At 37.0% G+C, this 72,089-nt stretch overlaps 2 protein-coding genes across 2 annotated transcripts; one reads left to right on the forward strand and one right to left on the reverse strand.

Moving 5' to 3' along the window:
• Positions 1–31,308: 31,308 nt before the first annotated feature.
• On the reverse strand, positions 31,309–34,475 carry LOC104218704 (peroxiredoxin Q, chloroplastic-like). The gene is made up of 4 exons (XM_009769263.2): positions 34,023–34,475; positions 33,797–33,934; positions 32,256–32,345; positions 31,309–31,764 (listed from the first exon to the last, which is right to left on the reverse strand). The coding sequence occupies exons 1-4, from the start codon at positions 34,227–34,229 to the stop codon at positions 31,546–31,548; spliced, it is 654 nt and encodes a 217-aa protein (XP_009767565.1). The 5' UTR covers positions 34,230–34,475; the 3' UTR covers positions 31,309–31,545.
• A 23,808-nt stretch (positions 34,476–58,283) lies between these two features.
• Positions 58,284–61,739, forward strand: LOC138868691 (uncharacterized). The gene is made up of 4 exons (XM_070146258.1): positions 58,284–58,397; positions 59,274–60,310; positions 60,925–61,114; positions 61,218–61,739. Exons 1-4 carry the CDS (start codon positions 58,284–58,286, stop codon positions 61,737–61,739), a joined length of 1,863 nt encoding a protein of 620 aa, XP_070002359.1.
• Positions 61,740–72,089: the final 10,350 nt, after the last annotated feature.

Genomic DNA, 72,089 nt, shown 5'->3' on the forward strand with positions numbered 1-72,089 from the left:
TACAAGGTTTGGGCTGGTGGAGTTGGGTCCAAAGATGTGGAAGATTTTCTGCAGCAGCGAATGCACTTCTGCGATGAAGCATCCGCAGGAGCGTTCGCTCAAGTGCAATTGTTGAACTGCAAATGCGGTTGGTCGGATGGGTAAGTGAATGTGTAAATGCAGCATTTTTACCACAAAATCCGGCACTGCAAATGCGGCTAAGTGATCGTAAATGCGGAATTACTGAGCAGACTATATGATTTCGAGGGTTTGGTCAATTTTTATTATTTGGAGTTGTGGAGCTCGGTTGGAGGTTATTTTTGAGAAACTTTCCACTACAATTCAAGGGGTAAGTTAAGTTTACTTAATTTTGATATTAGATATTGATTAGCGATGGATTATTTCACCTAGTTTGCGTGAATTTATGATGAAATATTGGAATTTTTAACTATGGTTTTGGAGAGAGATAATTGATGATTTGAAGGCCGATTTGAGGTCACAATTGAATAAAATTGGCTGCAGATGTGGCCTAGGGAGCACAGATACAAGGTTTGGGCTGGTGGAGTTGGGTCCAATGATGCGGAAGATTTTCTGCAGCAGCGAATGCACTTCTGCGATGAAGCATCCGCAGGAGCGTTCGCTCAAGTGCAATTGTTGAACTGCAAATGCGGTTGGTCAGATGGGTAAGTGAATGTGCCAATGCAGCATTTTTACCACAAAATCTCGCACTGCAAATGCGGCTAAGTGATCGTAAATGCGGAATTACTGAGCAGACTATATGATTTCGAGGGTTTGGTCAATTTTTATTATTTGGAGTTGTGGAGCTCGGTTGGAGGTGATTTTTGAGAAACTTTCCACTACAATTCAAGGGGTAAGTTAAGTTTACTTAATTTTGATATTAGATATTGATTAGCGATGGATTATTTCACCTAGTTTGCGTGAATTTATGATGAAATATTGGAATTTTTAACTATGATTTTGGAGAGAGATAATTGATGATTTGAAGGCCGATTTGAGGTCGCAATTGAATAAAATTGGCCGCAGATGTGGCCTAGGGAGCACAGATACAAGGTTTGGGCTGGTGGAGTTGGGTCCAAAGATGTGGAAGATTTTCTGCAGCAGCGAATGCACTTCTGCGATGAAGCATCCGCAGGAGCGTTCGCTCAAGTGCAATTGTTGAACTGCAAATGCGGTTGGTCGGATGGGTAAGTGAATGTGTAAATGCAGCATTTTTACCACAAAATCCGGCACTGCAAATGCGGCTAAGTGATCGTAAATGCGGAATTACTGAGCAGACTATATGATTTCGAGGGTTTGGTCAATTTTTATTATTTGGAGTTGTGGAGCTCGGTTGGAGGTTATTTTTGAGAAACTTTCCACTACAATTCAAGGGGTAAGTTAAGTTTACTTAATTTTGATATTAGATATTGATTAGCGATGGATTATTTCACCTAGTTTGCGTGAATTTATGATGAAATATTGGAATTTTTAACTATGGTTTTGGAGAGAGATAATTGATGATTTGAAGGCCGATTTGAGGTCGCAATTGAATAAAATTGGCTGCAGATGTGGCCTAGGGAGCACAGAAACAAGGTTTGGGCTGGTGGAGTTTGGTCCAATGATGCGGAAGATTTTCTGCAGCAGCGAATGCACTTCTGCGATTAAGCATCCGCAGGAGCGTTCGCTCAAGTGCAATTGTTGAACTGCAAATGCGGTTGGTCGGATGGGTAAGTGAATGTGCAAATGCAGCATTTTTACCACAAAATCCGGCACTGCAAATGCGGCTAAGTGATCGTAAATGCGGAATTACTGAGCAGACTATATGATTTCGAGGGTTTGGTCAATTTTTATTATTTGGAGTTGTGGAGCTCGGTTGGAGGTTATTTTTGAAAAACTTTCCACTACAATTCAAGGGGTAAGTTAAGTTTACTTAATTTTGATATTAGATATTGATTAGCGATGGATTATTTCACCTAGTTTGCGTGAATTTATGATGAAATATTGGAATTTTTAACTATGGTTTTGGAGAGAGATAATTGATGATTTGAAGGCCGATTTGAGGTCGAAATTGAATAAAATTGGTATGGTTAGACTTGTATCAGAATGGTATCAGAATTTGTGAGTTTTTCCAGGTTCCAGGGTGCGAGGCCGGGGTTGACCTTTTTATTTTAGTTAAAAATCAAATATTCGGAATTATTTTCATGGTTTATATTTATAATATTAAGTTATTTTGGCTAGATTTGAGTCGTCCGGAGGTTGATTCAGGCGGGAAGGGTTTATTAGAGAATTGATTTAGCTTGATTGAGGAAAGTATCTACCCTAACTTTGTATGGGGAAAATATCCCTTAGGATTAAGTCTAATTTGCAATATTTGTGCTATATAAAAGGACGTGTAGAGAAAGTAACGAGTATGTACACGAGCATATGTGTTGGTTATGACTGCATTATACGTTAGGCTATTAATATACCTTGATTTTAAGTTGTTTGTTATACAAAACATGCTTTTATTTTATTGTTCACTCTACACACCCTTATATTATTGTTACAATTCTCGTATACATTATTGGTGAGCCTTGGGCTATATATTGTTGTGATATTGGTATTTGTGGTGATGTTGTTGCACATGTGTACGCGAGGTGAGAGTGATTGTTATTGTTGTGTTGTGATGAGATGTGCATGTGGTAGAATAAGGGTGGTGTGTATAATAATGCGCATGCAGCGAGATAAGGGGGTTTATGCGCGTGTTGCTAGTAAGAGGAGTACTTAATTGTGAAGCACACGTAGTGAGATAAGGGGGCTTATGCGCGTGAAGCTATTTCAGGATAATAGTTATAAATGTAAAGCTCAGGCGGAGTCATAAGGGTGACTTGTGATCTGTGATATGTGATTTATGATTATGAGGTGCTTTATCTCGGGGTGAATCTTGTGTTGGAACAGCTTGAGGATTTGAAATGTCATTGTTTTGCTAAATTGATTCACTTGTAATTTTAACTATGTTTGGGTTAATTTGTTGTGTTATCACATGTTTACTCCTTATTACCATTTATTAATTTTGCTTTATGTTATCAACTTTATATTGATATTTTGTACAGGTTTTGTGTCTAGTGAGTGTCTTGACTTGAACCTCTTATGTCAACAAAAAAGTTGAGCAAATAACATGTAAATTGAGATTGGTAATTAATTACCAACCACTCAATCATTTTCTTTAGGATTACAAGTTTCCCATACCGAATAAGCTCACCTTTTCTCCCAACTTGCTAAGGCAAAATATTTTTCTAAGTTTGATCTCAAATCAGATTTTTGACAATTGGGAGTCCACTCGGATGATAGGGCAAAAACTGGTTTTTACATTGTCGATCACCATTTTCAGGAAAGTCATGCACTTCGGTTTAAAAACTACTCCATCTTTGTTCCAAAATGCCATGATAAAAATATTTCAGTCCATCCTCCACACATCACTTGTTTATATTGATAATATTTTACTATTCAGTGATACTTGGGAGGAGCACATTTGTTTGCTCGATCATTTTGCATCTTTGGTGCGAAAAAATAGCATCATGCTTTTAGCCAAAAAAAAAAGTTTGTCAAAAAATAAAATTGAGTTTTTGGGCATGCATTTTTCTCATGGAGAATACATTCTAGGTCCTCATATTTCTCAAGAAATTCTAAACTTTCCCGATACTGGTTTCACGATAAAGCAAATCCAGCAGCTTCTGAAAATATTAGATTATGTGAGAGATTTTATTCCTAATGTTTTCACATATATTTCTCCTCTCACAAAAATATTGAAGAAGAATGCCCAGCCATGGGACAAAGAGCAAAGTGATGCAGTTAGAATAATAAAAGAGGTGTTCCAAAGTGTCAAATTTTTGCACATTCCCTCCAACTGAAAGAAAATATTGTAGACAATGCCAGCAATAAATATTAGAGCGCGATTTTCTTTGAGGAAGAAAATGGTCAGAGAAAAATATGTGGTTACGCCAGTGGAAGATTCAAGTATGCTGAATAACACTTTCATTCCACATTCAAGGACATTCTTGCAGTGAAAAATAGGATTAAAAAGTTCAACTTTTTTCTTATTCACTTAGAGTTTCTTATTGAGATGGATATGAAAGCTTTTCCCAGGATGATCCAGTTGAATCCAAAGATCATTTCAAACCCGCAAATTCTCATATGGGCTTAGTGGTTCTCTCCCTACAAGTTTCAGGTCAAGCACTTGAAAGGAAAAGATAATTTTCTTGCTGATTTTCTTTCAAAGCCAGGTGAATTTTTCAAAAGGTTTCAAAAACAAAAACCCAGGAAGAAGAATAATTCAGCAGTTCAAATGTTCATGTTCTCATATTGCCACGGCTAGGTTCTTCATCATTACATCAGCCACCGGAGTTATTTAATTTTTCGGATCCTCTTGATCCGTCCATATTATTAGGGCGGAGGGTTTTTTATGAACTCCAGGTTTTTTGAAACTACGGAATTTCCATACTAGCACCTTTTGGTTTTAATCCGGAATATCCATTTTTTCAGGTGTTCATAGCACATGCCAAGAATTTTCCACGGGAGCTATTATGGTTCTTTTGGTATCCTTGTCACCAATACCACATTCTCATGGATAGGGGTGTTCATGGTTCGGTTTGGATTGGTTTTTCCCTAAAAAGAAACCAAACCAAGTTAGTCAGTTTTTCAAATATTAGAACCAAACCAATTAAGTCGGTTTTTTCTCGATTCGGTTTATGTCGGTTTTTCGGTTTTTTCGGTTATTTGTCGGTTTTTTCTTAAATATAAGACATACACTACCAGACACATATTTCGGCGACCACATTTTCAACGTAACACTATCAAATCAATTGTCCTTTGAGAAATCTATTATTTACCAAGATATATTGATGATAATTGAATCAAATAGTGATGAATAATTTAAGGACTTAATTAAAAATATATTATTTTAAACATGAAATAGATTCTTACAATTAACAAAAGAAAACTACCAATCAAACTAGAATGTAAAGGTAAAGAACTATACTAAAAGTGCAAAGATTAACATTTACTACAAAATTTTTGAAACTTTGTATAAAAGTATACATATATATACGAGTAATAATAAATTTAAATAGCTACTCCTATATTCGGTTTGGTTCGGTTTTTTTTTTTATTAAAATCAAACCAAATTTGATCGGTTTTTAAATTTCAAAACCAAAACCAAACCAAACCAAAAGGTATCGGTTTTTTAGTCGGTTTGGTTTTCGGTTTGGTTCGGATTTTCGAATTTTTATGAACACCCCTACTCATGGAATTCAAGTGACATGATTTCCAAAACTTTGACAATCTTGAACCTTTCCTAAAAAAAATTTGTGGTTCAAACCTCAAAATTATTGGGTTCATTATTTTCATTCTCGTGGAATCAAAATATTCATGTTCCATAGGTCATTCACTGTAGACTTGTCAAATGGGTCGGGTCGACCCACGAACCGGCCCATATAACCCATTAAAATTGACCCTTTAACCGGCCCATGACCCAGAAAACCCTAACCGGACCAACCCATTAATTTAAGGGGCCTGGGTCGGCTATAATATTTTGACCCACTGAACCGTACCAGACCTGAACCGGTAATTGACCCACGTGTCAATCGGCCCGGACCAACTCTATATATATTCTGACAAGTGGTAAAAAATTGAATTCAAACATTGAAGAAAGAATATAGTACCACACACTATGAGGCGTCTTGTCGAAATATTCGAATTCCATATATTTTAGACTATTAGTTATAGAAATATTCGAATTCCACATCTTTCTCAAGTTTTAATGTTAATAAAGTATGATTTTTCTTTCATTTTTATTCTAATTGGCTTCAAGGACATGTAGTAATTTCAAGTTCGTATATATGTATAAAGTTTGAAATTTTTATCATTTATTAGTTTTTAACCTTTTTAATTAAATTCGATTCGGCCCATTAGGGCCCGGGTTAAGGGGTTACGGGTTACGGGTCCGGGTCAGGTCAACATGTTGTGATTGACGGGCCAAATCCGGACCGGCCCCTATAAGAAAGTGAACCGGATCGACCCGGTTATGGACCCACATGCCAAGAGTCAACGGGTTCGGGTCGACCATTTAACATGTCTGATTCACTGTGATCAAAAGAACTATCAAGGTAATGCATACGGTGTCCTTATGGTTTCATTATCTAGTCACAATCCTAGCAATGGAAAAGGAGTATGCCGAAGTTCAGAGGCTCACTTTTCAGCAAAATATGCGCCATTCGGAGGAAATATGGCCAGGAGAGTAAGGAAGTTGGAATTATTCTTCCACTCACCCCCACTGGAAAAATATTAAGGCAGCACTTAAGGAATACAGGGAAATTCTCGAAGATTCACCAGCCCCCTATGACATTGATCCGGTGGAAATTGCGAAGATTAATTTAAATAGGGATACTGGTACTTCGTTGTAGAAGAAGAAAGGTAAAAGAGCAGGAATTATAGAGGAAGATCATCCGCACGCAAAGAGATATTTCACAAGAGTTGAAAAGTGAAGGTTAGAAGGGTTAAAGATGAGCATAATGTGTAATCATGAACTAGGAAATAATTTGCATAAGTCTTATAAACCTTTTTAGCCAACTACCCTTCCATAATTCCCTTTTTCCCTAAAAATAAAATGTTACACCCCATGTTTTTGTACTTGAAAGTACGCCATAAGTAAATTAATATAAGCTTAGAAATGAGATGTTACATTCCGCATTTTCGTACGTTAAAGTTTCGTCGTAAGCTAATTGACGTAAGTTCGGGAATGAGATTATAAATATTAAGCTATTTCAAACAAGTGATAAGTTAATTCGTGAAGGTAAGAGGGTAAGCGAATCGAAGAAAATGTGTTCTGTCGAAGTTTGGCAATTTGGGGATAAAATACGGTCCAAGCTATAATACCTCGTATTCATAGACTAGTGTCATACAAGGTACAACATGACTATGATAGTAAGGTGTATAAAGTGTGTTAAAAATGAGTAGTATTTTAAGTAATTTGAGATAATTCTTAATTATGTGGGTAATTGATTAATTATTAGTTTAATGGGAGATTAACCATGTAATTAAGAATTTATGGATAATTAATAGGTGGGGACAAATTCCCCCATGTGGCAGCCAAGAAGCTTTGGCTAAAAATGACTCTTAAGTCATGTGCTTGGTCGCACAATTAGAAGGTCTTATGGCCAAGTCATGCTAAAGTGGGGCCCACCCTCTTTACTAAAGACTTCAATATAAGTCATCAAAGTTCCATTTGCAATTCTAAGAGAATTGCACTTCTAGGCAATGGATAGAGCTCACACATTAAAGATCTCCTTACTTCATAAAGAGAGATGCATATTCATGTTAACGTGAGAATTTTCATCTTTAACAATTCATGCTAAAGTTACAAATTCTTAGTAACTTAGCAACGTGTTGCACGATTTTAAGGGAGTACGATGTAATCTTTTTCAAGAATATCATACGGATTTTCCCCTACTTCGATCCGCCATTACGTGTTGTCGCAATCAACAGGTTTTAAAGGAATTGTCAAGAGAATCGGTTCAGGTATGTTAAGGCTGTCCATTCTTTCTTTTTGGCATGATCCATACGACACAAACGAAACGAGCAAATGCACAACTTCCATAAATGAATTTATTCATAGAAATACTAGAGGTTCCTATGTTTTTGATCCCCCATGTGTCCTATTATTCTATCATTTATTCATGGGTCTCAGAAAATAGGTAAGTTGATAAAGTTTACTTCATGATATTAATCAAAGCCATAATGATCTTATGACACTCCGAAAGATTTTATTGACGTACTTCTCATGCATTGCATTTATTTACATTGACCTATGACCATATGACGTTATATACGCGTATGTATATATATATATATATATATGTATTTATATGCATATGGGATATTGGAAAAGGTTACGGCGTTATATACACACCACCACCCGATCAGCTGGTATACATTGATGATTTTGCCCGCAGTGGCCAAGATGATATGATGGGATGCCCTCGGAGGCTTGATGATGTTATGAACACATGTACATATGCACGATATGACATTCATATGCATATGCATGACACTATAAGTATTTCATGATTTGCAGAGTTATCCAGACTTACATGTCGAGTCTTTTACTCCATGTTTCTATTATGTCTATTATTTACTAATTTTCATTCCTCACATACTCGGTATATTATTTGTATTGATGTCCCTTTTGCATGGGGATGCTGTATTTCATGCCCTCAGGTCCCGATAGACAGGTCGAGAGTCCTCCAAGTAGGCTATCAGCTCAGCAGAAGATGTTGGTGCGCTCCATTTGCTCTGGAGTTGCTTATTGGTCAGTATGATTTGGATGTGTATTGTTTAGTATGGCGGGGCCCTACCACGACCTTTATGGTATTTATCTACTCTTGGAGGCTTGTAGACATATGTCATGTACGTAAAAGATTGTATGGTCTTGTCTGCCTATGTTTAGTGTACGAGTGACCATTTTGGTCTTATAGGCATGTATGTCTTATGTATAAGTTGGTATTTCATGTTTTATTCTAGTTATCCTACGGCAACTTTTCCCTCTTATTTACCTATGATAGCATGATACGAAAAGATACGTTATATTGGTACTCAGTTGAATAGGGTATCGGGTACCCGTTGCGGCCCATTGGTTTGGGTCGTGACAAAAGTGGTATCAGAGCATTTCTGTCTTAGGGAGTCTACAAGTTGTGTCTAGTAGAGTCTTATTTATGGGTGTGTTGTGCATCACACTTATAAGGAGGAGGCTACAGGTCATTTAGGACTGTTACTCTTTCTTCTTACTCTAGATCGTGTGGTAGAGCTGAGTTGTAAGAACTCAATTTCCTAACTCTATCTTATTCATAATACGACGATGCCTACATCTAGAAGGACGGTTGGTAACAGATATAGCTGCGGAAGAGTTGAGTCAGAGGAACTCGGATTTTGCATCATGTTTATGATGGATAAATATGAGGTATTCAGCAGATCATGTGTGTACTAAGATGTGTAAGTTTTTTTTTATAAAGATCCCTAAGGCAAGAATGTCTATCCACTCTTACGGTAAAAAGGAATAAGAGAATCGACATTTTCGACGCATATTGTAAATGTGCTAACAAAATCTCCTTGTGAGACACCCAGATGGTGCACTCTAAAATAGTACAACTAGATATGGGTACTACAAAGATAGGCACTGGAAGCCTTGAATGGATAAATATTACCTAAGTATGACTCTCGTCCCTAGTAGGGCGAGAACTTTAAGCAACCCGAAAAGTCAATGGATGGAGCAAGGGGAGCTAAAAGCAAAAAAATGTCTTGTTAAAGTTATCAGAATAAAGTGATAGACAAAAATGTTTGTCACACCTCCTTTTTCCTACACCCGGAAGGGCATATAAGGGAGTTTTTTTCAATTTAAGTGACAATCGAAACGGGATTATTTTATTTAAAATTCAGAGTCGCCACTGAGATAGTTTATGGTGTCCCAAGTCACCGGTTTAAATCCCGAATTGAGGAAAGATTGACTCTGTTTTACAGTCCGCGAAACACAGAAATCCGAGTAAGGAATTCTGTTAACCCGGAAGAAGGTGTTAGGCATTCCCGGGTTCCGTGATTTTAGCACGGTCACTCAACTGTTATTATTGGCCTATTTATCTGATTTTAAAACATCTTTGAAACCTATGTGCATTTGTAATCCTTTTAGAAACCGCTTTCAATAATCCAATTGTCATACAACTAATTGTTTGGTTACACATTGCGAATCATGTCACGGGAACCGTACCCACGAGCCGCAACATATTTATTTTATTAACAAGATTGAATTGTAGCCGGGTCACATAAATGTACCCCTGGATTTTAGAAATTAAAGCATCACGACTACGTCACGGGAATCGTACCTTTAGTCACAATGATTTATTTAATTAACGCCCCTAAAGCAAGCTACGAAAGTTCAAGGCATTTTCTACACTAGTTAAGATATCGATGTGACGGCCATAGATTAGATGATCGGATGTCACACCTCAATTCTATTAAAGGAAAAACATTCAACTAAATGAACTACGGATATTCATATTTAAAGCTAATTAGGTATCACAACTACGCCACAAGAACCGTACCCGTAATTGTGATGATTTAATTACGTGCCTAAAGCAAACTACAAGTGTTTATAAATATTGATTTATTTCCTACTAACAAGAAAAAGTTTAACTTATAATTAACAAATCAAACAATAATTACACTTTAATAATTACACTCTATTCGGATCCATTTCATTCCTATTAATAGAAATCTAAGAGCACATCAATGCTTTGACTAAAATCAAAAAGAACTTAAAATTTAGAGAGATTACAATTTTACTGCCCAATTGCATTACAACGGAAATCAAAGAACTTTCACAACAGAAATTAAAATACTAATTAAGTTACGTGAAAATGCAATGTTACATACAAAATCCAAGAAAGAACATACACCAAAAAAACTCTAGGAAATCTTGCATGGTTTCGGAAGTTTCCTTTTTTGCTTTTTCCACAAGAACCAAAACAGAGACGGAAAAAATAAATAAATACAAATAACAGAAAATAACGGGTTCTTGATAATTACCTGATTAAAATACTGTGAACAGTGAATTAATCAGTTTCCCGTCGACTCGTCGAACCGGACCCGAACCGGAACTAACAAACAGACGATTTCGTCGGACCCGAACTCAAACCGGCGATTGACCTGAACCTCGAACCTCAATTTCTCGTTTCTTACTCCATTTTTCTGCTACTGTGCGTGTGTTTGAGTTCGAGAGGAAGAGAAGGCTGGTTTTGGAAATGAAGATGTTTGGCGGAGATGGCAGCGGGGCTGGTTCGTCGCAGCTGTGTGCTGTGTGCGTCGAAGATGAGAAGCAGCGATGATGGGAGGTTCTCTTGGTCAGGGAGGTGTTATTAGTTGGTGGGTGGTCGTTTGGTTGAAGAAGAAATAGAACGGTGGGGGAGGGGATGAAGATATGAAATACAGGGGGGTTCTAGGTGTATTGCGGCTGTCCTCCTTTTTAGTCTACGGATCCATCTTTTTTGTACTTTTCGGCTGATAGCTTTCTTGTAGTAGTCCCTCCGTTTCAATTTATGTGAACTCATTTGACTGGACACGGAGTTTAAGAAAAAAGAGAAAATTTTTGAATTTGTGGTGTAAAATGAGGTACATATATTTTGTGTGGCTATAAATTATTACATAAAAGTAAATTGTTTCCAAATAAGGAAATGGGTCATTCTTTTTTGCACTGACCAAAATGGAAATAGGTTCACATAAATTGAAACGGAGGGAGTATTAGTTTTTTGGGTTATTTTTAGGTTAGGGATATGGGCTTAGGAATTATGGGCTTAATAATTATGGGCTAGATCCGAAAATTATGCCTAAAATGAGTTGTTTGAGCCCAAATTTTATTCTTTCTCCGTGAACGACACTAAAACATGACATCATTTACTAATTAATCCTACTTAAGTAAAATAACTACTAAAATAAGACTGGCCGTTAAAACAAACTTATTTTGTTTGGTATTTTGAAATATTGTACTATTTTTGTATATTTTTTATAGTTGTACGAAAGGTATATAAACTAAAAGCAACTAAAAAGAAGAAATATTTGTAATTTTTATTTTGTGATAAAATAAAGTAAAAGAGTCAAAATTAGTTGAAATAACTATATTAGGCCTAAACTAAATATTTAAATACAAAAATATATAAAATCTTGGGGAGGGTCAAAAATCACATGTCTACAATGTTAGCAGGGAAATAAGAAGAGAGTGCCACTGGGAAGTCAATCAAAATATCAGTTCAGAAGCAAACCTACAAGCACAAGGGCGTGGATGTAAGTAACTACGGATGCGAGGAAGGACATCAAAAATTCCGTTGAGTATACGATGTAATAAGCTCGCAGTTTTACAAGAGTCAGAGGGTCCTCCCTAAGTACTATAACGAAAGACTTGCTGGGGAAATAAGGAAGAAGGCTTGAACCTAAGCATAGTGACCTAAAGAAGAAATGATCTTGTAACAACACTCTCACAACAACATTGTACGCACTCCATAAGAAAGTGGCACCTATCGTGGCTAATGAACGGGAAGAAAAAAAATCAAAAGTAATAATCGAGATCATATGAGTTACACAAAATTCCGGCAAGCCTGAGAACTAAGATAAGCTAAGTATGTGCGCAATAAGGGGGCAAAAAAACTAGGAAAAGTAATATAGGTTACGTTTAAAGAAAGCTGAGAAGAAACGAAAGGAATTATTCGATCAACGATCCAGAGTTAGTTACGTTATGAACGCACTAAAGATGTTGGAGTATTAACCATGCAGCATATATGTTGACAATCATACAGCCGTAGTAGACTCCGGTATAAGTTAAAATAAATAATTAAGTCCAGGTCATAAATAAAGAATTGAATTATTAGAAGAAGGTTGATCAGAGGGAAGAGGAAACTAAAGAGTTACATAAACTAACTAAATAAAGAGTCTGATTACTGGACCCAGAAAATTATAGACGTCGTGATTGAGAACATTGCAAAATCACTCTTAATATCAGAGGTGCAAGTATTACAATAGGGCTTCAAGTTGTGGATGTGAATTATACCTATGTGGAAGGGAGATCATGAAAGATATAGAAAATATGATGCGAGATTTTAAGGTAAAGTTGAACAACATACGAGATACTCAGATATAGAAGGTTATGAATAATCTATATTTCAGATAGAGGGCTAGAAACATTGGGATTTAGTATCCCGGAATAATAGCAGCATCGTCAGTGGCATATCTTCCAGCATATGGTTTCTAGGTATTGAGAAGTCTAGTTAAGAGACGATGTGATGTCTCACTTGATGTTCCAGAATAACACAAGGAAATATATGGTGCAAGCAAGTTGAAGGAAGGTTGTGAGTAGTATAAATAGATATGTATAGGTCACAAGCTAAAGTATGGTAAAGCGACAAGGTTTAGGGAAGACAGAAGTAAGGATAAGAAAGGGAGAGTGAGAAGGTAATGAGAATGGATAAGTCCTCATGAAAACAAGAGACCTAATGGTTTCTCTAAGTTATAGAAAGCTAAGTATAGCCTGAATGAACTCAAAGGAGTTACTCATCATAAATAACATTTAGAAGAGATGGAATGATGCACTGGTAGTAGAATAAGGGTATAATTGTGATAGATAAAGGATGACTTTTGGGCCTTCGATTGAATAATGATTTCATGAATTGTACAAGATTAAAATACCCACGTAAAGTAAATCACATTGGGATGCTATGAAATACGGTTATGGAAGTATAGTACCGCCCCCAGGTGGATCAAGAAAATCACTTCTAATGTTCCTTGATGCGACGTGAACCCTAGCGACAGTGTTACATAAAAGGTTAAGTTATCAGTGGTAGATTATAAATCAATATTTAGGTGAATCAACAATGGATGGATAAAAGTTATAAAGTATGAGGTGAGATTAGGCTATCATTCTTAAGATGAATAGTAATGAGGAAGTATTAAAGGACTTAGATTTATACATATATGATAAGCAGCGAAAGAGTAACCTGAAGTTTGGTAACAGACCTTAGTAACAATAAATCCAAGTAAGAGTTATGGTACAATATGACCTATCTAGATGCAGTAAATTCATACGCATAGATAACCGGGCCTATGAAACAAGATATAGTAATAGTTGTAAGTTCGACAAAGTACCGAGCAAAGAACTTTAGTACACCTATAGATTCCCAAAAGGGACAGCTTGTCAAGTTCTGTATAAATTCCCGAAATTAGGCCAAGAGATTAGCTAAAAGTTGAAGGGAAGAGACGCATAGGCGCACATACAAGGAAAAAGTCGTACATGCTGCATGACCGAAGGTAGCAACAGTTACGAGATTGGAAGGATTCCGACCATAAGTCATGGTGTGAGAAAGAGAGCTAAAAGGGGGAATGCATTGGCCTTTGGATTTATTCACAGAATAGTTGCCTAGATGGCAAGGAGAGTACTAAAGTATTCGGAAGACATAAGTCATGAAAATGATAAGTGTATCAGTCAACATTTGAGGACGAATGTTCCAAAGGGGGGAATGATGTTACACCCCATGTTTTCGTACATGGAAGTACGCCATAAGTAAATTGATATAAGCTAAGAAAAGAGATGTTACATTCCGCATTTTCGTACGTTAAAATTTCGTCGTAAGCTAATCGACGTAAGTTCGGGAATTAGATTATAAATATTATGCTATTTCAAATAATTGATAAGTTAATTCGTGAAGGTAAGAGGGTAGGCGAATCGAAGAAAATGAGTTCCGTCGAAGTTTAGCAATTTGGGGATAAAATACAGTCCACGCTATAATACCTCGTATTCATGGACTAGTGTCATACAAGGTACCACATGACCATAATAATAAGGTGTATAAAGTGTGTTAAAAATGAGTAGTATTTTAAGTAATTTAAAATAATTCTTAATTATGTGGGTAATTGGTTAATTATTAGTTTAATGGGAGATTAACCATGTAATTAAGGATTTGTGGATAATTAATAGGTGGGGACAAATTCCCCCACATGGCAGCGAAGAACCTTTGGCTAAAAATGACTCTTAAGTCATGTGCTTGGTTTCACAACTAGAAGGTCTTATGGATAAGTCATGCTAAAGTGGGGCCCTTCCTCTTTAATAAAGACTTCAATATAAGTCATCAAAGTTCCATTTGCAATTCTAAGAGAATTGCACTTCTAGGTAACGAATGGAGCTCACATATTAAAGATCTCCTTACTTCATAAAGAGAGATGCATATTCATGTTAATGTGAGTATTTTCATCTTCAACAATTCAACAAAATCTCATAAGCATTTTCAAGAATTCAAACGAGAATTCTTAGTATCTTAGTAACGTGAGATTTTGCGATTCTAAGGGAGTACGGTATAAACTTTTTCGAGAATATCATACGGATTTTCCCTATTTAGATTCGCCGTTACGTGTTATCGCAATCAACGGGTGTTAAAGGGATTGTCAAGAGAATCAGTTAGGGTATGTTAAGGCTACCCTCCTTTTCTTTTTGACATGATCTATACGATACAAACGAAACGAGCAAATGCACAACTTCCATAAATGACTAAATTCATAGAAATACTAGAGGTTGCTATGTTCTTGATTCTCCATGTGTCCTATTATTCTATTATTTTTTCATGGGTCTCAGAAAATATATAAGTTGATAAAGTTTACTTCATAATATTAATCAAAGTCATAATGGTCTTATGACACTCCTAAAGATTTTATTGATGTACTTCTCATACATTGCATTCATGTACATTGACCCATGATCAGATGGCATTATAAATGCATATATATATGTATATATATATATATATATATATATATATATATATGGGATATATGAAAAGGTTACGGCGTTATATACGCACCACCACCTAATCAGTTGGTATGCGTTGATGATTTTGCCCACAATGGTCGAGATGATATGATGAGATGCCCTTAGAGGCTTGATGATGTTATGAACATATGTACCTATGCACGACATGATATTCATATGCATATGTATGACACTATATGTATTTCATGATTTGTAGATTTATCCAGACTTACATGTCGAGTATTTTACTCCATATTTCTATTATGTCTATTATTTACTTATTTTCATTCCTTACATACTCGGTACGTTGTTTGTACTGATGTCCCTTTTGCCCGGGGATGCTGCGTTTCATACCCACAGGTCCCGATAGACAGTTTGAGAGTTCTCCAAGTAGGCTATCAGCTCAGCAGAAGATGTTGGTGCGCTCCATTTGCTCCGGAGTTACTTATTTGGTCAGTATGATTTGGACGTGTATTGTTTAGTATAGCGGGGCCCTGTCCCAACCTTTATGGTATTTATATACTCCTAGAGGCTTGTAGACATATATCATGTACGTAAAAGATTGTATGGCCTTGTCTGCCTATGTTTAGTGTACGAGTGGTCATTTTGATCTTATAGGCCTGTATGTCTTATGTATAAGTTGGTATTACATTTTTTATTCTAGTTATCCTATGGCAGCCTTTCCCTCTCATTTATCTATGATAGCATAATACGAAAAGATATATTGTGTTGGTGCTCGGTTGAGTAAGGTACCGGGTATGCGTCGCGGCCCATCGGTATGGGTCGTGACATAAAAATCTACACAAGCGTCTTAAACAATTTTTACCTCTTAAGTACCCATTTGAAAAAATAAAAGTATGCACACCTTCTTTTCCCTTTTCACTACTCTACCCCACAAGAAATTACTATGGAAAAGCAAAAAAAAAAATCTGCTCAAGTATTTCACCTTTAAGTCACTTTTAACCCACCAAACGTTACCATAAAAATCCAAAAATATATCAATATAGTTGTCTACCCATATCTTGCCATAAAGTTCTCAAAATTCTATGCCATACAAGTACTATTCAAGGATCCCTCATGTCATCAAAGAAAAATCATTCATGTCAAGCCATAAAATTTCCCAAGTTATATGTCATGCAAATACTATTCAAGGATCCCTTGTCATCAAAGAAAAGTCATTCATATCAAACCATAAATTTACGCAAACCCAATCTCATGCAAATACTATTCATGGGTCCCTTTACTATCATCCATGTCTTGTCCAAACCAAAAATCAAAACTCAAGGCAATGCAATTTGTTCTTTAATTCATGATCATGCTTTTATGCTTTGTCTGTTAGCCAAATAAGTATCTTACATTGTAAGACTTTTTATGTTTGTTATACTTATTTTATGCCACTTGTACCATATAATTAAATAAGGGTAGTACATGTACTAACTTTCCATCTCCTATAAATAGGAGCCTTTTGTAGTAATTGGAGATCATCTAATTTCCAACCTAAATCTTATTTCCAACTTAGTTCTCTTGTAAAAACTCTTGTGCAATATGGGGATATGGCTAGTTTATATTTGAGCGTAGAATCTCAAAATACTTTAGTAGTTGAGGAATATTGCTCTAATAGTTGAGTAAGATTATTCTAGTAGTTGAGGAAGATTGCTTTAGTAGTTGAGAAAGAATGTAGTTGTTGCATTAGGAGTGCAAGAGTTATCGGAGTTCGTTATTGACGGCCTAGTTGTGGAAAGGGAGGGACGCCTGGAACATAACGCAAATGCGACCATGGTGATCGTAAATGCGACCAAGCACAATCTAGGCCCCATCACAAATGCGAACACGACATTCCCAAATGCGAACCTGACAGACCCCAACATAACTCGCAGTTGCAATCACCCACCTCACAAATGCGAGATCGCAAATGCGAAAAACAAATTTCGCATTTGCGGGACTTGAAGAATCTATGCAAAAACCTATAACAACTAAAACTCTTCCAACACTCCGAAAATGAATTTGAAACTCCCGAGCCCTCGGGGCTCGAAGCCAAATATCAACACAAGTCTAAACTCCCGAGCCCTCGGGGCTCGAAGCCAAATATCAACACAAGTCTAAAAATAAAATATGAACTCGCTCGTGCAATCAAACCATCAAAATAACATCCAAAGCCACGAATCGGACCTCCAAAACACATGAAATTAATATTGAAACTCGAGAACTTCTAAAAACACAACCACACGTCCGAATCTTATCAAATCAATTTGGAATGACGCCAAACTTTGCAAACAAGTTTCAAATAATATAACGGACTTATTCCAAGTCCCAAAACTAAAATTAGAACCCGATAGCCATAAAGTCAATCTATAGTCAAACTTATCAAAACTCTAAATCTTTAAATTGTTAACTGATGTTAGGCTAGAAACTCGTGTTTTAGCCGTAGTATTACATGCCAATGACTGCATTTTTTACGTGCGTTTGAGTTCAAATGATAGTGAACTACACTTAGTACGTGTTTTATGCCTTGCAGGAAGTGATCCTGAGCTCAAAAGTTAATTTGGAGCTAAATTGATCAATTTGGAGCTTTGAAGTCTGAGTAAATGCCCAATACATTAAGCTGGGATCGTGTTCGGAGGTCGTGTACCAAGTCCAGATGTTAAAAGAGGACGAAATAAGTTCACTCTAAGAAAATTACACTGCCACGCCGCATGGGGCGCCGCATGGGGCGCCGCAAGGCACGATGCAGTAGTGTAAAATGCTGTCTGATGCGAAAAGTTGAGGCTGCTGATAAAATGCACTAACGCGCCGCACGGTGCGGCGCAGCCTGTGGCGTGGCTGTTCAACTTTTACAGAGCGAAGTCCTAGTTCGCGCAGGAAAGAGTTTTCTCGTCTAGGCACGACCCTACTTGATATAAATACATGTAAAAACGCTATTTTGAGAGGTTGGACATATTTTTGACATATCTTAAACCTAGGGAGGCTATTGCGGAAGGGAAAAAACGTTTGGAGCAATTTCCGGAGGAAATTGGCATTTCATTCCTTCATCTTTGCTTTGTAATTTAATTATGCAATTTATTTGGGCAATTATGAACACGATTATGAGTAGCTAAATATTTAGTCTAAGGTTTTGATGGAACCTATTGAAGAATGAACTTCTTGTTATGTTAATATAGTTTGTCTGGTTTAATCTCTATTTGTTAAACTACGTTCTTGTTGTAGTTAATTGATAGGATCCTCAATTAGTTGTGCTTATTTAGTATGCATAACTTAGGAGAGAGTGCATATTTAGGTAATTGTTGAACAACACCACTCCCAGAGTATATGAGGGATCAATAACCGAGGGTTTAAAGACGGGATTAGGGATAACGAAGCCTTGGGTGCAATCTAAAGTGAGCTACAATAAACAAAGCCAGCTAGCATAACCCGGGAGAGTGCGTCTAGTAAATTATCGTGATTACTCGGGAGAGATTTACGGTAATAAGAGTGCTCATGATTGATAGAGACGATTAGGTGAATCTATGTGAAACATAACCGGAAGGGATTCCATCAATAGAGGAAATCATAACCTTAGATCCTTCTCTTAATTGTTTACAACTTAATCATAGTTAGTCTTTATTTACTTAATTGCAGTCCGTCATAGTTAGTAAAAATATCCCCAATTGTTATTCAAAATGTTTGGGAAGTTGATAACATAGAATTTAGTGAGTCTGACAAGAGTAATTGGTAGGTTAATTCCTTGTGGCTTCGACTCTGGGTAAAATACTCAGATTATATTTGCAACGTCCGCGTGTCCTTTTTATAAGGCATAGTTGGACGTGATCATTAACCTTCGGCAAAACAAACCAAATCCACCTAGGGACCTCTGAATTCAACTCTGAGCATATGTTAAAGTCCAAAATCACGAATACGAACCTAATGGAGTCATCAAAATACCATTCCGAGTCATTTTCGCAAAAGTCAAAGCTCTATTAACATTTTCAACTTAAGCTTCTAAAATAAGAATCACTCATCAAAATAAATCCCAAAATATTCGAAAATTGAATCCGACCATGCACACAAGTCATTACACAACACTTCCATTTAAAAAAGTTTGAATTTTCAAATCCCATAATATGTTGTTGGGATTTAAACTTATAAAGGTTTGAACCCTAAGAATCATTCTTGGGGTTTAAAACTCCAATAAATCTTCACATTTAGATCGTAAAGTCTGAACCCCATACTGTGGTTTAAAATTCAGCATATTATAGTGGTGTTTCACTTGTAAAATTTTTGAACTGCAGCACCAATTGTCGGGGTTGTTCCATGTCTTAATTGGGAGTATTTTTTCTCCAAAAAAAAAGTTGCGTAAAAGGAGTGACTAAATGCTAATTGCTTATACTGACTATACTCTAATAGCAAGGATTAAAAGTGAATATTTGCTAATTTCATTTAATTATTGAACAATTGTTTATTGTTCAGTTATTTTAATAAACGCAAATGTTTTAACAAAACCAAAATTAAAAAAAAAAAATTGTCTTGCAAAAATAGCTATTCCATTTTATGTAAAATAAAAAAAACCCAAAAGGTTATTTTCTGGAAAAATAATTGTTTAAACACATGCAAAATTATTTCTTAACAAATCCAAACACACAAATAGGTTCCAAAGAAAAGAATAAAGCAAACCCAAAAAATAACTTAAACTAATTGATATTTTAAGGGAAATACATTTAAACCAGTTATCACATATTATTTACCATCTTACCTACCATATGTTCTAACTTCTAAGTTACCAATCTTAACTTACTATATGCGCTACTAGAAATTGATTCTTAAGCCACCTGAGTGTAAAACTTCTAAGCGGATCGGTGTGTAAGAACTAAACATCATTTGTTAACCAGACTTAAAATACAGTTAAATATTTCTATAACAGTCTTATTTGTTTTAATAATTTTTTATTGCTACGGAGAAGTATTCTACTATCTTACAAGTGAGAGTTAGCCGGCTCCTCTCCGTCAACATGCCTGCTTGATACCGAGGGTATTCTTGGAAATACAGTATTTATGTGCTTTAAAGGTGTTGTACATGATAGCTTCACGTGAGAATTATTGTCTTCTTGGACAAAAAACTTGGATAACTTTTGCGGCACGTGTAGACCCCACTTCCATTTTACCACGCCTCCGTTTGCAGCATCTTGAAACTTTCGCTTTGTGGCTATGTAGGCCCCACATATTTTCAGTTGCTCTCCGTTTGTTTTACTGGGTTGTAATTGAACCTTTTTATTTTTCTATATTACTCTTATATGTTAGGGATATAGTAGATATGCCCTAGATCCAATATCACATTTGATGTTTTGAATATATTTTTATAAAATATATATGACATTTGATATTCTTTTATCATTGTTATTAATTGCTTGATTAATTTGATAAGGTCCTTGATTAAATTTTGAGACGACATTGTGATGGAGATCATGATAATGAGAGTGAAGTTTCTTATAATTTAATCTAAATTTGTTCTTGATCGTAGAATTATTAATTTAGACATTAGTAATCCGATTAGATCAATATTTATGTGATCGTCTTTATGGGATAAAAATTAGTTGATCTCATTAACTAAATTACATAGATAGATGATGCATATAGAGATATGATCATTGAACCGACTCATTGGATAATTCCTAATGGTTAGAATTACCATAAACTGTCAATAGGATATTCTCTTGAAGAATGTGATGTAACCGTTTCCTTTGACCTGAGATCGTCATAGTAATTGACAAGTTATTTATTGTGCTTTGATACTAGACACCTATGGCCCTAGGGCGATAGTTGAAAGGATATTGGGTATAATTAATGCTTGTAGAATTAGTGATTGATCAAGATGGAATCTGTCAACTCTTGGTAATGAGTTTAAGCTCCGTGTTGTCATGAATTATAAACGACCAAACTAAGACCTTGGCCAGGGCAATTGAATGAAAGAAGAAAAGAGTTTCTTAGGTCATTCAATGGTCGAATATATTTGACATGGACAAATAGTTGGTCGCCTATTAGGATTTGACAGTTGAACCATATCCTAGGGTGATCCAGAGCTATAAGGACAGAAGGAATTACTACATTATTCTTCTACTGGTTCTTGAGAGTAAATTGTATACTTCATGTTATCCGGTCGTTAAGGAGTGTTGCTAGACGCCACCCTTGATTAGTACATTGATGTGGTCAATTTACTACCGGTTTAGTATTGAACCTATGTGGTCGCACACTAACGAGTGTTCTGATCTTTGCTAAAGGATTAATTAACTTATTATTTGATAATTAAATTAAAGAATTTAATTAGTCAAATAAATTTAGTTAGTTAGCCCAAATGAAATATTATTATATTCTTTGTTAGCACAGAGGATATAATTAATATTGTGAACAAATTGAAGTTTTCTATTTGGAATAGAAAATTAATTTATATCTCTTGGTTGAAATATATATATATATATATATATATAATATGAATTAATATTGATTTATATAAAAGTTATATATATATATATATATATATAATATTAATTAATTTACCAATTTGGAATTGGAAATATAAAGTCCACAAAGGACGTATAGAATGAATCCAACATTAAGTTGGATTGGCGAGAATCCAATTTTAAGTTGGAGGAATGGATTCGGTAGTCACTTTCTCATGAAGACGTGATTTATCAATTTTCCATAAAAATCGATTGAAGTTTATTTTTGGAATAAACTTTTACCCTAAGTAAATCATTACCTCAACCAAATACGAAAAGAATTTATAGGTAATATTATATAAAGGGTGATGGAGAATATTTGCCGTATTATTATTCTTGAGAAGAAAAACACTTTGTGAAAGTGAGAGTGCAATACAAAGCCAAGAGAGAAAATACAATTACAAGAAAAGTGTTTCTTGTTCTTCTTTCTTTGAGTTGAGATTTTTGAGAAAAATTTCAGCACAAGTTTTCCGTTCAATTTGTTCGCGGATTTCGTTGATCAAAGAGTTGATAGCAAGGATCAGTCGGTGTGGATACACATAGAGTTTTCGCACTATCGAAGAATTTGAAACAAGACTTTCTTCACCAGGTACGTCTTAGATCCGATCTATTGATATGTAAATAAATTTTAAACATGAAAAGATCTGCCTAGGATTGTTATTGTCTTCCGCTGCGTGTTACGAACACCTATACGCTATCCTACAGTGGTATCAGAGCAGTGGTTTATTGTGTCTAAAATTTATTTACGAAATATTTTTATATTATATTTGAAGAGTTCAAACCATAATACATGTGTCTTGTGCAATAGTTAAATCGTTTGAACTATTGAGATAGTTCATAACTTGAATTTAAAATTTTGTATTAGATACAATGGGAATCTATAATCAGTTACATGATTCTATTGTTATTTTTAATTGTTATTAGTTCATGAGATGTTAATTAATAATGATATTCTGGCATGAATTAATTTTTTGTGATATATGTGATATATAGATTAAACATGTTAGAAGAATGTTGAATTTTATTTTTATGTCACGTGCTTGTTCATTACATAATTTTGAATTATTTATTACATGTTATGTAAATCAATTTAGGACTAAGCATGTAGACAACTTGAACTAAATTCACATGCTATAAAAGATTTGATCTTCATGTTATTAAAAATTATTTTAGTAACAATTCCCTCTTACTAAAATTTGAGTTCTTTAAATAATAAAATATAAGATATTTTATTATAAGAGCTATCCATCAAGGTAAATAATTTTACTTATTTCTTGTTTATAAGGAGCGGCCTGACTACCAGGAGACTTATAGGTCGAGAATATATTAAAATTATTTATTTGCATTAGATGTATGGATTGAAAGAATTATTCAATTTTACACTAGACGCCTGGACTACCCGGGGAGTATAAAATTTAATAAGTTATTTGCTATCATGATGGTTGAACTCAACTATGCCAATAGGATCGACCTGACTACCAGGGGACTATTTGACATAGAGCTATTTAAGTAAGTTGTATAGGGATACAATTGGTAAGAGTACATACCTTTAAAATATATGTGAGAAACGACTTGACTTCCAAGGGGCTCATACATATTGTTAAAGGATTCCTTTACTCCACTAACAGAAATAAAGATTTCGTAAACTATAATGAGGGTAAATAGTTTAAACTAATTAGTGGAAATATCATTTAGATAAAATTCCATATCTTTATGATATATGCAAATATGTTCTTATATTATTGCCTTTTCCTTTCTATATTTTAGATTTCTCAATATGTCTGCTATATCACTGCGTGGAATACTTGAGACCAACAAGTTGGTAGGACCAAACTTTGATGATTGGTACAGAAATTTGAGAATTGTTCTCATGCATGAAAAGCTTATTGATGTGATCGATAAGCTTGCCAAGGAAGTCCCAGATGAGGATGATGATGATGCTACCAAGATTTATCAGAAATACTTGGAAGAATGTCTTACTACCAAATGCATCATTCTCAGCTTCTATGAATTCTGAACTACAGAGGAAACATCAGGATATGGATCCAACTGCAATCATTGAACATCTTAAGAAGATGTTTGGTACACAAAGCAGGACAACTAGATACCAGTTATCTAAGGCTTTATTTGGATCCAAATTGACTGGAAACTCTCCAGTTGGACCCTATGTCAATCATATGATTGATCTCATTGAAGAACTTGAGAAGTTGGGGGTGCAAACTGGGTAAAGAGCTTTCTCAAGATTTGATCTTGCAGTCACTATCAGAATCCTTTTCACAATTTGTTATTAATTTCAATATGAATAAAATGGATTGTGATCTTCATGAGATGCTTAACATGCTGATTGATTATGAGAATCAACTTGCATCTGAGAAGAAGAAAGGAACTGTCATGTTGGTTGGAAACTCTTCTAAGAAGAAGAGTAAGAGTAAAAGTAAACCCAAGAAAAAGCCTACTGCGCCCAAGGGTGGTGTGACCAAACCCAAAGGCAAAGAAAGAAAAGCTGACCAATCTGATGCTGTATGTTTCCATTGTAAGAAAATAGGACATTGGAAGAGAAAATGCCAGGAGTATCTTGCAACTTTAAAGGATAAGAAATAAGGTAAGACTTTAATGAAAAATGTTTTCAAGGTTTCTTTAACTACTACTAATTCTTCATTGTGGGTATTAGATACTGGTAGTGGTTATAACATCTGCAATATGTTGCAGGGGTTCCAAATAAGTAGAAAGTTGAAGAAAGGAGAAATTAATCTACAAGTTGGAAATGGTGCAAAAGTTGCGGCCGTAGCTGTAGGATCAATTTCTTTAATAATGCCTACGGGTAAAGTACTTATGTTGGATGATTGTTATTACGTTCCTAAATTTGTTTCGAACATAATTTCAGCTTCTATGTTAGACAAACGTGGTTTTCGCATTAATATAGGCAATGGTATTTGCTCTATTTATTATAGTGATAATTTATATGTGAATGGCTATCTCCAACATGACGTTTATGCCTTACCTAATGTGAATGCTAATTCGATTATGCATGTTTCACGTCTTAAGAGGAAAAGAGATGATCAAGTAAATCATGCATACCTTTGGCATTGTAGGCTTGGTCATATTGGAGAGAAAAGAATTAATAAGTTGTACAAGGAAGGGTACCTTGACAAATATGATTTTGAATCATATCCAACTTGTGAATCTTGTCTCAAAGGAAAAATGACCAAATCTCCATTTACTGGAAGTGGAGAAAGAGCTTCTGAATTATTGGGACTAATTCATACAGATGTTTGTGGACCCATGAAAATTCAAGCTAGAGGTGGATATTCTTACTTCATCACCTTCACTGATGATATGTCAAGACATGGATTTGTGTATCTTATGAAACATAAGTCTGAATCTTTTGAAATGTTCAAAAGGTTCCGTAGTGAAGTTGAGAAGCAGGCTGGTAAAAGTATCAAAGTACTAAGGTCTGATAGAGGTGGAGAATATCTTAGTGAAGATTTTACCAGATATCTCAGAGAGAATGAGATTCTCTCACAGTGGACACCTCCAGGAACACCACAACACAATGGTGTGTCTGAAAGGAGAAATCGAACTTTATTAGATATGGTGAGATCTATGATGGGGTTCACTGATCTTCCAATAAATTTATGGGGATATGCTTTGGAAGCAGCAACATACTTACTTAATAAAGTTCCCACTAAGTCAGTCTCTACAACACCATATGAGATATGGAAAGGATGTAAGCCTAACCTTAAACATATTAAAGTTTGGGGTTGTCCAGCTTATGTTAAGAGACTACAGTCTGATAAACTTGACTCAAGATCGGATAAGTGTAGGTTCATTGGGTATCCCAAGGAAACAATGGGATATTATTTCTATCACCCTTCTGACCGTAAAGTGTTTGTGGCCAGAGGAGCAACCTTTTTGGAAAGGGAATTTCTTTTAGAAGGAAATTATAATGGAGAAATAGAACTTGATGAAGTTCAAGAAGCTAATGAATCAACACAATATAAAGATCATGAGACCCAAGTTGAAGAACCTTTATTGGATGTTTTAAAGTTGCCAAGGAAGTTGCCATCTTCAACGGTTGAAGTTCAAGAACTAACTGAAGTTCAAGAATAGGTTAATGAACCAGTTCTAAACCAAATTGAACAACAACCAAATCCAGCACAAGGTGAAGAGGTTGTACAAGTACCTCTTAGAAGGTCTACACGAGAACGTCATGTACCAACTAGATTAAATTTATTGGTACAAGATGATGTATCAAATGAGGTTGATCATAATGATGATGACCCTAAGACCTATGAAGAGGCTATACAAAGTTCTGATTATGAGAAGTGGCAAAAGGCCATGGAATCCGAAATGGAATCTATGAAGGAAAATAAAGTATGGACTTTAGTTGAACCTTCAAAGGATATAAAACCTATAGGTTGTAAATGGGTTTTTAAGAAAAAGATTGGAGCAGACGGAAAGGTGGAGACCAATAAAGCCCGTCTTGTTGCCAAGGGATATCGTCAGAAAGAAGGAGTCGACTATGACGAGACTTTATCTCCCGTGGCAATGCTCAAATCAATTCGGATTTTGCTTGCTATAGCAGCATACTATGATTATGAAATATGGCAAATGGATGTGAAAACAACTTTCCTTAATGGTGAGCTAGAAGAGGATGTGTACATGACATAACCTGAAGGTTTCACATCTCCGTATGATCATAATAAAATTTGTAAGCTACGAAGATCCATTTATGGATTAAAGCAAGCTTCTCAAAGTTGAAATATTCGATTTAACAAGACAATTGAAAAGTTCAATTTTGTTAGATGCGAAGAAGAACCTTGTGTGTACAAAAAGGTTAGTGGGAACACAATTATATTCTTAGTGTTGTATGTTGATGATATATTGCTCATAGGGAATGATATACCGACATTGCAAAGTACCAAGATTTGGCTATCTGAACAGTTCTCCATAAAAGACTTGGGAGAAGAAGCTTAAATATTAGGAATAAAGATCTATAGAGATAGATCTAGGAAGCTGCTTGGACTTTCCCAGTTTTTGTACATTGATACCATCTTAAAGAGGTATAATATGGATAATTCCAAAAGAGGCTATCTACCGATAGGCACTGGAATTACTCTCAGTAGGGATGATTGTCCTAAAACACCTGAAGAGAGAGAACGCATGAGTAGGATCCCATACGCTAGTGCAGTGGGAGCTATCATGTATACCATGACATGTACACGTCCTGATGTGGCTTATGCACTTGGAGTGACTAGCCGCTATCAGGCAAATCCTGGTGAGGAACATTGGAAGGTGGTGAAAGACCATTCTTAAGTACTTAAGAAGGACTAAAGACCAATTCCTCATCTATGGAGATTCTGAGTTGAAACTTGAAGGTTATACTGATGCAAGTTTCTCTTCAGATAGAGATGATAGCAAATCTATTTCTGGTTATGTATTCACCTTAAATGGTGGTGCAGTGAGTTGGAAAAGTTCCAAACAAGCTACAGTAGCTGATTCAGTGACTGAAGCAGAATATATAGCAGCTAGTGAAGCTGCTAAGGAAGCTGTATGGATGAAAAAGTTCTTAACTGAACTTGGTGTGGTTCCTTCAATAGAAGGTGCGGTTCCACTGTTGTGTGACAATACTGGAGCCATTGCTCAAGCAAAAGAACCAAGATCACACCAAAAGTCCAAACACGTTCTGCGAAGGTATCACTTGATAAGAGAGATCATTGAACGTGGAGACGTCGAGATTCAAAAGGTTGATGGAAAAGAAAATGTTGCAGACCCATTCACTAAAGCTCTTGGCACAAAGGAGTTTGACAAGCACAAGTGGAAATTGGGAATGAAGTACAAGAGCGATTGGCTCTAGTGCAAGTGGGAGATTGTTAGGGATATAGTAGATATGCCCTAGATCCAATATCACATTTGATGTTTTGAACATATTTTTATAAAATATATATGGCATTTGATATTCTTTTATCATTGTTATTAATTGCTTGATTAATTTGATAAGGTCCTTGATTAAATTTTGAGACTTGACATTGTGATGGAGATCATGATAATGAGAGTGAAGTTTCTTATAATTTAATCTAAATTTGTTCTTGATCGTAGGATTATTAATTTGGACATTAGTAATCCGATTAGATCAATATTTATGTGATCGTCTTTATGGGATAAAGATTAGTTGATCTCATTAACTAAATTACATAGATAGATGATGCATATAGAGATATGATTATTGAACCGACTCATTGGATAATTCTTAATGGTTAGAATTACCATAAACTGTCAATAGGATATTCTCTTGAAGAATGTGATGTAACTGTTTCCTTTGACCTGAGATCGTCATAGTAATTGACAAATTATTTATTGTGCTTTGATACTAGACACCTATGGCCCTAGGGCGATAGTTGAAAGGATATTGGGTATGATTAAATGCTTGTAGAATTAGTGATTGATCAAGATGGAATCTGTCAACTCTTGGTAATGAGTTTAAGCTCCATGTTGTCATGAATTATAAACGACCAAACTAAGACCTTGGCCAGGGCAATTGAATGAAAGAAGAAAAGAGTTTCTTAGGTCATTCAATGGTCGAATATATTTGACATGGACATAGAGTTGGTCGCCTATTAGGATTTGACAGTTGAACCATATCCTAGGGTGATCGAGAGCTATAAGGACAGAAGGAATTACTACATTATTCTTCTACTGGTTCTTGAGAGTAAATTGTATACTTCATGTTATCCGGTCGTTAAGGAGTGTTGCTAGACGCCACCCTTGATTAGTACATTGATGTGGTCAATTTACTACCGATTTAGTATTGAACCTATGTGGTCGCACACTAACGAGTGTTCTGATCTTTGCTAAAGGATTAATTAACTTATTATTTGATAATTAAATTAAAGAATTTAATTAGTCAAATAAATTTAGTTAGTTAGCCCAAATGAAATATTATTATATTCTTTGCTAGCACAGAGGATATAATTAATATTGTGAACAAATTGAAGTTTTCTATTTGGAATAGAAAATTAATTTATATCTCTTGGTTGAAATATATATACATACATATATATATATATATATATGTGTGTGTGTGTGTGTGTGTGTGTGATATATATATAATATGAATTAATATTGATTTATATAAAAGTTATATATATATATATATATATATATATATATATATATATATAATATTAATTAATTTACCAATTTGGAATTGGAAATATAAAGTCCACAAAGGACGTATAGAATGAATCCAACATTAAGTTGGATTGGCGAGAATCCAATTTTAAGTTGGAGGAATGGATTCGGTAGTCACTTTCTCATGATCTGCCTAAGATTGTTATTGTCTTCCGCTGCGTGTTACGAACATCTATACGCAACAGTGGGAGTCGTATTTTGCATCTCCATTAGTAGGCTTCTTATATTAACATGTGTTCTATTTTCTTTTTCTTCTTGCCAGCGACCTCTTATGTAGCTTTAAAGTATCTCCCTTCTTTTCCTTATTTGTGCTTCATTATTTCCATGCATATGTGATATGAAATTAATATTATACTATAAAAAAACCCTACTTCTCCAATCAATTTTTTGTGAGTTATATTTTGCTTCAAATTCCATCTATGTTGGCATATTAGTTATTAGTTAGAAATTACTCCTAATTTAATTAAATAGATGGCATTACTGATGGTTAAAATAACTACGACACGGTATAATATGTCTCTCTGTCCCATTTTGTGGTAACAGTGTTTGACTATGTACAGATTTAAGAAAAACAACTATTAAAATTTATAGTCTAAAATATACCATAGATATTTGTGTGCCTATAAAATTACTAGTTTGTAAATTGTCTCATACATTACCTGCATGATATTGTGCTGCAAATACAAGCAACATTGATTATAAAGATGCAACCTGCTAAGCCGCTAACAGATACGTCAATCTTGACATAAGAGAGACATGATACCCCGTTACGGGAGTTAAAACCTCCATATGGAATTTTAAAAAAGAAAGAAAAAAAGACTTTTAAAATTTGTAATCTAAATTATACCCACAAATATTTGTGTATCATAAATAGTGCCATTATTTGGGAGAAACTGAAAAAAAGAAAAAAAAGCGTATGCCACATAAAATGAGACAGATAAAATATTAATTGTAATAGTTGATTTCCTATTCTATTTCTTAAAGTTTACAATACTCTTCTAATCATTATCTAACGATAGAAGCATAGTTATCTTCTCTTTTTAAAAGTATTTTCAGAAATTACCTTTGCAGGGGGGTGTAACTTACACGTAGTAATTTCATTTGAACCCATAACTTTCGATATATTGTATAGAATATATGTAAAAGCCTAATAAAAATCTCAAAAAATATTAGATCTGGAGTGTGTTTGGTATAAGGGAAAATATTCTCCGTGGAAAATAATTTCCATATTTTCTCGGAAAACAAGTAGTAATCTTATTCATTTTTCAGTGTTTGATATGCAAATTAAGGAAAATAACTTCTCAAGAGTATTCATAATTAATTTAGATACAATAAACATGAAGCCATAAACTTTCGAACCAACAACCTTTCGAAACCACAAATTTCATAAACTTCCGAACCGCTAAAATTTTGAAATCGCGAACTTTCGAACCCGTAAACTTTATAATTTCACTTTCGAACCCGTAAACTTTATAATTTCTAAACTCGTAAACTTACAAACACATAAACCTCTGAACTCATAACTTTGGAACTTGTAAAATTTCGAACCTATAAACCGAAAGATGAAAAAACTAAAACTGAAAATATATAAAAAAAAAAAAAAAATTGGGGGAGGGGGTGCGGATAATAGTAGGGGAGGAGGGGTGTGCATAAAAATGAAAAAACATAAATTTAAAATTACAAAAAAAAAAAAAAACCTTTTTTGTGCGGGGGAGGGGGTAGCAGGGTGCGTGGTGACGGAAAAAAAATTGAAATTTGAAAAAAAAAAGCCTTTTTGCAGAGAAGGGGTGGGTGTGGGGGGTTGTGGGGTGGGTTGATAAGGATGGGGGATAGGGTGGGGAAAGTTGAGAAGGAGTTTTAGAAAATATTTTCCCTTCTCTTGATAAGGAAAATATTTTCCTCCAATAGTTCATAAGGAAAATGTTTTCCAGAACATTTATGCCAACCAACTATGGAAAAATTGGAAAATATTTTCTTTCATACCAAACACACCCCTGAACCCACAATTTTAACAGTACAATAAATTCAATACTGAAAATCTTAAAAATTGAATCCATTAAATTTAAATCTTGAATATGTCTCTAAATCCACTATTAGATACTTGGGCATGTGCACAGCACAGGCTTTACTCCACTAGTTGTTATAGAAGACAAGACTTATCACATAACATAAAAATTGGTTCCGAAAAAACTTGGCTTTTATAGTGAATGGTTATTATATAAGGATGTCTTTATAGAGAGGTTTGATTGTAGTGTACGATTGAGCTCAACAAATAATTCTGCTATCTGATACAAGTGCAACAATATTTTGGAGAGTCCGACACATGCTAGACAATATTTTTGAAGAGCCTGAGCAACATAGCTCACATGTTGCAATGATTCAACAATCTAGAGCATAATTTGTGCTATGATCCTGAACTGATAATTCATTTGACATCTAACTACAGTGGTTGTATATCTTATCAGAATCACATAATATATATTAAGCATAAAAGGAAACTAGTGGGAGAAATGGAAATATACAAAGAAAATTTGGTGGACATTCAGAGACTTTGAAGTAGCTTCAATGTCTCATCAATATGCTTTTCAGGTTGGAACTGATTGTTATATACGAGTTGAACAACTCCATTCTTGTCAAGTACATAAGTTTGTCTTCCAGGCAATGTACCAAAAAGGTCTGCTGGGACTCCCCATTCTTTTCTAACCTTCTCGCCTTCATCACTCAGCAACGTATATGGAAGTCTGTATTTCTTTGCAAAAGCCTGTACAACCCAAAATACCTCAGTTGTAACAGTGGGCAATATTGAATAGCAGAAATGCAGAGAATACAAATTCATGATAAGAAAAAATACAAGAAGTTTGAAACATGATGAGTTGGTGTACATCCTTGACATGAGAAGTAATGAACCGTAAATCATACTTGCAAAGGAAAGTATATTTTTGGCAGCATGCCAATGGAAATTCAAATCAATGCAGCCTAAGAAATACAAGAACCTGATAGTTGTCTGTCTGTAAAATTCGGCCATCAAGGAGTTGACCAGTTGTGTATAAAAACAAACATACAAGGTAAAAAAAAATTTCCAGGTAAACCATAGCTATTAATACTCGGTGCAAATTTTAGACGACAAGACTAATAGGAAGAGCAAGGTTAATGCAATATGATTTGCTTATAAGAATCAAAACTCCAGATTACTGACTACCTATCATAGAGGAACTCCAGCTAACTATTTTTAACCAAGTAAATCTATAATACCTTGTGGGATTCCGGATCGTCACCACTAGTCCCAACAACTTCTGCTCCTGCTTGCTTGAACTTCTCATACGAGTCCCTGAAGGAACAGGCCTGTCTAAAATGTTCACACATTGGTGATCACCATACTAACTTATTATGTATATACTATTGAGGCATGAAGAGGACGGTTTTGCTTTTATGAGTAAAGCAATTAACTTTCAGCTAAAAAAAGAAATAAAATAAGAAGAATGAGACAATTTTAGTTATCTCTAGAATAGAATTCAAACAGTAGGTCTAATCTTGTATTTTTAACTTGTCTCAAGCCTATTTCAGATGAAATTAAGGTAAATAATAAATTTGTTTACATATTTGAGAAATTTCCTGATTGGATTACACTTAATTTATGTCTAACGATAATATTTGTTATGTCTATCTGATTTAGTAATACAGGAGATAACCATGGAAAATAGAGTAATCCGTCCAACATAGATACATTCAAAAAGTTCAAAGTGAAATACTGCAGCTACCCAAAAGTCTAATATATTAGACAAGCCACACATTGGTCAGACTTGAATCGAGCATTACCCGGAAGAGGAGTTGTAGCATGTTGTAGTTTAATGGTAAACTTCACTAAATCACTTAGTTACAGGGTTCCAATCTCACCAAAAGCTTTGCCCTGCCACTCTATTCAGGGGCCGACTGCTATTCCGTAAAATTGCTAAGAAAAAGGCAGCCCGGTGCACTAAGCTCCCGCTATGTGCGGGGTCCGGAGAAGGGCCGGATCACAAGGGTCTCATGTATGCAGTTTTACCCTGCATTTCTACAACTTTACCGGTTACGCCAACACTCCCCTTCATTTCGTAAAATTGCTAGTATATTAAAATTAGTCGTCCAACCTAGAACCTGGTAGTCAAATACTTAGCATTAAGTATGGAGGGACCTTTCAGGAGTGCCGCATTGCAGATAAGTTTCATCATGTTAAGGACATGCCAAAGGAAGCTAGGAGGCCATTCAGAATGGCGAAAGGCAGGTCTACATGTTTTAGAATTAGACAAGTACGGATGTCCAATGATCATGGTTAATCTAATATTCATGTGTCTTGTGTATGTTTCTATATATAATTTGTAAATGAGAGTAGTACTCTCATATGATCTAACTTCACAGAATAGGACTTCACTTGTAGATATCTTTTGGTGACAAAATTTATCAGTCAAACTTCAATGTTGTACTGTAATACAGGTATTCAAAATGTCTAATAGAATGGACAAGTCACACATTGGTCAGACTCGAAATCAAACTTTTCTTCGGATGGAGTTGTTATAAAAGAAATTGTTCATCTATTCAATACTGCATTCACATCTATTCAGCTAATTGATTTTAATTCTCAACTCATGATACTAAGAAGGCCCTTCTTTGTGCAAATTCTTTGCATAAAATGCAGTTATTTTTGGATTGTACTTGAATAAGACCAACAAAATCTTGTTTTCTCTATGATTATGAAGGTGCAAACCAATGTGAAATTAACCCAATTTAGACGCAAATTTAAGGTGTCTTTACTCTACCTGTTTTGTACAGCCAGGAGATTCATCAGCAGGATAGAAATAAACCACCACGGGCTTGCCCTTGAACTTGGAGAGGCTCACATCTTTTCCATCTTGATTTTTTAATGTGAATGGTGGAGGCACTGAACCTTTTTCCACCTACCAAACATGCCACAAATTCCAAATAGTGTTTAAAGAAATCAGAAAAAAAGAAAAAAACAATAAAATTTGAAAGCAATGTATGTACCTTAGCAAAAATAGAACTTTTAGTTGAATAAGAAGAAGAAGAAAGGGTTGTCAAAGAAGGTGAATGAAGGAGTTTGAGACCATAAAAATTGGATCTTGATGATCTTGAGACAATGCTTAGGTTGTGACGGAGGAGGGTTTTAGGGGTTTGAGAATAGAGCAGTGAATTTGGAAGAGCCAGCTTTGCAGATATGGACAAAGAAGCCATTTGTGAGAGTGGAGGAATTGAAAGAAGAGAGACAGTATGAGTGACCTTAGTTGAAGAAAGGGTAATTTTCTAAGATTTTTTTGGTAATGACTAATAAAGATCAAGATTGTTTTCTTTGTGTAGAGAAAAAGATCGAAGAGGTGAAGACCGACTATGGGAGTGGTAGACAGGCTAAAGTGTGTGTGGCGAAACTGGGAATTTGGTTTCTGCGCGGTGGAGCGTTGCTGACCCCAACCAAACTATGACAGTGCGGTCAACATCAGTTCCCTCTTTCATTTTTCTCATTTTAAGCATGCAATCTTTTTAGATAAATTTATAAATGTTGAAAATAATAGTTATACATGTCCGTCCTATTATTTACTGTGTAGTAATCATACCTCTCATTATTTTATAATACCGATTCTTCACTTTTCATGTCTATATAAAGACTTTATAATAAATGGATAAAAATACACAATTGAACAAGAAAAGTTCTTCCTTCTTTCGATCTGTGCATCTTCTTTATGTTTTACTGAATTTCTTTTATTTCATAATACGTTATCAGCACGAAGCTCTATTTTTTTCAAGTAGATTTTGAATTTCTGCCTCATGTATTGTTTAATTTGATGAACACAAACATAATACATTTTATTGTGTTAATTCTTACTTACCATTTCATTTTCGATTCGTCTATTTGATAAGTCATTGCTAATATATCTGATGGTACAGTTTTCGTGATGACACGATAGGTCATTTTGAGTTTTAGCCTTCATTTTTGTATTTGGGGACCTCGAATAGCTCCGTTTAGTGTTCCTCAATTTGCGTGCACAGTTCGTGTCTTTTTTTTCGAAAATTTTTTATGTGAAAAATTAAAGAAAATGTGAATTTTAGCCTTAAAAATAATTTTGAGTTAACTACAATTAATATTTTATGTAAAAGGACTCGGATCAGTATTTTGACGGTCCCGGTAGACCCGTATCGTGATTTAGGACTTGGGCGTATGCCCGAAATTGAATTCAGAAGTACATAACTTGATTTATAGCATGTTTGGCCAAGCTTCTAAAATCAGCTTATTTTGAAAAGTGTTTTTCTCAAAAGTACTTTTCAAAAAAGTATTTTTGGTGATAAGCAGCTTGTGTTTGACTAATTAATTTGAAAATACTTTTAAGCAGTAATTAATGTTTGGCGAAACTTTTAAAAACTACTTCTAAGTGTATTTTTCTCAAAAATGCTTATCAGAAAAATGCTTTTGGTGAGAAGTTACTTTTTTCTGCTTCTCAAAAAACTGCTTCTGTTTCTCCTCAAAAGCACTTTTTTTCTTCTAAAAGCTTGGTCAAAACACCTCAAGTTTTGGAAAAAAAGTACTTTTGGCCAAATAATCACTTTTGGCCCAAAAAAGCTTGGTCAAACATACTATTAACGTGATTTGTTGAAAATTAGTAATTTGAAGGTTTAAAGAATTCCTACGTTTGACCGTACGTTGACTTTATTGCTATTGGATTTGGATTTCGGTTTTGAAACTTGGAATAGGTTCATTTCAATATTTATAACTTGTCTGCAAATTTTGCTGCAAAACGGAGTTTATTTGACGTGATTCGGACGTCCAGATGTAAATTTGAAAGTTCTTAAGTTTCTTTAAAAATTTCATACATTTTGATGTTCGATTTGTGGTTTTAGGTATTATTTTGGTATTTTGATTGTGTGAGCGAGTTCGTATGATGTTATTACACTTGTGTGCATGTTTGGTTTGTAGCTCGAGGGGCTCGGGTGAGTTTTGGATAAGCTACGGACAATTTCGGTCTTGGGAGATTGCTGGTTTCAGTGATTTCTGGTGTCTGGTGCTTTGTTCTTTGCGATCAGGAAGCAACCCCCGCGATTGTGAAGGGTAACCTAGGCTGGGCTGGGATTTCTTATATGTGAACGCGAGGTTGAGGTCGTGAACGCGAAGCAGTAGTGGGATCACCCTTCGCGAACACAACCAATACCACGCGAACACGATGGGTAATGACTCTAGAAAGAGGGTATGTTGGGCGTTCTACGTGAACGCGTGCCTTGGGACCCGAATGCGAAGGCCAAGGGCGAAGGGCCATCGCGAACGAAGAACATCTCGCGAACACGAAGGCCAGTTGTGCCGCAGTGCTTCGCGATCGCGTTAGGTGGTCCTTCGCGAACGCGAAGAAGACTTGACGCCCAGTCATTAAAACTTCTAAAAAATCGGGATTTAACCCATTTTTCACCATTTCCAAGTTTGAGCAGGTCCTAAAGGCGATTTTGAAGAGAAATTTCATCCCAATTTCATATGTTGGTAGATTTTAACTCGTTTTCTTCCATTTCCAACAACACTCATTGATTTCCAATCTTTAATCTATGCTTTGTCATGGTAGAAATTAGGGATTTAGGTAGAAATTGAGAATTTTGAGAAATTGAGATTTATAACTCAAATTGAGGTCGGATTTCGAAACTAATCACATAATCGGGATCGGGGATGAATGGGTAATTGGGTTTTGGTCTGAATCTCGAGTTTTGACCAAGCGAGCCTAGGGTTGACTTTTGTTGACTTTTTTCAAAATCATTAAAGATTGAATATTTTTCGTATAAAGCTTATTTAGAATTGTTTGAACTCTATTTGGTTGGATTCAATTGGTTTAGAGGTGAATTTTAGAGGAAAGGCCCCGTTTGAGCTTTGATTTGATTGCAGAGCAAGGTAAGTATCGTGGTTAACCTTGACTTGAACGATTAAGACTTATTAGTCTATTTGCTACGTATTTGATGTATGGGAACACGGTATATGTGAGGTGACGAGTACTTATTCTGCCACACCCTAATCTTGGGAGGTGTGGCTGGCACCCGATGCCCGAAGGCCCGAGCGAACCAACCATGAGATATGATCTGAAATATAATAACCTGCAAGCAGAAGAGCCAAAAACAACATATATATACATATATAACCTAGGCCAACAAGGCTGCAACAACAGTATAACAGTTATCCAGAAGGCCGACAGGGCCATACAAAAAAAAATATACATGCAATGACCGCTAGTCTGCAAGCCTCTAAGTGTGTAAGACAATCTCAACAGGCCGGGACAAGGCCCCCGACATGCCCAAAACTACACATATACATCTGTAACAGTACCTATAGACTCAAAGTCAGCAACTCCGAAGAAGTGGAGTGCGAAACCCAACGCTGATCCTGGGGGTCCTACTAAGGAGGCACGTCGCTCTGTCTATCTGAACATGTGGGTATGAACACAATGCATAAAAAGGCGTCAGTACGAAATATGTACTGAATATGTAGGACGACAAGTGTAACATGAAAAATGTAATTAACAAGAGAAGAGATATAGAGACAATTTGAATTCTGAAACTAGCCTCGATAGGAAACTAAAATTCAACATGGATATAAATGTATGCTCGTGGAATCGTCGCTCACTATCGCTACTTATAATATATCACATTATATAATAATAAATCCCTTTGTGGGCTATAATATCCATAGCATACCCGACCATAATAAAGGTTCGGTAGAATCGTACCCGGCCACGTGAAGCTCGGTAATCCCAACTGATCAGTGTTTACACAATAGGTGTCATACCTGGCTGTCTATAGTGTGGTTCGGTAATGAAAGTAAATACATATATTAAATCACGAATCATATAAGTGCAATGCAAAACTAACCTTAAAAGACATATTCTAAGAAGAGTCGAAGTGGCCTATCATCATTATTCCCCGACTATCATGGTTGTCGCTAAAATATTTAACTTTAAACTACGAGCCAACAAGTACTAAGAACATGAGAGTTATGTATTATGAGTACCTTTGAAGTAAGTGTTACTTATTCATGATTTATATGAACGTCGAAAGGATAACGAGTAAAAAGGCTCTAGTTCTTTTTAAATAAGGAACAAGGAAAATCGAGAATTCATAGATATTCTTTGAAGTAAGAAATCTATGAGAAAGGATCAGGTCTAAACATCTTTATAAGTTGAAGGTGAAATAACTCGAATCCGACGAAACAATTCGATAAACGTTTATTCGAATTCTAGTCATGCCGAAAAGTATAGCGAAAGCCCTACATACCTTGTCGATGGAGTTATATACGGTTTCCGAGACCTCGAAAGCCTTAGGAATGATTTCCTACATAATACAAACCATTCAATATCAAATTCAAGCTCATATCTTATATAATTCTTCATTTAGACATTTATGAGACCAACTTGCAGCCATGAATTTGTAAACTCTTTTGTAGTTTAATTTTCCCCCAGCACACCACCAAATTTTTACTTTACTATATCTCATCATTGACACGATTCCATCCATGTCTTCACAGATCCAAACAACACAATAAAACCATATAGAACATCCCCAACAATCAAGTCATATTAAGAGAGGTTTCTTAAAAAAATCAAGAATATTTCTATAGAGGTTTCAACTATTTCTTAGGAATTCTTATGGTAGAAGTTTACAAAGATCAAATAAGAAGTTAAATCATACCTTGTGTGACAAGAATTACATTAAATTCGAGATTACTTCAAGGCGGAGTCTTCCTACGAAAAGTGAAACACCGTAGAATTCACGATTCCGAAGCTACCATGGTGTTCTCTATCTTGAGGATGACTAAATTGTTGTTATGATTGGCTAGATGGATGGGAGGAGTTTGAGAGGAACTCCCTAGGTTTTAGGTTCTGTTTTGGAGAGGATAAAACGTAGTGGTTCTGTTTTAAATTGACTTAAATAAAAATAAATTTTAATAAATCTGACTAAGCACACTATTCCTGTAACAGTGTGCACCCCTGTACGAAAATGTTAATATCTCTCTACTCCGAAGTCGTATTAATGAACGGTTTATTGTGTTGGAAACTAGACTCATAGAACTTCGATTAGGTGGGTAGAACACACCATAACTCCAATTATATTGAGATAAAATCTCATCAATATTTTATCTAAATTTCAGTGAAATTTAAAACCCGTAACTTGCGGCGATCTTTGTCGAATTTTTAATCACAACTCGAATGACTTCCAATCTTAACGTATAACTATCGGATCATTTAAATATCTCATAGAGATTATATTCCTATCGAATTAGCCCCTTTACAGCATGATAACGCCGAATACACAAGGTGTAACATTCGTTGTTATTGGGTCAAAGCATGCGGGTAGAACTTGTTTCCTTATATTTTATTGCTTTGTTAATTATGATATCCATGTTTAGGTTAGATTATTATTTCTTTAATTATTCGTTTCATAATTAATGCCTTTTATAATTTGTAAATATTCATGGAAGTTGAAGTTTGGTATCTTGGTATCATATTTGACGATAATACATTCTCCACATAATTTATTACTCGAATTCAAATTGTAATCATTACATGGTGAGGAAGAGAGAAAAAGCACTAAGGGTGATGCCATGCCATTGCATTTACATTATTATTATTATTATTATTACATGGTGAGGAAGAGAGTAAAAGTACGAAGGGTGATGTCGTGTCATTTATTTCATTTATTCATTATTACATGGTGAGGAAGATCGTAAAAGTACGAAGGGTGATGTCGTGCCATTCATTTTATTTATTCATTGTTGCATGGTGAGGATGAGAGTAAAATCATGAAGAGTGATGCTGTGCTATTTTATTTTAATTATATCATCATTTCATGGTAAGGACGAGAGTAAAAACATGAAGGGTGATGCCATGCCATTTTTATATCATTGGTTTATCTAGTTTCATTGGTTGATGATTTACTTGGCTATTAGGTGATTCCATACCTGTCACAACTATTATATTGCCCCCTTTTTGCATGTCCCCTCCCAGTTGGTACATTATCATTCTCTGTTATTTTGCCGCTTTATATATATTTATACATGTTTATTTACGTAGGTGACATATCATAGCCTCGTCACTTCCTTATCGGGGTTAGGCTCGATACTTACGGAGTACATTGAGTCGGTTGTACTAATACTATACTTCTGCACTTCTTGTGCAGATACTGGTATTGATCCCCGCGGTGCGTGAGGTGTGTCACCTTGGATCATTGCATACGAACACTCGAGGTAGATCTACTAGCATCCGCGGACCTTGAAGTCCCTTTTCTTTTCCCACTTTTACTATTCATTTCCTTCGAAATAGTTGTATTTATTTCAGACTTTGCTTGTAAGCTTCTAGTTGCTTGTATACTCGTGACTCCAGATTTCTGGGAGTAGATATTATCACGTGACTTATATTAGTACTATGTTATATTGGGTTTCTATTTCTCATTGTATATCACCATTGTGTTCTAACTGTTAAAAAATGGTTGTTTAATTATCTTATGTCGGCTTGCCTAACAAGTGGATGTAGGCGCCATCACGACCCCGAGGTTAGGATTTTGGGTCGTGACAAGTTGGTATCAAAGCACTAGGTTGCCTAGGTCTCACGAGTCATGAGTAAGCTTGGTAGAGTCTGGAGGATCAGTACGAGATATGTGCACTTACCTTCCAGAGGTTATGGAGTTTTAGGAAAAAACTCAATTCTTTCCTTCTCTATCGTGCGATTTTATTCTATCATTGATGATTGAACCATTATATTCTTATTCTCTCACAGATGGCGAGAACACGCACAACATCTGCAACCGGACAGGAGCCGGAGCCCCCTGTGGTAGCTACTACCAGGGGCAGAGGCCAAGGCTGAGGTCAAGCTAGAGGCCGAGGCTGAGGTAGATCTCAAACTAGAGGCCGAGGCTGAGGTAGATATCAAACTAGAGCTCGAGCAGCAACATCCCCCAGTGGAGCCTCAAATTGATCATGTGGAGGAGGTCCCAACTCAGACTGCACCCGTCGAACTAGCTCAGGTCTCGGAGGGATTCATAGCCACTCCAGTACTTCAGGAAGCTCTAGTCCGCTTGGTTTGCCTTATGGAGAGTGTGTCTCAGACCGGTGCATTTCTGATGGCACCAACCGTCTCTCGCGCTGGGTAGGAGTACAGACTCCCCCTACTCACACCCCGGAGTAGGTGGCTCCCCTATATCATACTCCAGCAGCCCAGCTAGTTGGGGTAGTTCAGCCGGTTGTTGTTGTACAGGTCAGGGATAGGCCCGCTATGTCTTCTGAGGCCTTATTGAGGCTTGATAAGTTTACTAAGCTCTTTCCTGTTCATTTTCAGTGGTGCACCTTCTGAGGACCCATATGATTACTTGGACTATTACCATGAGGTGTTGCGCAACATGCGTATTGTTGAGACCAATGGGGTCGATTTTGCAGTGTTCTAGATGATCGGTTCTACCGAGAGATATTGGAGAGATTATGTGTTGACTAGACCAGCTGGTTCACCTTCACTTACCTGGGATCAGTTTCCACATCTATTTCTAGAGAAGTTCATTCATTTCACTCTGAGAGAGAATTACAGCGGGCAGTTTGAGCGCCTTCAGCAGGGTAGCATGATTGTTACCCAGTATGAGACTCGATTTGTGGACCTAGCTCGCCACGCTATTATCTTTCTCCCTATTGATAGGGAGAGAGTGAGGAGACACTACAACAAAAACGGTCTTTAGCGACAATATATTTCTCCTTTAGCGGCAATATTGCCGCTAAAACCTTTACTGGCCATTATTTATTTGCCGCTGTATGCAGCGTCGCTAAAGGCTTTAACGGCGATTCTACCAAGTGCTGGTAAAGAAATTAATTATTGCCGCTAAAGTTCATTACTATTAGTGGTATTTATTTACCGGCAATTTCAATGGACACTAAAATTCCTTTAGAAATGTGCTAGCTTATATATTCTGCAGCCTTTACTATTGCCAGTAAAAAACTATTATTTGCTAGTGAGATTCATTGATGGGCTCACTTTCACTATCAGGCTATAGATGTCCAAGGAGACCGAAGATGATATTTCTTTTTAGAGTGCCATAGAGATTGCTAGACGGATCGAGATGGTTCGTGGTTAGGAGAGGGGCCGGTATCTGATAAGACGCCTCATCATTTTGGTGGTTTCAGTGGTGCCTCGTTTGGAGGCAGGGGTACCTTTGATAGAGGCCATCCTCCTAGGCAATTTGAGTCAGTGCTTCAAGTATCCCATGGTGCTTCGGGTAGTCGTGGTCCTTATGTATCTCATCCTGATCAGCTAGCCCACAATGCACCATCAGCTCCTATTAGTGCACCTCTGATCTAGAGTTATCAAAGTGGTTATCTAGGTCGACATGGCTAGTTCTAGGGCCAGCAGTCACAGCAGCCGAGGGCTTGTTATTCTTGTGAAGATCCGAGGCACCTTTCTAGATTTTTCCCCAGATCACAGGCGGCATACACCAGCAGGGTTCTCATGCCATGGTTCCAACACCGGTTGTTTCACCACCCGCTCAGCTAGCTAGAGGCAGGGATCAGGTTGCCAGAAGTAGAGGTCAGGTCACTAGAGGTGGAGGTCAGCCAACTAGAGGTCGTCCGAGGGGCGGAGGTCAGAGTTGTGGGGCCCAACCCCATTTTTATGCATTCCCAGCTAGACCTAAGGCCGAGTTATCTAATGTCATCATCACAAGTATTGTTCCAGTTTGCCATAGAGATGCTTCAGTTCTATTTGATCTGGGCCCTACTTATTCCTACGTGTCATCCTATTTTAGTTCATATCTGGTTGTGCCTCGTGATTCTTTGAGTAGGGCTGCTCGGTGGGCCGGGCCTGAACCGAACCGGACCGGGCCCGCGGTCCTAACGGGCCTGGTGGGCCGGTCTTGGTGGTCCTCCTGAGCCCGTCACGGGCTGGTCTTCAAGGTTGAGCCCACGAGCCCGGGACCGTTTAGCCCAGGACCGTCAGGCGGGCCCAACGGCTATTTTAAAAAAAAAAAAATTTAAAATTTTCCAACGGCCATATTTAAAATCTAACCGTTTGGGCTGAAAATATGACCGTTTTTAAATTTAAAAAATGGCCATTTGGCCCCCAAACTTTATTTTAACCCCAAACTTTATATAATTACACTTTTCCCCATTTCTCAACTATAAATACCCCCTCATTCTTTCATTTTTATTCACCAATTCATCAATATCTCTCAATCTCTCTCAATCTCTCTACTACAATTACTTAATTTATTGTTGAAATTTCGTGAAAAATTGTGAAGTTGTTGAATTGAAGTTTTCAAGTGTTCAACGATTTTCAATTTTCAAGAAGTTGTTCGGCAATCCGGTAAACTCGTTTCAACTCTTACGTTTTTAGAATATATTTTTGTGTGGTTTAGTTTGCATAATTATAATTAATATGGCATTTACTTTGAAAAAAATGTTTGGTAAAGGAAAAGATAAAACCGGTGAAAGTAGTGGCCAACCAACTACCCTTCCCCCGGCTCCCCGACCTAGAAAAGATAAGCAAGTTGAAAGTAGTCGCCAACCTAGACGTCCTCCTCCTTCCGTAATTCTTGATAGTGATCACCCTTGTTTTCAATTTACCGATAGTGAATTTTATCATAATGTTGCACCAGGTGATAGATTAGATGATGAAATTATGAATGCTCTTTATCCTAATGAAACCATCTTAGAAAATAATGAGGAAAATGAGGATGATGATGAAACCCAAGCACCAGATTTAGATGATACACCTACTAGTCCTCTTAATAACCCAAGTGATGCACCGGTCGACCCACCTGTAGAAACTCCTACTTTTAATAGAGAACCTGCTAAACGCCTAGAAACATCATTAGTTTGGAATTTTTTTACTCAAGTAAGAGAACAAAATAAGGCTAAGTGTAAAACTTGTGGGAAATTAATGTCGCATAAATATACTGGAGACCGTAGCGGCACAGGTAGTTTGACTAGGCACATAAAAACACACCCTAGAGATAAGGCTAGATTTTTTCAAATGAAAGCGCAGCTAGAGGGGACAAGTGTAGATTCTGCGGTTAACCCTAGTACAGGTTCAAATCTAGTTCAACCAGGAATTAACACTGTCACCGGAGGTATTTTATATTACGATCCAAATAGAGATCGTGAAGAATTAGCAAAGATGATTACTGTTATGTGCTTACCTTATACTTTTGCTTCTAATCCTAATTGGGTTCATTATATTAGAAGAGTGTTTAATCCTACTTATAAAGGTTGGCCTCGCGCAACAGTTAAGAGTGATATTTATAAATTCAAACATGAATATGAACAATATTTGCGGTATTTATTTACTCATATACCTAATCGGATTTCTATTACTACTGATATTGGTAGAAGTGGTAATGATTGTGATTATCTAACTGTTACAAGTCATTGGATAGATGAGGAATGGATAATGCAAAAACGCATAATTGCATATAGAATAATTAATTCGCGTCACACAGGTAAGTTTATAGCTAACACTGTTGCAGATATTTGTAGATATTTTTGCTTTAGCGATAAAATAATGGCAATTTCAATGGATAATGCTTCTAGTAACACCAGTGCTATAGGCATGCTTACAACAACACTAAATCCTGCATTTACTAATATTTTCCATGTTAGATGTATTTGTCATATTTATCATTTAATTGTCGGTGATGGTATGCGAATATTAAACATAGAAATTGAAAAGGTTAGAATGGCTCTTAATTGGCTTTTTTATTCAAACCGTAGAAGTAGACTTAGAGAGTATTTTAAAAAATGTGATGAATATGGCCTTAGAGAAAGAAAGGTTCCTAAACCTTGCCCGACTAGATGGAATTGTATGTACGAAAGTTTAGTAGTAGCATATGAATATAGAAACCCAATTAATGCAACGTTTAATTCTCGGGTAGGTGGTGAGGATGATGATGAAATGCTTACCACTCAAGATTGGACTAATGTTAAAATTCTTTTAGATTTTTTAGAACATTTTCAAATTGCTACAAATGCATTTTCTGGGCAATATTATCCTACTATTTCAAACTGTTTAGTTTATATTGCAGCACTATCTGATTTGTTTGTTGAATTTAGTGAGGGTGGGGATATTTATGAACTTGCTATAAATGAAATGAAACAAAAGTTTAAAAAATATTTTTTTCCTATCCCTCCTATTTATGGTCTTGCTGCAATGCTAAATCCTACAATGAAATTGGGAGGTCCTCATTTTTGGTATTCAAATATTTATAAGGCTTTAGATCTTTCAAATGAGGAAATTGCGACACTTGCAGATGCAAAAGCTTCAATTAAGATTAACGCTCAAACAGTTTATAATGCTTATCAACTTGCCTTAGAGCATGCTAGGCCAACTATTCCAACCCCTACTTCGTCTAGCTCACAATCCTCTAAAAGAGTTGCGGGCTTAAAAGCTCTTAAATCTTGGACGGAGTTCAGGGGGTCTCAAGGTGAAAATTATGATGAAACTTCACATCTAAATGAGCTTCAAGTTTATTTGTCTCAGGGACTTGAAAAGGAGAATCCAGACGGCTCTTTTGATCTTTTGGAATGGTGGAAGGCAAGGGAAAAACATTTTCCTGTTCTTGCAAGGATGGCTCGGGATATTTTATCAATTCAAGCTTCAACTGTTGCATCAGAGAGCGCTTTCAGTCAAGCAAGACTGCAAATAGGTGATCATAGAGCGTCTATGAGGGATAGCTTGGAAAAATCAGTATTGTTTAGAGATTGGATCCGCTCGGAAAGAAGAAACTTTGGAATTGCAGAAGCACAACCGGCGATAGATGAAGCTTATGAAGAAATGATAGCGGAACTTGCGGAGGATTCGGCTTCGCCCGGAAGTGGTGATGAACAAGCTTCTTTTCCACCACCACCAACGCAACCTCCTCCGAACCTTGAAGGATTTATGAGATTTGTTAGAGATAATACATAGACTAATATGTAACTTGTATTTTGGCACATCTTCCTTAGTTTTTTTCCTTCTAATGGTGGTATTAGTACCTTGTTGTGCTCATTCCATTGGGGGAAGGATGACTAAGAAAGATATGCCATTTTTGGTAATAAAATTTATTGCTTCTACCCATGAGCTTCTTTTCGCAATATTTCTTTGTCTATACTTAGAATTATTTATAAGCTACAATATATACATAATATACAATATATATACTACAAGAAAATATATAAGAGAATATATATACATAAGATACAATATAATATACTACAAGAAAATATATTATGCGAAAATATATACATAATATACAATATATATACTACAAGACAATATATTATGCGAATATATATACATAATATACAATATATATACTACAAGAAAATATATTATGCTACAATATATACATAATATACAATATATATACTACAAGAAAATATATAAGAGAATATATATACATAAGATACAATATAATATACTACAAGAAAATATATTATGCTACAATATATACATAATATACAATATATATACTACAAGAAAATATATTATGCGAACATATATACATAAGATACAATATATATACTACAAGAAAATATATTATGCTACAATATATACATAATATACAATATATATACTACAAGAAAATATATAAGAGAATATATATATATACATAAGATACAATATAATATACTACAAGAAAATATATTATGCTACAATATATACATAATATACAATATATATACTACAAGAAAATATATTATGCGAACATATATACATAAGATACAATATATATACATAAGATACAATATATTATGCGAATATATATACATAAGATACAATATATATACTACAAGAAAATATATAAGAGAATATATATACATAAGATACAATATAATATACTACAAGAAAATATATTATGCATGACAATTTAGTGTTTTACTATTGTTTTGTTATTTTCTTTTTCGTCAAGCACTTTAATAATTAGATATACATATATACTACATATATATTTTTAATATAGCCATGATACTACAAGAAATTGTCTTTAAAAAAAAAAAAAGCCCGCTAGGCCCGCGAAGCCCACGAGCCCGGCCCGTTAAGCACAGGACCATGTGGGCTTAGGCCCGTCACGGGCCGGTTCCACCCATTGAGCCCACGAAGACCGGGACCGCCAGGCCCGGGACCGCCAGAGCCCAGGACCACGAAGCCCGGGACCGCGAGGCCCGGCCCATTAGGCCCACTAAGGCCCGGGCCCGGGCCAAAATACAGCATTATCTTTGAGTGCTCATGTGTATGTGTCCATGCATGTGGGAGATTCTATTATTGTAGATCATGTCTATCGCTCGTGTGTGATTACAATTAGGAGTCTTGAGACTATTGTAGATCTCTTACTTCCAGAGGTGTTTCGTGCAGATCTGCTGGGGATGCAACCCGACAGAGATATTGAACTTTGTATTGACTTGGCTCCGGGCACTCAACCCATTTCTATTCCACCATAACGTATGGCCCCGCCTGAGTTGAAGGAACTAAAGGAGCAGTTGTAAGATTTGCTAGATAAGGGATTCATTAGACCTAGTGTCTCGCCTTGGGGTGCGCCCGTGTTATTCGTGAAGAAGAAAGATGGTTCGATGAGGATGTGTATAGACTATCGACAATTGAAAATAGTCATTATCAAGAACAAGTATCCGTAGCTGAGGATTGATGACTTATTTAACTAGCTTCAGGGTGCCAAAGTGTTTTTGAAGATCGATTTGAGGTCTAGCTACCATCAGTTGAAGATTAGGGCATCATATATCCCTAAGACAACTTTTCGAACTCAGTATAGGCATATGAGTTCCTAGTAATGTTATTTGGATTGACAAATGCCCACCAACATTTATGGATTTGATGAACTAGATATTTAAGTCCTATTTGAATTCCTTTGCTATCGTATTCATTGATGATATCTTGATCTACTCCCGCAGTCGAGAGGAGCATGAGTAGCATCTTCGAATTACACTCCAGACTCTGAGATATAGTTAGTTATATGCCAAGTATTCAAAGTGTGAGTTTTGGTTGAACTCGGTTGCCTTTTTGGGGTATGTCGTCTCAGCTGAGGGCATTAAATTGGATCCTAAGAAGATTGAGGCGGTTCAAAACTGGCTTAGACCTACTTCAGCTACAGAGATTCGAAGTTTCTTGGGTTTGGCGGGTTATTATCACCAGTTTGTGGAGGGGTTTTCATCAATAGCAGCCCCATTGACTAGTGTGAGCACGTGATTTTTGCCTTATAGGAATTACTCCCATAAAATACAAGAAAAATAATTTTTTTCAATTTTTTGCGATTTTATAGGATTTTTTTGTAGAATTTTATATTTGCATTTTTGTGCATACTTCCATTAAAAATCAAAAACAATATACCAAAAATACCATGTATTACATTTAGGTTTGATTTTATATTCTTTGGAATTAATTAGCAATTATTTCTTTTATTAAAAACGAAAATCACAAAATAGCTCATTTTACACCTTTTAATTTTAGTCTATTGATTTTTCCTTTTGATTTAGGACTAAGTAATTTTATAATTATTGTGACTAGGCAATTAGTTTAATTTTACAACTTAGATTAATTTAGGAGTTAATTTTATGATTTTATTAATTAAAGAAATAAAAAGAAAAACAAAAGGAAAAGGGGAAAATGAAAAAGGGTTGTTAAATCCAATTGGGCCAACTGATTGTTGAGCCCAAATCCCACCTCAGTCGCCCAAATGTCCCCAACCCAAGTACACTCACCCGCTCGGTCTGCCCCAAACCCGACACGTCCCCAAACACTTATAACACAAAACAAAAGAAACCCTAAATCATAATAGACCCAAAACGGCGCCTTCACTGTTCATCTGCTCATTCACCCAAAACTCACCTCTGCCTCGCCCCAAACTCGCCCGAGTTTACCCCATAACTCACCTCACGCGCTTTCCCCCCTCTCTCCCCTTGCCACATAGGTGTAACGGTTTCTGACACCCAAAGATTCCCCCTCCCCTCTCACTCGCCTGATTTCAAGCCATTTCACGCGATTAGTAGTCTCTAGAAGACGTGCGTTGGATGAGTGAGAGGCGTTGGATCGATTTTACTCAATCCAAGCCTCACATTCATCAGGTGTTCGTTTTCAAAATGGCCCTATCCAATTTCTTGAAGAGGAAGAAAAAATCTGGAGGTAAGTATATATATATATATATATATATATATATATATATATATATATATATATATATATATAAGGGATATATAGAAAAAAAAAGGTTCAAAGGTTTTTTTTTTGAAGAGTGGTATGAGATTTTTTCACTTTTAAAAACGATTGAGAGTTTTTCTTTTGTAATGGGAATTCTTGGGAGGAAATAAAGAATTTTTCTTGGAGTTCTGTTTTGTTTCTTTCTTCTTTTAAAAATCAGGGAAAAATGGTCTGAGCTTGATCTTGATCAATTCTTACTTCATTTTAAAAGAAATCAGAAACTCACCAAAATTTCAGTATTTCTTGTTCTTTTCTCGATGTCTAGTTTTTCCAGAATGGGGTCTAACTGAGCGAAAATCCTTTGTTTCATTTTTCGAAACTTTGGTTAAGAAATGGAGTTCAACTGAAGTTTCGGGAAGTTTGATTGACCAAGTCATGCTACTGGTTTGCTGGTCCTTAAGTTCGAATTGCTGTTGTTTTCTCAGTTGGAATTTTGGTGCAAAGCCTTGTATTCTTCTGTTATAGTTGAAAGAATTTCTGATTTCAGGTTCAATTTTTCTCTATTTCTCTATTACTCGCGATTCTGTGTTGTATATGTTTATATTCCATCATGGTTTGGTTTGAATCTTGAAACTCAATGTCTGTTTCTTCTAGTCGAGTTCTAAGATTGTTTGGCCTTGGTTTAGGTCCATTTATGCAATGTTTTTTTTGAATTGAAAACACTTCCAAGTTATAATAGAATATACTGGAATTTCGAGCTCAGTAAAGGTCGAAGCTGAAGTTAACTTTTGGTTTTGATTTGAGTTTGAAGAGGATATTCTATGTGCTGTCTCTAATGTTCGATTTGTTTATCACTTGAAATGTTCGATTGTGGTTAATCTGAATGAAGAGTTTGTGTTATAGCCTAGTTTCCGGGTTAGATCCACTTGTCTTTGCCTATTAACCCGTAATCCACTCATTCCCGTTAGTTTGTGATGACACGATGCTAATTTTGCGTCCTTGTTTCATGTTCAAATTCACTTTAGCTTCTGCATTCTAAGAGTTACTTGTTTGTTTCCATTCATGATTATTACTCTGAGTGTTTTTCCTTTCCCATAAGATAGCACATGAAACAGTTTGATTAAATGATCATCATGGTCTTAAAGGCATGCGTTAATTGATCTTTAAATTATGGTTGGGTAAATCTTCCTAGTCTTAAAGGCAGTAATGGTATTTTGAATGTCCCTCATAGTTCAAGCAACAAGTATTTTATCATGTCCCATGTTGTGGTAAATTGATTTCCCATTTCTAAGGTTCGAGTAAATAGTTTGTGATTTCGCCCCGTTTTCATGTTTTCAAGTGAAAGAAATAGACTACCTCGTGTATTGAATGCTTAAACGTTCTTGAAAACTGGTATCGTATCTATTATTTTCTCCCTAAGGTAAAAAATTAATCAATTTTAGTCTACTGTATGCTCTTTAAATCGGCTCGGTATACATGTTGATCTCTTACAGGATAGTCCAATATGTAAAGTTTAGATTTCTCTGTCAAGATGTGCATCAAATTCCCATGAGCAGAACGTGTTTTTTCGTGACTTGTTCCCCATTGCCTGAAAAGAAAATCCTTGTTACTTTAGAATAGCATACACTAGTCTGATTTCATAATAATGTACGTGAGGCCCTATATTAATTAGATGATATGATTTGTTTGTCAAGCTGTGCAAGTGTAAAATCAAAATGAATTAGTTAACCATAATTGTAATGTGTTGATATGTGTAGATACATAATCTAAAACTTTCTGTTTGCTCTAAGGAAGTGCATGAGAACATGAATCATATTTGACGTTTAGGCATCGTGCTTTTAAAATTGATGAGGATTGTCTTGTGCAGTTAGGCGTGAGGGTGGAACATTTGGATACAATATGAAAATTTAAATAGGCATTAAGTTTGGGTGATTTATTTGGTTACTGGATTGGTCATCGTAATATTTGGTTCAGTAACATGAAGAGGTGATATATGGGGGTGGGTATTGGTTAACAATTTAGAGGCTCTTATCATGTTTCAACCCACTTTTCTTTTATTGTGTTCTATTTTAGTTCTCAAATTATTTAGGTGTTTTCCTATTTAAATGTTTGTTTTTGTTCGGACAATACATGTATGAACGACTGCTGGGCCGTGGGGATTGGGAAAAGATCGAGCCCACTAGTACTTAATTAAATCACATGCTTTAGGATTGTGTTTGGTCAAGTGCATGAAATGAGTCTTTAAATGGCATGAAATTAATTTTTATTTCCTTTAGTAGTATTTATTTTGCTTCTATTACTTGATCTCTAGGAGCGTGTTTAGGCCGTTGATATCCATGAGCATTCGTAGTTTGCTTTAGGCACATAATTATATTATTACAACTACAAGTACGGTTCCCGTGACGTGGTTGTGATACTTAGTTTTAAATTAGATATAAGTAGGAGTATTTTTGGGTTGCCTTAGAAAAATACAAATCTTTTCCTTTAAAATAAATTGAGGTGTTCCATACACAAACAAAATCCATAATCTATGATCCTCATATTAATTATCCTAATTGATTTAGAAAATGCCTTGAATTCTCTTAGTTTTGCTTTAGGCGCGTTAATTAAATAAATTGTCATAGCTACAGGTATGGTTCCCATGACGTGGTCGTGACATTTAATTTCTAAAAATCCGGGGGTACATTTATGTGACCCAGCCACAATTTAATCTTTTTCTTAATAAAATAAACATGTTGCGGATTGTGGGTACGGTTCCCGTGACACGATTCTCAATGTGTACTGTGAGCACGTGATTTTTTCCTTACGAAAACTATTCCAAAATAAATCAAAAATAAAATAAATTTCTTTTACTGTGCAATTTTTCAATTTGCGTGGTGTTTGTTAAATATTTGTCTTATATCCGTAAATGTTTACTTTGTCGTAACAAAATGAAAATAAAAATAAAAATATATGTTGCATGCATATATAGGATTTAATTATGCATTTTATAATTGATTCGAAAAATAAAATCACAAAAATATGTGTCTGTTCTAGTTTTAATATTTCACTGTGTGATTAATGTTTGGTCTGTGTGTTAAATAATTGTTAAAAGGTAATTAATATCTTTAGAAGGGTAATTTTTGTTTTTATAATTTTAATTAAGATTTTAATGATTAATAATAAAATTAGAAAATAAAAATATAAGTTGTAAAATGAAACTCGGACCTGGATTAAAATCCAGGCCCAAATCAAGTTACCCTCCCACAGCCCAATCCAAACAGCCCAGGTACCGGTCCAATTCAAACGAGTCAAAACGACAGCGTTTGGTCGTAGTTTATCAGGGACCGTTGGATCAAAGCCAACCAACGGCTGAGATCCCACGAACCTAACCCGTAATCATTACCCGATCCGATACCCGGTTCAACCCGTCCCCCAGCTTAAACCAAACGACATCGTTTGGTTAAGTGGATAAATCCTGGCCTTTCATTCTGCTAGATCTAACGGTCAGCATCAACCCACCCCGTCCCTATATAAGTCCAAACCCCTACCCCGGCCCCCTAACTTAACACCCCCCCTCTCCACGGTTCATCATCATCTTCCGAAACCACACCCCTAACCCTAGCCGCCCTAACATCCCACCGCCTGAAACCCGGCGGCAACAACGCCGCCGGTCACCAAAATAACACCCCAGAACCCCCTGAACACCCTCTATCCAAATATGTTATCCGCTTGGCTCGAATCTCCCTGAAAGTTCTCGAATCTTCATTTGAAGATTCGAGCCAAACTCGGATCTAAACCAAACAGCCCTCAGTTGACACCATAGCATCCCCTAGCCTACCTCGTTATGGATCTAGTGTTGGTTTGGTTCGAATCCCCTCAGAACTCTTCGAATCTTCTTTTGAAGGTTCGAATAAAAAAGAACTCACTCAGATCCCTTTCAAATTAACAACAAATCACCCCTAGGTTTCCCTCACCCTTGTGTCGTCTTTGGTTCCCTTCAAATCTACCCGGAAATGTTCGAATTTAAAATCCAAGATCTGAAACCCTAAATTTTCTAATCTTGATTTTTTTTAATTCAAATGAAGGATTGAGGTTTAATCGACCTTAGTCAAAGTATTTTCAGTTGAAAATACTTCGACTAAGGTCTGTTTGATTTCAAACAAAATCCGAATCCAAGTGGAGTTCTAGTTTGAATAAATTTGAAGGTTCAGAGGTATTTTTCTATTTCTTTTGTATATTCTACGTGTATTTTTGTTTGTTTTAATAGCCTGTTAATTTTTCATATTTTTGTTTGATTTAATTCTGTCATTTTTGTCTCATACCCGTCTATATGATCAAAATATGAAACTGTTTCTGTTGGTTGTGATTATTTACAATGTGAGTAATCGACTCGATTAAGTTCGTCGATTAGTTATATTATGAATTCTCATTTATGATAATGCTGATTGAAACAGTCTGTTTCTATTGTTTTAGACTGATTATGGACAAATGTTGTAAATAGTCAACTGATTAATACTCGTCAATTAAATCATGTTTGTTTGCAAATCAGTAAATTCAAATGAATGTTGTGCATATATTGTTTTCTGAACATTGAGTTTCAGGGCATTGTCAGTATATTGACAATGCTCCTGTATTTGTTTGCTTTTTAGTTCAGTTTTGAATCTCAGTTGAAATAATCCTGCATGTTCTGTGTAATGTTAGTGTGTTTTATTCAGGTTCAGTATTCAATTGAGAATCCTCTGTTTAAATTCAATTCTTGTGAATAAATGTGATATACTGTCTCAAATCATAGGATTGGTTATAGCTGTGAGAACAGATTGTAGAATCTGTTCTGATTTTTTTCGTATAAAGACAGTAAAAACAGTAGGTCAGGGGTATTTCTGGGAATGAAACAGTAAAAACAGTGTGTTAGAGCTAGTGTAGTATAATGAAATGTTAGTGGCTATAGTTTAAGATAATAATGGGGAACAAGGGATAATGGGGCTGCTTAAAATCAGGATAAGATCACTTAAAGTATTAAAAAGCAGTTTTTAATGGAACTTTCTAATTTTAAAAGAAGAAGGGGGGTCCAAGAAGCACTAAAAGGGTATAGGACCAGACCTGTATAAGTACAGGGACCAAAATTTGAAAAGGGATCAGATTTTAAGGGAGAAGAAAAAATAAGGAGAGATTAGGAGAAAGGTCAGATTTTGAACACAGATTTTTGAAGAAAACTTAGGAGATATTGGGAGATTTTAAAAGAGGTTTGGATCAGATTATAAGAGGGATGAGTTCAGAGAGGAGTTTTTAAAAAAAAGAAATCAGTTTTCAGATCAGATTTTAAGGAGAGTTTTCAGACAGAGATTTTACTTCTTTAAATTCTGAAAGGCAGTTTTTCAGAGAGTTTAGAAGAGAGGCTGATTTTAAGGCATTAGAGATATACATAGAAATACATATACATAGAGAGAAATCTGGATAGAAGAAGAAAAAGAAAAACAGAAACAGAAAATATCAGAAATAGGAATCAGAAACAGGAAGAAACTGAAATCTGAAAAAATGTCATTCTTCTAGAATCTGTCCGTTTTTTGTGTGGATATTGTTCAGTTTGAATCTGAAATCTTTCTCTCAAGTTTCTGTCACTGTTCATCTGGGTTAACGGGTCTTGTTCAGACTTGCTGTATACTGTTATTCTGCTGAATTTGTTACTGCTGCTACTGCTGAAATCTTAACTCCTTCTTCCTTCATTTCCAGGTACTTATCTTTTAAATTCTATGTTGGAAAGAGATTCAGTATGACGAATCAATGAAGCTTGAATTGCAATTCTATTTTTCCATTTATCTAAGTTTGTTATTATAAATCAGTTTTGTTTCATGTTGTTTAATATAGTAGTGTGCTTGACATGTTAATTATCAGCTGATCATTCTCGTTTGCAATTCATATAAGTGTTGTAATAATATTATCCATTCCAGAATTGCCTTAAAGTGTAGTTATGATTGAATTGTCGAGATAGGGAATATGGCATGAAGTCGGCTATTAATTAAGTTTTACGACATTGTTAAGAGGTATAAAGTATTCTGGGAATATCAAGAAAATGCGTGGTTAGTGTATTTCGATTATTTGGCTGCGGATTAAGGTTAGATGATGATTGGTTGCATTTTATCCATATATGGCGTAAATAGTGATTATGGTTAACATCAATAGTCGAAAGTGGCATTAGTATATTCCGCTATGTTTGCAAACATCAAAATATGACGAATAATGTTGTATGCAATATCATCTTATTAAGTCAATTAGGTAGACTTGTTCTCTTTCTTAATAATAAAGGGCCTAGGAACTTATACAATGTGAAAGTTAATGTTTAGCAATAATTCATATAGATTGGGAATAAAATTGGTTTGATTATATATATATCTATCCCAACTCAATCATAAGCATAATTAATTAAAATAATTAGGCCTATTAGATTAAAAGAAAGTATGTGAAAATAAGATGAGATGTACAAGCATAAATTGCAACACTTTATATCAATGGTAATTAGAAATAGAATTTTCACTAAATAAATAATGTAAAAATTGTTCAAAAATACTTCTCCCTTCATAAATCATTTTTGTTAGTTTCATATAAAATTCATTCTTTGGCATATATATATGTTGTACTTGTTAAAAATAGTATTAATCATATTTTTATTCTTTTCTTTGAATTTGAATAGTTGGAATGAATATAATTTATACTCGGAAATTATAATCGACGGGCAACATTTAATAGATTGTGAATTCTTTTCAAAGAATTTAAGGGCCTCTAAAATGGGAGTTCTCATGATTTTCACATAAAAAATGTATGAATATAATAAACAATTTGAGGAAAATCCATAATACCATTACAAATATTTTGCGCAATTAGGGATGCGTTCGCGTACCCTGATTATATTTTTAAAAAGCAAATTCGGATTATGCGTACGCGCAATTTCGAACGAATATTTAATAAAAAGGATTTCTCCAAAAATATTAAAATAATTTCATATAACCCGGGATGTGCAATTCATTGTTTAAATATAAGGGTGGTAACGTTTTTTTTAATTCTATTTTAAATCACGATTATAAAAACTATAACATGGACAATTTTATTGTGTACACGTACGCGTGGCATGATCCCCGATAATTATAAAAAGTATATAATACGAATATACGTACGCGTAATTCGTCCATATAATTGTAAACAATAAGTAAAAAAGCGGTAGTAAAATCATGCAATAAAAACGTATTTAGTAAAATCAAGATAATTAAGCCAATAATAAAAACAGTTAAGCGACCGTGCTAGAACCACGGAATTCGGAAATGCCTAACACCTTCTTCCGGATTAACAGAATTCCTTACTCAGGATTTCTGGTTCGCAGAATAATAAACAGAGTCATATTCTCCTCGATTCAGGGATTAAAACCGGTGACTTGGGACGCCTTAAAATTCCCAGGTGGCGACTCTGAAATAATTAAATAAATCCCGTTTCGACTGTCCTTCAATTGGAGAAAACTCCCCACGCGCCCCGCGGGCGCGGTAAAAAGGAGGTGCGACATGTACCAAACAAACAAGTGTACGACAATCGTAACTTGTTCCAGAATAATTTCATAAATAATTAAAAGCGGTTTAAAAGGAATAAAAATGCACATAGGTTTTAAAGATGTTTTAAAGTCAAATAAATAGGCCAATAATAATAATTGAGCGACCGTGCTAGAACTACGGAACCCGGGAATGCCTAATACCTTTTCCCGGGTTAACAGAATTCCTTACCCGAATTTTTGTGTTCGCGGACTATAAAACAGAGTCGATCTTTCCTCGATTCGGGATTCTAAACCGGTGACTTGGGACACCATAAATTATCCCAAGTGGCGACTCTAAATTTTAAATAAAATAATCCCGTTTCGATTGTCACTTAAATTGGAAAAACATCCTTATACCCCCTTCGGGGTGGTAAAAAGGAGGTGTGACAGCTCTGGCGACTCTGCTGGGGATCGAACCCAGAACTTCTGGTTCAGGGTTCAAGAATTCGAGCTTAGAATAATTGTTATATTTAGCTTTTATTGTTATCTAGTTTTAATTACATGTTTGGGCCTAATGTGCTAAATGCTGCTTTTTACCGCTTTGATACTATTTGAACTGTATATAAACTGCTACGAAACCCTTCTCTTCTCATCTTCGAGGATGTGCACGCTAGCGTGACTCCTCTTCTATTAGTGTCATACCTTAAATTAGGAAGAGGCTCGGACAAGTTACAAAACCGGATGGCCTTTTGGTTCCCGGTACGTAGCCGCCCCTCGGCTCGAGTTGTCCGCTCGGGCACACAAGTCTAGAACAATATACCCAGGTTTTGAACTTAGAATAACTCAGCCTCATGCCGGATCCCTAGTAGGAACGCTTATTTGCATCATATGCATTTGACTTTGGGGACTCAACACAGAGGTTGGATCCGTCTAGGACAAGCGTACTCGAAAATAAAAGACCAACCTGATGCATTTTATGTGCTACCTGTGCATTTAATTTGTTTCGGACTGCATGTTGACCGGCTTCTAGATTAAGTGAGGAAACCCAAAAACAGAGATAGAGAAAAAAGGAGACCAAATGTGGAGTATGAGAGAGAATTGCACCCGTTGCCCAAAATCCGGTATCCAAAACATCCTGAAACTCTGCCAAAATGTTTGAAAAAAAGAGAGGGAAAAGAGTAGAAAAATCATTTCAAAGTGTTTATATTTTTTCAGTTGTGTCAAAACTGGCCGAACTACGCGTGTTTGATTCTCACCGGATGTGGGATACGTAGGCAACCCTCATCGGGTCCAGCCTCGCTTTTTGAAAAATTTTGAAAAAAATATATGAGGCGTCGTCATTTTGTCGTAAATAAAGTGGGTCATGCTATTCTTGTCTAAATAGCCGAATGTCCCGAGAGGACGCCGGAGGGTTATTTTTGCAAGAATAGCCGCTGATTGTGTTTTTGTCAAATTTTTGCCACTTAGCGAGCACAGCCCTAAAAACTTCCATTTCAAAGTGTTGAAGGGCCGTATTCGCAAAAGTAGCCTTGATTTCCTAATTTTTTGCAAAAAAATAACCCCTTCTGTCAGTTTTTCAAATGAGATTCACTATGTGTGCAAACCAATCATCCTTATCTAAATATGCAGAATGAGCACGAGTCAAAACTTACCAATGAAGGTCATGAACAAGATTCCTTTGGAACTATACATGTGGTGGGAAGATTTGGGAAAATCAGGATGAGATGTGGTCAACCAGTACCTGGGAGGTCTCACCGGGTTATTGAGGATCAGGCCTAGAGGAGACATAATAAAAGCATTGGTTACATTTTGGGATCCAGCCCACAACGTGTTTCATTTCTCGGACTTTGAACTCACACCCACTTTAGAAGAGATAGCCGGTTATGTTGGGAGTACCGATGCTTTGAGACATAAATATCCGGTTGCTCCGAGAGACGCCGCCCCTCATAAGTTTCTTGATCTGCTAGAAATAAGCAGGGGGTCCAATATGCATATTTGGCGGTTGGGTTTTCTACTCCATAGTTCATATATCAGCGGTACGAACACATAGGGGGATTCGAAAACCCGGAGAGCAAAATTTGCAGCAAAGGGAATCGACTAAAATGGGAAGAGCATAGATGCTTTGCCTTCATGGTAGTATTTTTGGGTATTTTAGTGTTTCTCAGGAATAACGGAAATATCGATGTACGGGTAGCCGGGGTCGTCAACACTTTGCTTACCCAGGCCAAAATCACCCTAGCACCCATGATAGTGTCTGAAATATTCTGAGCTCTCATAGCCTGCAAAGCCGGAGCAGAATTTTTCGAAGGGTGTAACTTGTTGCTACAAATGTGGATGACTGAGCATCTATGTCATCGTCCCCAGTACATGAACCATGCGTCAACAGGAGAGAGCTGCATAGAGGAGTTTTATACAAGGGTCGACGGGTTCAACATGCCAGAGCGGTCGCAGAATGGATATCTTGCCTCAGCTCCGTCACTGCCAATCAAATAGAATGGAAGTTGGGTTGGCTTCCTGTTGATGAAATCATATATATGCCGGCCACCGGTCCTCACTTTCTCCTAATGGGCCTCAGAAGTATACAACCTTTATGCTCCATACCGGTTGAGATAGCTGGGGAGATGTCAAATAGTTCCAAAGGACAAAGACCTTAGCACTCAGGTAGTCAAGATCGGTTCTGATGGTCAGTTTCATGAAGCGGCAGTTCACCAGATCTGGAGTGAGTGTCAGTACTTGATAGCAAACACCCAAGTGCATGATCTATCCAAGGGTGAAGTCTCGCCCGGTTACCTCGCCTGGTACAAAAGAAGTGTCGAGTTTGAAAGACCAGCCAAAAGACCCCATCTTCAAGAATTTGTCGAGGCATCACATGAACAATGGGATTGGTTGGCCAAAGAAAATGAGTATAGGGCCACCATAAGCAAGCTGGAAAAGCAAGTTAGAGATCTTCAATTTGAGAATAGTTTGCAAGCCGCTACGGATAAGGGTGAAAAGAAAAAGCTAGCCCAAGAAAATGACGCCCTCCGAGCCCAAATTCAGGAAATGCAAATAGCAGCCAAAAACCCCGTTAGAAGTGCAAAAGATGAAATACTTATTGGTAACCTTAGGCAGAAAGTGGGTGAATATGGTTTTGATCTGAACAAGGCCGAGGGCGAACTGGCAAGAGCTCGAACAAAATTGGCTAAGAATGCGGAGGAACGAGCACGCTTGGTTAAACAGTTAAAAGGGAAATATGACAATGGAGTCGTGGGGTTGAACAAAAAGATCATCGTCTTGGAGAACGAAATGACTAAGCAGGCAAGAGATTTCAAAGAAGAAAGAGAACACTATTATGCATTGATGTCGCCGCTAGAGAAAGACCTGCAACAGCTTCAAGAGAAAAATCACACAGCTGAACAAGTATTGGATGCCAGATCTCAGCAGATTGGACGGTTGTTACAGGAGAAGGGTATTATCAGGGAACGAGTCAGGAGAATTGCGGACTACATTGTGATGAAGTGTAACGAGTGTGAAGACATGACCAGATCCACATTCTTCGCTTCAGTTATGATTTTTGTCCGACAGATCATGGATGACTTGTTTCGCCTCCAAGAAGACATGGAACAAAGGCCCGCAGCAAGGCCAACTGGACCAGCAGTTGACGCACTTATGTACTCTTGACTTTGTCTGTTCGAGTCTATTTTGTTAGTTTATTTTCGAGTCTGTATTGTCAGTTTGTTAGTTCATGTCGAGTCTGTATTATCAGTTTTCTTTTGTAGTTGTCAGTCTACCCATCAAGTCTGTTAGTCTTTATGTAGGGGAGTTGTCGTAATCAAGATGTTTTGTTTATCTTGTAAAAATTTGAAAAATCCAAAAAATATTTTGTTTTATTTCGCACACGTTCCCAGAACTACGCTTGGTCTGATTCATGCGGCGTCATGATACGTAGGCAATCCCCATAGGATTCGATCATAACCCCGAAATAAAAAGAGGAAAAATAGGGAGGAAAACAAGAAAATCTATAGGAAGGAAATAATGGTAAAACAAGAGAGGAAGAATGAGAGAATAGAGGATAAAAACAAGAGTCAAGCAAGAAAAAGCAAGAATGAAAAAAAGAGAAAGAAATTGCAATTGGAAATTAGTAAAAGCCAGGATGACACAAATAGCCGTTCAAATACATAATAGAAATGATTAACTGCTTAGGTGCATTGCATCCCCCAACGTGCGATTGCATATTTGTTAAGCTCTAATCGCTAACGAGTTTGCTTGTTGTCATCGAGTTCAGGCAGGTGGTTAGTTTGTTTGGTATTCTGGCAACTCAACCGTACAACACCAGGTCCAAAGACAAGTTGATCATGGCTGGCCAAGAACTGGATGCAAGTGTTATTGATCCGTCAAGGGAGGGGGAAAAGTCTGATGTTAATATGAAAGAGGAGATACATAAGTTGAAACACCAAATGACAGAGATGTACCAGGCATGGATGAAAGGGCATCCACCACCATCATACCCCGCCAACCCTGCTTTCGTCCCGCCACTGGCTCAGTCCCAAGAACCTCTCACTGTTGATTCATCTCCAGGCTTTCCCCATTACCACCACTACTAAGGCACCACTTCCCAAGCCCCACAAGCACCACCACCCACCTAAAAACTCAGAACAAGAGGAGATGTTCAGGAAGGTTAGAAGCTTGGAACAGTCATTCAGAAACATGCAGGGATTGGGAGGCCAGGTGATCATAGCCTACAAAGATTTGTGTCTATTTCCCGATGTTCAGTTGCTTGTGGGGTTTAAGATGCCGAAGTTTGATTTGTATGACGGGCATGGAGACCCGATGGCCCATTTGAGGGGATCCTATAGTAAAATGAGAGGAGCCGACAACAAAGATGAGCTATTTATGGCATACTTTAGCCATAGTCTGAGTGGCTCGGCATTGAAGTGGTACACTCGTCAAGATCACAACAGATGGCACACTTGGGATGACTTGGCCCAAGAATTTGCTTGTCATTTCCAATACAACATCGAGATTGTTCCAGATCGTTTGTCTTTGACTAAAATTGAGAAGAAGCCTAGTGAAAGTTTCAGAGAATATGGTTTTCGCTAGAGAGAACAAACAGCAAGAGTCAACCCTCCGATGGAGGAAAGCGAAATGGTGGAGTACTTTCTGCAGGATCTAGAGCCTACTTACTTTGGCCATCTGATATCGGCCATAGGCAAGTCTTTCAACGAGGTAGTGAAAATGAGTGGCATGGTGGAAGAAGGGCTTAAATCAAGCAAAATCATGAGTTACTCGGCTATTAAAGCAACTACCCAAGCCATTTAGAATGGTACCGGAGGAGTGATCGGAAAGAAGAAGAAAGAAGATGTGGCAATGATTGATTCAGGATCATGGTTTGGACCAAGGGGCCCATCACACCACTATACTCAACCTTGACCCCATCACCAAACCTACACCCAAACCCCATATAATCCATCCCAGCATTACTTTCCATCACCAGACCCTCAGATTTCTGTTCACCATGCCCAGACATATACCTAACCTCCTGTCTACTCACAATGGCGTGCCCCAGCCCTACAAAATACCTACCCATCTCTACAAAATGCTTACCCACCCCCACGAGCCTACCAAAACCCTACCGGTCCATGTTTCTGACCCAATCCAGCGTTCAAAAATGAGAGGTTGCAGCGGAAGAAAACTTTCACCCCATTGGGGGAGTCTTATACCAGCTTATTCCATAGATTGAGGCAGTTGGATATGCTGAGGCCAATTGAGTCGAAATTGCCAAACCCTCCTCCAAAGAATCTTGATTACTCCTTAAGATGTGAATATTGTTCTGGTACTTCGGGGCATAATACGGAGAAGTGATGGCACTTGAAAAATGCCATCCATGGGCTCATTGACACAAATCGGATTGAAGTCCAGACTCCAGAGGCACCCAACATCAACCAAAACTCATTGTCAACCCATGAGGAAACAAATATGATCGAGATAATACATAAGGTAGGGGAGCCCAAGAATCCTTCACAGACCATCATGATGATTCGGTCCAGTGAGGTCAAGCTAGTTAAAAAACCAATAGTTGAAGGATTAGCGAACAAGTTGAGCAGGACAAACGGTGAACCATCTGTGGTAGTTAAGAAAAAATCCCCAAGTGATGTTGTAGCAAAGCAAGAAAAGTCAAAATTGATCATGCCAGGGTTGGCAAACAAGCCTATCATAATTGTAGAGGGTGCCCGTACGGATCCTATCATCATCAAGCCTGTAACCCAGTTGCCGGTAATCAACACCAAGGCTATCCCATGGAACTATGAACGGGTGATCGTGACCTATAAGGGAAAGGAAGTGAAAGAAGAAGTCAATGAGGCCCAGGGATTAACTCATTTGGGGAGATGCTCGCCCCGGAAGAGTTAAGGAAAGCCAAAAATCCAGAGGTAATCCAGTTCGGGTAAAGAAAGCAGTGACTGAGGAGGAAGTGGAGGACTTTCTGAGGAAAATGATACAAGATTACTCCATCGTGGAGCAGCTGAGAAAGACACCCGCTCAGATTTCCTTGCTATCATTGTTGATCCACTCAGATGAGCATAGTCAGGCCCTGATAAAAATCCTGAATGAAGCTCATGTCCCCAACAAAATTTCAGTGAACCATTTGTAGAAGATCGCCAACAAAATTTTTGAGGTGAACATGGTCACTTTCTCTGATGACGAATTGCCTGTGGAAGGTACTGAACACAACAAAGCTCTCTATCTTACAGTGAAATATGAAGATTCTGTAGTCACCAGGGAATTAGTTGACAATGGTTCCAGTGCAAACATCTGCCCTCTCTCTACTCTGAAGAAGTTGAAAGTTGATGATGAAAGGATTCACAAAAACAGCATATGCGTCCGAGGTTTTGATGGTGGAGGGAAAGACTCGGTTGGTGATATAGTGCTTGAATTGACAATAGGACCGGTGGAATTCACCATGGAGTTCCAGGTACTGGACGTAGCCGTCTCTTACAATTTTCTATTAGGTCGACCTTGGATTCATGCCGCCAAAGCAGTCCCGTCCACTCTGCATCATATGGTCAAGTTCAAATGGGATAGACAGAAGATCGTCGTGCATGGTGAGGATAATTTGTGTGCTAACAGTGATGCTTCTGTCCCGTTCATTGAGGCTGAGGATGACAAAGGGCCCTTGGGTCTATCAAGTGTTTGAAACAGTGCTGGTCGAGAAAGTTCCAGAAGGGGAATGCGTTCCAACTCCAATGATAGCCTCTGCATCCGTCATGGTGGCCTCTGAAATGTTGAAAAATGTCTTTGTGCCCGGTAAAGGTCTGGGTGCATCCTTGCAAGGTATCATATAGCCGGTGTCCCTCCCTGAAAAAGTGGGTACATTTGGTCTTGGATTCAAGCCTACAACGGCAAATGTGAAAAGGGCTAAAAGGTTGAAACAGAAGGCGTGGGCACTTCCGAAGCCTATCCCACATCTCTCCAGGTCTTTTGTCAAGCTCGGTCCCAGGAAACACCCAGTGATGACAGTTCCAAGTTCTGTGGTTGATATTGATGAGGAGTTAATTGAAAGGTTCCATAGGTTGTTTGATGATGTGAACATGGTAGAAGTTGGAGAAGGTTCTAGCAAAGCGGATATAAAGCTTAACAATTGGAAGGCTAGTCCTCTCCCTACTCGGAAGGAGTCTTGGTAGTTTGTTTTTTTTCCTTTCTATTTGGGTCATTCCAGGGCTGTGACCCAGATTTTTATTTTCCGTTTGTTGATGTACAAACCCTGTTATCCTTTATTTTCAATGAAATGCAATTTCAGTTTTCCATCATTCCTGATAGTTTTATTTTTTGTTTTTCTTTTATTCTTTGTACAGTTCTTTTTATGCCGGTTTTAATGGCATGACATGCATGAGGAATCTTTGGCCCAGTCTTAAAAGTCAATCTAATTCTGAAATAATAATCCAAGAAGTAGAGTGTGATGATGAATCAGAATATGATGAGGATGAGGCCTTTGAAGAGATTAGTAAGGAACTAAGTTATTTTGAAGAAACACCCAAGCCTAATCTGAATAAAATGGAAGCAATCAATCTAGGGGATCCAGATAATGTCAGAGAAACTAAGATAAGTGTCCATATTGAATCGCAAATCTAAGAAGAAATAATTAAAGCATTGTTTGAATATAAGGATATTTTTGCATGGTCGTATGACGACATGCCAGGCTTGAGTACCGATTTGGTGGTCCACAAACTGCCAATTGATCCAGCATTTCCTCCCATTAAGCAGAAGTTGAGAAAGTTAAAAACTGACATGAGTGTGAAGATTAAAGAAGAGGTCACAAAGCAGCTTGATGCAAAGGTCATTCGATTCACGCGGTATCCCATGTGGTTAGCCAATGTTGTGCCTGTGCCAAAGAAAGATGGTAAGACCAGAGTGTGTGTTGATTACCGTGACCTCAACAAGGCAAGTCCAAAGGATAATTTCCCACTGCCAAATATCCATATTTTAATTGATAATTGTGCCAAGCATGAGATTAGGTCTTTTGTGGATTGCTATGTGGGGTATCATCAGAATGGATGAGGAAGATGCGGAAAAGACGGCATTCATAACGCCATGGGGAAAATATTGCTACTGAGTCATGCCTTTTGGTTTGAAAAATGCTGGGGCAACTTACACGAGGGCAATTATTACTATATTCCATGACATGATACACAAGGATATTGAGGTTTACGCGGATGATGTGATCATAAAGTCCAGGAAGTAATCTGACCACATCAAAGATTTGAGGAAACTTTTCCAGAGGCTCCGCAGGTACAATCTTAAGCTCAATCCTGCAAAGTATGCATTTGGTGTTCCATCCGGAAAGCTTTTAGGATTCATAGTCAGTCGGCAGGGCATTGAATTGGATACATCAAAGATCAAAGCTATCCAGGAATTGTCACCGCCAAAGAATAAGACCGAGGTGATGAGTCTGCTAGGGAGGCTGAACTACATTAGCAGGTTTATTGCTGAGCTCACGACAACTTGTGATCCCATCTTTAAGCTGCTAAAGAAGGATGTTGCGGTCAAATGGAGTGATGAGTGCCAGGAAGCATTTGATAAGATCAAAGAGTATTTGTCGAATCCACCTGTGTTGGTCCCTCCGGAGCCTGGGAGACCTTTGATTCTTTATTTGACAGTACTGGATAATTCATTTGGTTGTGTGTTAGGTCAACATGACATCACTGGTAGGAAAGAACAAGCCATCTATTACCTCAGCAAAAAGTTCACATCTTATGAGGTTAAGTATACTCCCTTGAGAGGACATGTTGCGCCCTGACTTGGGTAGCACAAAAGTGGAAGCATTATCTGTCGTCTTACACTACTTACCTCATTTCTCGCCTGGATCCTTTGAAGTATATCTTTCAGAAGCCCATGCCCATAGGAAGGCTCGCAAAGTGGCAGATCTTGCTCACAGAATTTGACATCGTATACGTGACTCAGACAACGATGAAAGCCCAAGCTTTAGTCGGTCACTTGGCCGAGAACTCGGTGGATGATGAATATGAACCTTTGAGGACTTACTTCCCTGATGAAGAGGTAATGCATAGCAATGAGGTTGAGAAGGATGATATGCATGGTTGGAAACTTTTCTTTGATGGGGCTGCCAACATGAAAGGTGTCAGGATAAGGGCAGTGCTTATTTTTGAAATAGGGCATCACTACCGTGTTACGGCCCAGCTATGTTTCTACTGTACCAACAACATGGTTGAGTACGAGGCATGCATTCTGGGACTAAGGCTAGCTGTAGATATGGGAATCTAGGAAGTCTTGGTCTTGGGAGACTCGGACCTTCTGGTGCACCAGATTCAAGGAGAATGGGAGACACGGGATTTAAAGCTTATACCGTATTGACAATGTTTGCATGATCTTTGTCAATGGTTTCGATCAATAGAATTCAGGCATATTCCAAGGATCCATAATGAGGTTGTCGATGCTTTGGCTACCTTGGCATCAATGTTGCACCATCTGGACAAAGCTTATGTTGATCATGATTAGCATGCCTACTGTAATGTGGTTGAGGAAGAACTCAATGGTGAACCGTGGTTCCATGACATCAGGGAATATATCAGGATGGGGGTATATCCGGTACAAGCCACAAGTGATCAAAAGAGAACAATTCGGCATTTGGCTAGTGGATTTTTCTTGAGCAGAGGAGTCTTGTATAAAAGAACTCTGAATCTTGGGCTATTAAGGTGCATCGATGCAAACAAGCCACGACTATCATAACTGAGGTACATTCTGGAGTTTGCGGGCCGTATATGAGCGGATATGTTCTGGAAAAGAAAATTCTCCGAGCAAGTTATTATTGGATAACCATGGAGCGAGATTGCATCAGTTTTGTGGGCAAATGTCATCAATGCCAAGTACACGGAGACTTGATTCATTCTCCACCATCTGAATTGCACACGGTGTCTTCACTATGGCCCTTTGTTGTCTGGAGCATGGACGTCATTGGACCAATTGAGCCAGCAACATCCAATGGGCACAGGTTCATTCTGGTGGACATTGATTATTTCACTAAGTGGGCTGAAGCTAAAACTTTCAAATCTGTGACCAAGAAGGCAGTGGTCGATTTTGTGCATGCAAATATCATTTGTCGGTTCGGAATCCCAAAGGTGATCATCATAGGTACTGGTGCTAATCTTAACAGTCCTCTGATGAAAGAGGTATGTCAACAGTTCAAGATTACGCATCGCAATTCCACCCCATACTGCCCCAAGGTGAATGGAGCAGTCGAGGCAGCCAACAAGAACATAAAGAAGATACTGCGGAAAATGGTGCAAGGTTCCTGGCAATAGCATGAGAAGTTTCCCTTTGCTCTATTGGGTTATCGCACTACTGTTCGCATTTCAGTAGGTGCAACTCCTTTTTTGTTGGTATATGACACTGAAGCAGTGATACCCGTAGAAGTTGAAATCACATCCCTTCGAATTGTTGCTAAGGCCGAAATTGATGATGATGAGTGGGTCAAAACCCATTTGGAGCAATTGAGTTTGATTTATGAGAAAGGATTGGCAGCATTGTGTCATGGCTAGTTGTATCAAAAGAGAATGGCAAGAGCATACAACAAGAAGGTGCGTCCGTGGAAATTTGAAGTGGGTCAGCAAGTATTGAAACACATCCTTCCACATCAGGCTGAAGCGAAAGGCAAGTTCGCCTCAAATTGGCAAGGGCCGTTCATCGTAACAAAAGTGATGTCCAATGGTGCTTTGTATTTGACAGATATAGAAGGCAAATGTGTAGATATGGCTATCAATTCTGATGCAGTCAAAATATATTATGTATGATTTCTTTGGTTTAAATTGTGTTTGTTTGTACTTGGCATGTTTTGAAGATTGAAATGACGAAGACATTTTATTCTGCTATCTAAACACTTTACCCTTTGTTACCCCTTTGAGCCATATTTATTTCCTTTCATACCCCTCTTTTGGAATCAGTAGCAAAATTCAGAAACACGAACGCACAAGGTAATTAGAAAAAAGGAGAAGAAGATAAGAGAAAAGAAAAGAATGAAAAAAAAGAAAAAAAAGAAAAAGAAAAAAAAAAGAAAAAAATGAAAAGAAAAGGAAAAAGAGAGAAAGAAAAGAAAAGAGAAAAGTAACAACAGCAAAGCAATTCCTATGTCACGAACTACGTTCGACATGATTCCTTTAAAGGATACGTAGGCAACCTCATGGTTCGGTCCCATCAAAATAAAAATTCAAAAGTCCCCAAGTAAAGAAACTGGGGCAGAAGTTGTGGTTGATTGTAAGAGATTTGATTCCAAAAGTTGTAATTTTGTACCCATTTAAGCCGTTTTGAGCCTTGGTGATATCCTTTCTTTCTAACCTTATCCAGAATCCCACATTACGGTCCAAAGAAAGGTCTTCCGATCAGTCTTCGAGAGATGCCAAGTCGAGCAAGTAGAGGCGATTCATATCAGGGGCAACACTTCGGTCTAAGCAGGAAAGAATAAGAAATGAGAGAGTCTTATTGGTGAAAACCCTCACGTGCACCGTTAGGCGATGGAAAGATGAGAAAAATTAAAAATGAGAGAGTCTTATTGGTGAAAACCCTCACGGGCACCGTAAGGCGACGGTGAGTTGAGAGATGAACAAATGAGAGAGGTTTGTTGGTGAAAACCCTTCAGGGCATGCAAGCCGAACAAGGTCAGTGACTTGGCGAAAAGATTGGGTTTTGGAGATCTCGGGGCATAAAGTATGAAAACTGAAAGGTGATTGGCTGAACGGGCTAGGCTGATTAATTCGAAATGCATGTCATGATCATTGGTGCCAACTACCTCACTCAGATAAGTTTCTTTCCCTTTCTCTCCCTCAAACAGTTATCTTGTTTCAAGTTCTTTCCTTTTATTTCTCTACCCTCTAAGTCATTGCATTTCATTTCTTTTGGGTTTATCTCTCTAAGGTTTTTCCAATGTCAGCCTTGTTTAAGCAAGTAAGAAAGGATTTCAAAGCTTACTGCCTACTTCCAAATTGCACAAAGCAAAGTGCCAAAACATACCAAAAATTGCATGATGTAAAGTGGGAAATAAAGTGTCAATGAAAGTTCCATTGGTTGAATGGTTTAGTAATCTTGTGGGAGATACAGAGGTTCAGGTAGAAGGGGTCAGAAATGTAAAACAACGGTTTGGGTGTAGAGCACTCGGGTCACCCAGGGTCCTGCGGTTGAGAGTCAGTCGGAAAGTCAAACAATTCTTGGCCAATTCAAGGCAGCCAGTCAAAGCAAAGCACGACAGCGAAATGGCCACCTCTAGCAAGAATGCCGCAAGCTAACCACTGCATTTTTAAACTGATAAAATTTTCTTTGATTAAAACAGGGGCATGAAATTTCGTTTATTCCGAGGAATCCTCCATGGGGAAAGCATGGACCGGACATGTTCAACCATAAATTCTCAGGTCCCACCGGGATAATGGGATTTAATTTGAAGTTCTTAGGACCCTCATGGACAATGGGACCTAGTTGAAATTCAAAACATTCATGAGTAACAGGATCTAGCATAGGCTCTATTTTGAGGAAATATAAGTTGGTTTTGAAGTTTTCATTCTTAGGATGAGTTTCAATTGGAAATTCTCAGGACCCTCCTGAATAACGAGACTTAGTTTTAAGACCTCCATTAGATAACAAGATTTAGCATAAGTCTCACCTTTAGGAAGTTGGATTTCGCTCTGAAGTTTTCGCTCTTAAGATGAGATTTGATTTTAATTTTTAGGACCCTCCTGGATAATGAGATCTAGTTTTAAATTCTTAGAGATATTGGATAACATGATTCAATTAATACTCACAGATGTTCCCAACTACCAAACTGGGGCAGAAAAAATTCATTTATTTTGTCTGTTTTGTTGAAATCAGGCGCCCACCCGGAGAACAAGGGAAGACGACGCGAGTTTCAAGAATAGAAAGCAGTTCATATTCAAGCAATCAAGCACCCACCTGGAGAAACAAGGGAAGATAGTTCAAAGAAAAGCAGTTTCAAGAAGAGGACAATTCAGGTTCAGCAATTAGGCACCCACCTGGAGAACAAAGGGAGGACGTCACAAGTTCAAAGGAAAGCGGATTAGGCTCAAAAATCAGGCACCCACCTGGGGAACAAGGGAGAACAACTCCAGTTTCAAAGGAGAACGGTGCGAGTTCAGCAATCAGACGCCCACCTGGAGAGCAAGGGAAAATGGTGAAAGTTCTAAGGAAAATAGTCCCAAGTAGCAAGAGAAGATGGTTCGAGTGTCTGCAATTAGGAGCCCACCTGGAAAACAAGGGAAACAAGTCAAGTTTCGAGGGAAAAGCAGGGCAAGCATTGGTAATCAGGTGCCCACCTGGAGAGCAAGGGAATATAGTTAAAGTTTTGGTAATCAGACGCCCACCTAGAGAGCAAGGGAATACAGTTAAAGTTGTGGCAGTCAGGCGCCCACCTGGAGAGCAAGGGAATACAGTTGATGTTTTGGCAATCAGGCACCCACCTGGAGAACAAGGGAATACAATTGAAGTTTGGCAATCAGGCGCCTACCCGGAGAGCAAGGGAATACAATTAAAGTTTTGGCAAAGGAAAGCAGTCCAAGTTTCAAAAGAAGACAACATAGGTTTTAAGGGAAAACAGTTCGAGGTAACAAAGGGAATACAATTCAAGTTTTGGTAATAAGGCTCCCCCTCGAGAACAAGGGAATACAGTTGAAAGTATCGGCAATCGGGTGCCCACCAAGAGAATAAGGGAATTCACTTCAGAATACAATTCAAGTCAGCAACAAAGGAAGCTCACCGGGAGAATGCAAGTCAATGGAGCAGAAGAAATTGCAAGATCAAGTTTGAAGATGTATAGATAGGATTCTTGTAATTCATAGATCATAGTTTAGTCTAGCGTCTTTTATTTTGTCTTGGTGTAACTTAGATTAATTTAGGATTTTATTAATTAAAGAAAGAAAAAGAAAAACAAAAGGAAAAGGGGAAAATGAAAAAGGGTTGTTAAATCCAATTGGGCCAACTGATTGTTGAGCCCAAATTCCACCCCAGTCGCCCAAACATCCCCAGCCCAAATACTCTTACCCGCTCGGTCTGCCCCAAACTCGACCCATCCCCAAACACTTATAACACAAAACAAACGAAACCCTAAATCATAACAAACCCAAAGCGGCGCCTTCATTGTTCATCTTCTCTTTCACCCAAAACTCACCTCTCTCACCCCAAACTCGCTCGAGTTCACCCCCTAACTCACCTCACGCGCTTTCCCCTCTCTCTCCCCTTGCCACATAGGTCTAACGATTTTTGATACCCAAAGATTACCCCCCCCCCTCAATCGCTTGATTTCAAGCCATTTCACGCGATTAGTAGGCTCTAGAAGACGTGCGTTGGATGAGTGAGAGGCGTTGGATCGATTTCACTCAATCCAAGCCTCACATTCATCAGGTGTTCGTTTTCAAAAGGGCCCTATCCGATTTCTTGAAGAGGAAGAAAAAATCTGGAGGAAAGGGATTTACAGGAAAAAAAAAAGGGTTCGAAGGTTTTTTTTTGAAGAGTGGTCTGAGATTTTTTCACTTTTAAAAATGATTGAGAGTTTTTATTTTAGAATGGAAATTCTTGGGAGGAACTGAAGAACTTTTCTTGGAGCTCTGTTTTATTTCTTTCTTCTTTTAAAAATTCAAGGAAAAAAATGGTCTGAGCTTGATTTTGATCAATTCTTACTTCATTTTAAAGGAAAATCAGAAACTCACCAAAATTTCAGTATTTCTTGTTCTTTTCTCAATGTCTAGTTTTTCCAGAATGGGGTCTAACTGAGTGAAAATCCTTTGTTTCATTTTTCGAAACTTTGGTTAAAAAATGGAGTTCAACTGAAGTTTCGAAAAGTTTAATTGACCAAGTCCTGCTACTGGTTTGCTGGTCCTTAAGTTCGAATTGTTGTTGTTTTCTCAGTTGGAATTTTGGAGCAAAGCCTTGTATTCTTCTGTT

This window comes from Nicotiana sylvestris, chromosome 5, assembly GCF_000393655.2.
Source record: "Nicotiana sylvestris chromosome 5, ASM39365v2, whole genome shotgun sequence".
NCBI classification, from domain to species: Eukaryota; Viridiplantae; Streptophyta; class Magnoliopsida; order Solanales; family Solanaceae; genus Nicotiana; species Nicotiana sylvestris.

Coding starts and splice junctions, on each gene's coding strand:
- LOC138868691 (XM_070146258.1), top strand. CDS start 58,284: ATGCAGAATGAGCACGAGTCAAAACTTACCAATGAAGGTCATGAACAA. Junction 58,398..59,273: donor GGATGAGATGTGGTCAACCA/GTACCTGGGAGG, acceptor CGGTTGAGATAG/CTGGGGAGATGTCAAATAGT. Junction 60,311..60,924: donor CCAGCAGTTGACGCACTTAT/GTACTCTTGACT, acceptor CATCGAGTTCAG/GCAGGTGGTTAGTTTGTTTG.
- LOC104218704 (XM_009769263.2), bottom strand. CDS start 34,229: ATGGCTTCTTTGTCCATATCTGCAAAGCTGGCTCTTCCAAATTCACTG. Junction 33,935..34,022: donor AAAGTTCTATTTTTGCTAAG/GTACATACATTG, acceptor CATGTTTGGTAG/GTGGAAAAAGGTTCAGTGCC. Junction 31,765..32,255: donor ACGATCCGGAATCCCACAAG/GTATTATAGATT, acceptor TGGGTTGTACAG/GCTTTTGCAAAGAAATACAG.